This window comes from Podarcis liolepis, assembly GCF_965112155.1.
Source record: "Podarcis liolepis genome assembly, chromosome: 15".
In the NCBI taxonomy this organism is placed as follows: domain Eukaryota; kingdom Metazoa; phylum Chordata; class Lepidosauria; order Squamata; family Lacertidae; genus Podarcis; species Podarcis liolepis.
Window position 1 is genome coordinate 22,561,148 of NC_139566.1, and position 70,698 is coordinate 22,631,845.

General features: G+C 47.0%; 1 protein-coding gene and 3 long non-coding RNA genes across 5 annotated transcripts; 1 reads left to right on the forward strand and 3 right to left on the reverse strand.

Moving 5' to 3' along the window:
* Window positions 1–10,035: 10,035 nt before the first annotated feature.
* LOC310695053 lies at window positions 10,036–13,441 on the reverse strand. The gene is made up of 2 exons (XR_014519898.1): window positions 13,138–13,441; window positions 10,036–10,295 (listed from the first exon to the last, which is right to left on the reverse strand). It is a non-coding gene; the product is annotated as an uncharacterized lncRNA (long non-coding RNA).
* Window positions 13,442–27,216: 13,775 nt separating this feature from the next.
* Window positions 27,217–29,601, reverse strand: LOC310695021. The gene is made up of 2 exons (XR_014519864.1): window positions 29,490–29,601; window positions 27,217–27,877 (listed from the first exon to the last, which is right to left on the reverse strand). It is a non-coding gene; the product is annotated as an uncharacterized lncRNA (long non-coding RNA).
* A 126-nt stretch (window positions 29,602–29,727) lies between these two features.
* LHX5 (LIM homeobox 5) lies at window positions 29,728–48,778 on the forward strand. 2 transcript variants are annotated; one of them, XM_083478768.1, is made up of 5 exons: window positions 29,728–30,245; window positions 33,166–33,389; window positions 36,483–36,727; window positions 41,170–41,335; window positions 48,269–48,778. In XM_083478768.1, the coding sequence occupies exons 1-5, from the start codon at window positions 30,073–30,075 to the stop codon at window positions 48,625–48,627; spliced, it is 1,167 nt and encodes a 388-aa protein (XP_083334894.1). In that variant the 5' UTR covers window positions 29,728–30,072; the 3' UTR covers window positions 48,628–48,778. The 2 variants fall into 2 exon arrangements, with proteins under 2 accessions (XP_083334894.1, XP_083334893.1); XM_083478767.1 differs by having other exon boundaries at window positions 29,732–30,245; window positions 36,450–36,727.
* On the reverse strand, window positions 35,868–36,888 carry LOC310695055. Its single transcript, XR_014519900.1, has 2 exons — window positions 36,785–36,888; window positions 35,868–36,242 (listed from the first exon to the last, which is right to left on the reverse strand). It is a non-coding gene; the product is annotated as an uncharacterized lncRNA (long non-coding RNA).
* Window positions 48,779–70,698: the final 21,920 nt, after the last annotated feature.

Below are 70,698 nucleotides of genomic sequence, written 5' to 3' on the forward strand. Positions count from 1 at the left end.
ATATACACAATTTTTCAAAATGGGTTTCTCTAATAGAATGCATTTTGGGAATTTCATTAATAAATTCTTCACATTCTTATGCACACCTTCCCTCTGTAGCTGCATTTTTGTGCCACATTCCTTTGTGGGAAAACTGCATTGCAAAATTTGGAGAAGTGAGGGTGTCAAAGGATGGCTGTGTTTCGGTTCACGCATTGTTTCGGGAAAAGTACAAACGAGGTAGCTCTGACTTTCAATGCAACCTGAATCGAATTTCTCCCCATCCCTGGGAAAGCCAACTGTCAGCTTGCTGAAAGCCTGGATTAGCAGAGTGGACCTCACTTCCAGCTTTTCACTGTGACTCTGTGGTCACAGAACTAACACAATCAAGCTCAGTCAAAACATATTCCTGTCATTCATCTTAATTTGGGAAGGGTTTGTAGGATCAAGAGCCTGCCAGGGCTGTGAGAAGTGATATCCTCTGTGTGTGTGAGAGAGAGAGAGAGGGGGGGGGGTTGAGGGATGTGGCCAATACGTTTAGAGAACACAGTTGCATCCATAGAAGCCAACTTCTACAGACCAAGGTTGGTACCCCTAGTTGCATATTCATTGGGAAAGAGCCAGTGGTGTCTGCCCAAATGAGTCCCCAACTTTATGAGATCATCAGCTTTAGAGTGTTGTGTTTTGTTTTGTTTTGTTTGTTTTGCTAACCAGCCCTTGCTATTCACTCCAATAGGGGTTTAGACCACCACCCAAAGGGTGCCAACTTAAATAAAATATTTGGGGGGTCCAGGTAAGCCCCTCCCCACATAATCGATTTGAATGGCAATGCCTATCAACTTTGGGGGGGGGGACTGGCCCCCTCAAATATTTTACTGGGGGAAAGAAGGGAGCTTGGCCCCTAGGAGGTGGCACCTATGCCCGCACCTTTCCCCCAGGCAGAGCACATCTGCAAATTTGAACACTGCTTTAGCACTGCAGTAAGGTAAAGGGTGGATGCAATCCCTGGCACATTCCTTCCTCTTCTTCCCACCCTGTCTTTTTAACACAGTTTGGAGTTTCACAAATATTTTAGCTTCTATCAGCACCAGCAGAATGTCAACCCCTCTTTTGGGAGTGAGTTACTACAGGTCATCATGGGAGCATTCAGTGGCAAAGAGATGAGATGCTTAGCAGTGACTTGTGGACTTGGTTAGAGTACATATGACTTTGGCCAGGTATGGGGAAACTAAGGCCCTCCAGATGTTGCTGGACTCTAACACCCAAAAGCCCCAGCCAACATAGCCAATAGCCAGGGATGATGGGAGTCATTGTTCAGCAACATCTGGAGGACCACAGTTTCCTCATCCATAGATGAGGGATACACCTCTAGATGATGTAGCAGTAGGTGTCACTTTCATTACCTGGAACCTGAGGTCTTTATAGGGCAATGGCTCAGTAGTAGAGCATCTGATCTGCATGCAGGAGGTCCCAGATTCACTCCCCAGAATCTCCAGGTAGGGCTGGGAATGTTCCTTCCCTGAAGCCCTGAAGAACCGCTGTTGACCAGTGTAGACAATACCAAGCTAGGTGGACCAAAGGCCTGACACAGTGCAAGGCAGCTTCCTAGGTTTCTATGTATTAAGAGGAGGCCCATAGCTGAGTGGTAGAACACCTGCTTTCCATGCAGAAAGTCACAGGTTCAATCTCCCACATCTCCAGGCAGGACAAGGGGAGACTCACGTCTGAAACCTGGGAGAGCTTCCTATGTTTCTGTGATTGGGTTTCATTCAGGATTCACTGAGATGAACATTTCTGAGAAATGTTCTGTCTTTTTCAGAGTCCCTACCCCCAACAGTCTCCAACTGTTGGAGAACCTCCCCGTCCCTGAATACTCAGTGAAATGCTCCTGCTTGCCAATAAAATTGCTCCCCAATTTTATTAGATACATTTGTGGAGGAGAGAGGGCCATCAATGCTTATTAGCTATGATGGCTGTGCTCTGCAATCTGCAGTTGAAGGCAGCAATGCTTCTGAAATACCAGTTGCTGGAAACCACAGGAGAGTTGCTCTTGTGTTCAGGTTTCCTACAGACATCTGGTTGGCCACTGTGGGAACAGGATGCTGGAAGAGATGGGCCATTGGCCTGATTCACCAGAGCTTTTCCTATGTTGCTATCTGCAAAAAGGTTGGAGAATTTCAGGAAGCTAGTTCCCTTCAGGCCTAGGGGCAGTTCCACTATGGTGTTGGTCCATTCACCCCCAATACATAAATGTGTGGGTTCCAGGCTCACTAGCCAGTGCATGCTTGCATTTGACTTTCTGTCTTGTTGTCACACAACAGTGAGCAGAGAGAGAGAGAGAGAGAGAGAGAGAGAGAGAGAGAGAGAGAGAGAGAGAGAGGGATGGAGCTTTTATTATATATATATATATATTCCTGCTGCTTTTTACCTCTTTCCCACATTGCAATCCTTTGGGGATATCAAGGGCAAGCCAGAGAAGGGTTACCTGGAGAGAAGGGTTGCTAGGCAACCAAACACCCACCGCCCCCCCAAGCAAGCACCAGAAAGCCAAAACGCGTTCCAGGCCTGCAACCAGATTAGCATATTAATGAGGTTGTAATTTCCCCGGAATTGTCTGCCTGTACACGTTTTGCTCCGGCTACACGCTGGCCCAGGAGTTTGCTATGCAAATAAACTGGTTTTTACAGGCTCTGGCTTAATTAACTCATCAAGTTCATATTCCTAACCACACACACACAGAAAAGTGAGGCTAACTACAATTTAATGGACCTGTGTTTTTACTCTTCCCTCACAACTCTCTGGGAAGGCCTTTGGTTGAAACATTCCCCTTTTCTCTCTCTCTCTTTCTCTCTCTTTTTCCCAAAGATCCTCTGACAAAGTAGAAGCTGTCACTTTGACTTTTAGGTTGTCCCTATTTTCATTGGAGAAATCTTGGAGTATATGACGTTATCCAACTCCTAAGCCATCTGAAGGCAATCCTGTACAGAGAAGGGTTTTATTATGTTTTGTAAAATGTTGGAAGGTGCCCAGATTGGCTGGGGCAACCCAGTAAGATGTGTGGGATATAAATAGTAAAATTATCATTATGGAATGAGGATGTCCCTATTTTCATCGGAGAAATGTTGAAGGGTATGCTTTAATTGAAATTCCACCATCAAATGGAAAATCCTAAAAATTCCAAGAAAGGGAAGTTGCCTTTGGGTTCCATCAAAATCAGTGAGAATTCAATGGCAGGAATTAGCAGGGGTATGACTTCAGATTTGGGACCTGGGCGTTGGTGGGGAGGGTAGTGGAGCTGCAAGATTCTCCACAAGGCTTACAGATTGCTGTGATTTATTACTGATGCCCTCCCACGCCTGTTTACCCGGGAGTAAGTCCCACTGATGTGCTTGCACTTAGGAGTGCAGCCTATGTTACTATTTCATCCTGAACACAAAGAGTGGCGCACAAGCATCTCTCCCCACCACATCCTCATTTTATCCTCAAAACAAGCCTTCAAGATAGGTTTAAGCGGGAGAGAACGACTCACCTGTGGGATGTAAAACACAGGAGCAGTCAATTACAACATTCCTAGAGTGTACATGTTTAGACATGGGGAGGGATGTTTGTCCAGCCAGCAGGTAAACTTACTGGGACAGACTTCCTCCGCATGTGACTAGAGGTGGGTGTGGCCTCACCTGTGCAGGTAATGATAAAAGCACAGGGCAGGGGCAGCCATCTCTCTCTCTCTTCTCTTCCTTCGAAGAAGCAACATCTGCTAAAGATGCCCTCTTGGCTCCCAGCCAAGAGAGGACAAAGGGACTATCTTCTTATAAGATAGATTCTAAATGTATATTACTTTATTAAGCTGTCTGCCTTCTGGGATCCGATTGTGAACAGAATGTGAGTAAACTCTTTTTATACTTTTGTAAAGGACTGTGTCGTGTCTTCTATTTTAAGAGGGAACAAAGGGGAAATTACCAGAGTAATTATTATAGAGGTTCTAGCGAACCTGAGCACACGTTACCGTTGCGAACTTAAATAAAGGGGAATGTCTTACTCTGCTGATATTTTGGGAACTTGTTAGCACAAGTTGGATAAGGATATAATCAGTCAATATATCCTCTCCTGCATCCCTGAACATTCCCACATCCCCCAGGGTCACTCAGCGAACTTGGAATTCCATAGGGATGCTAGGCTTCTGTCTCCACTGCACTCCACTCTGTAGATGGGTAGTCACATTTGGTCAGATCCTTAACTGGGAAGATAGCTATAGCTATAGGGAAAATATTTTTCTCCTTCACAGCGCTAGAACTCATGGACATCCAATAAAGCTTAATGTTGGAGAATTCAAAACAGCTAGAAGAAAGGACTTACTCACCTATCACATGGTTAAACTATGGAACTCTCTTCCTCAGGAGGCAGCATGGGCTCCAACTCCTAGGGGCTGAGGTCTCCCCCCAAAAGTTGATGGGCATTGCCATTCAAATGGGATGTGTGTGCCACATCATGTGATTGATTTTGTGGGGTGGGACTTACCTGGGCTACCCCAATACTTTATTCAAGTTGGCACCCCTAGAAAGCAGTGACAGCCACCATCTTGGATGGCTTCAAAAGAGGACTGGAGAAATTCATGGAGGATGTGGCTAAAAGCCATTATGGCTCTGCTCGGCTTCCATGGTTGGAGGCAGTAATGCTTCCTGAAGACCACAGGAAGGGAGAGTGGCCCTGTGCTCAGATCCTGCTTATGGAGTTCCCACTGGGACATCTGGTTGGCCACTGGCCATTGGCCTGATCCAGCAGTCTCTTCTTCCATTCTTATCTTCTGCTTCCTCAAAAGATCAGGCTTTGCATGATAAGGAGAGTGAAGGGGAAATGCAACAGAAAATGTGGAATGCCGCTTGCTTTGACACAATGTCATCTAATCTCCCTGCCAAATTATTATTATTATTATTATTATTATTATTATTATTATTATTATTATTAATTTATTTATACCCCGCCCATCTGGCTGGGTTTCCCCAGCCACTCTGGGCATCTTCCAACAAAACACTAAAATACAATAACCTATTAAACATTAAAAGCTTCCCTAAACAGGGCTGCCTTTAGATGTCTTCTAAAAGTTTGGTAGTTATTTTTCTCTTTGACATCTGGTAGGAGGGCATTCCACAGGGTGGGTGCCACTACCAAGATGGCCCTCTGCCTGGTTCCCTGTAACTTGGCTTCTCGCAGTGAGGGAACCACTAGAAGGCTCTCGGCGCTGGACCTCAGTGTCCGGGCAGAACGATGGAGGTGGAGACGCTCCTTCAGAATCAGAATGAATGGTCATAAAAGAGCTGCTCATCATCTAATCTCGCTGCAAGCGAACAAGGTTGGAAGCTCAATAAGTAGGTCAATAAGCTCAATAAGTAGAGCAGCGCACAGAAACACTGTTTCCCTTCCCGCTGGAGCGGTACCTATTTATCTACTTGCACTTTGGCGTGCTTTCGAACTGCTAGGTTGGCAGGAGCAGGGACCGACCAACAGTAGCTCACCCCGTTGCGGGGATTCGAACCGCTGACCTTCTGATCGGCAAGTCCTAGGCTCTGTGGTTTAACCCACAGCGCCACCCGTGTCCCCTTTGAATTACTACTTTATTTCAAAATGCAATTCTTCTTCCAACGAGCTCAGGGGAGCTTCTGTTTTACCCTCACAACTGCCCTGTGAGGTGTGTTAGGTTCAGGGCCACACTGGGATTCAGGATTTGAGAGTCCTCAGAGTAATGGCCTCTTGTCTGGAGACTTTCCTTTTTCCGTGCCAAGACTCCACCCTATAAGACTGGAAGTAATAATCAGAGGAGAAGAATCCTCTAAGTATGTCAAGAGTGCATTTTCTTCACCACTAAGTAACTGAAAGTTGTTCCCCAATTTATCTGGGACTAAAACGTCAAGGAAGATTAGCATACATTCCTTAACACCTGGCATTCTCTCTTTAAAAGCATTAAGCACTTGGGACATTGTCTGAAGCATTTAGCATGAGAAGAACTCCTGAAGCTGTGGTAGCTCCCCAGTAGCTCCCCATGTGTAAACCTTCAGGAAAATCAGCTGGACTCCTCTCCTGTTTCTGAGGCTCTGAACTGCACTCAGACTTCCCACATATGAAATGTCTAGACTCTGCTGCTGTATAATGTTCTTTCATTCCCTCTTCTCTTTGACTGAGATTATAAGAGGTTCAGAGATCATTCTGACATGCGGTCAGCAAAGCAGCTGAATAAAAAGTTATCCCTGGATTCCATTGGGCTGGTGGAAATGATTTGGCACTTTTGCTGTGGGGGAGGCTTAAGGTGGCAATGAATCATTGCAGAGCCACAAGAACATAAATGCAGACAGCCTGGTGTGTTTAAGGTGAATTCACTGAATTGAGTATTAATAAAATGCAATCTAATCTTGCATTTAAGTGGCATAGGTAGGTAGGTAGGTAGATAGATAGATAGATAGATAGATAGATAGATAGATAGATAGATAGATAGATAGATAGATAGATATAGCTAGATAGATGATAGATGATAGATGATAGAAGATAGATGATAGATAGATAGATAGATAGATAGATAGATAGATAGATAGATAGATAGATAGATAGATAGATGATAGATAGATAGATAGATAGATTCCCCCCCCCCCAATTATCCTGCGAATTGTAGTTTACCCCTCCCAGGGGTGCAATTCCCTACAATTCCCAAGATTCTTTGGAGGACGATATCTGCTTTAAGTGTGCATTAAATGGGCAGTGTGTACACAGCCTAACTGTATTTGCCATCATTGGCTGGGATTGGAAGAAGAAGGGCAGGATATAAATCAACGAAATAAAAAACTTGCGGCCTTAAAGCATCTAGTTAGCCACTGTGAAATCAGAATTCTGGGCTAGATGAGTCTTTGGTCTAATCCTGCACTGCTCTTCTTATGTTCTTCAGCAAGGCAGGATCCTGCAGGAATGCCTTCCCTTATAGTTCTAAAAGTACAAGGAGTGGTGGAACCTCCTTCTTAACATAAAAAATTTAAATCCTGGGATTGACCTGAAATTAGAGGTAACGTCATATAGTGGTTAGAGCACCCTCCTCCTCCCTGCTTCCAAATTGGGTACTTTCCAAATGTTTTGTTCTACAACTTTCATCAGCCCCAGCTAGCACAATCATGCCATCTGAGGCTGATGGGGACCCTAGTCAAGGATCAATGGAGGGCACTTGGTTGGGGAAGTGTATTAAGAGTGTCAGGGTAGAACTGGGAAGTTCTGAGCTCAAATCCTCGCTCAGCCATGAAGTTCATTGGGTGACTTGGACCAGTAACTGAGAACTAGATGGGGCCAATGGGCCATCTAATCCAGCATCCTAATCTTACAGTGACTGATCACTATGACTGCAAGCATGGTGTTTGTAGGACTTCTTCCATCTTTGATTCATCCTCTGCACGTTAAGAGTTCTCTTCCTGGCTGGAGGAGATGCCCACTCAGAGTAACTGGCAACCTTGATTCCTCTTGGCCTTGCTTGGAGTCAGTCGCAAGTGGGTAGCAAAACCAGTCTAAGTGGGTGGCAGGCTTTATAAATAAACCCCAAATAATTGCTTTGGATTCTTGAAAGGTGACGAATACCACTTGCAACTTGCAACCCAACGTCGGAAATGCTCAAGTCCTACATTTCAGCTTTTGGGAACTGCTCTCTGTGGCTACCAGACAGTTCACCATGAGCTGCTCAGACAGGTTCAGAAAAGGGTGGCTCAAATGACCAAGCAGGTGAAGCAGCTCCCCTATGAAGAAAGGTTGCAGCATTTGGGACTTTTTAGAAGATGCCACAGAACAGAAGTTTATAAAAGGATGCATGGCATGAAGGAAGTGGATAAAGGAAAGTTTTTTACTCTGTGTGTCTCATAGCACTAGAGCTTGCAAGCATCCAGTTGAAGCTGAAGGTTGGAAGTTTGTAAGGATGTGAATAGATGCTAGAAGAGGATACATTTATTAGATATTACCTTCCCAGTGCCGGATTTATGTATAAGCTAAACAAGCTATAGTTTAGGGCCCCACTCTCTTGGGGGCCCCCAAAAAAATTAAAGGAAAAAAACCTGGATGTACTTTTCCAAAATATAAGATAAAAAACAAATAAAATAAAACCTACATACAGCAACAGTCTTTTGTGTTGTGTAGGTTCCTATGATGTAAGTAATGGGCCCCACCTGCTAGCCTGCTCCCTAAAATATCACTGGTTTGCACATTTCTATATATAGGGTGCCTACATTCTGCATGGACTGGTTGTTGGCAACATGTAAAACATTACCTTCAGTAGCCTAAGGGACTCCTGACCATTAGGTCCAGTCATGGCCGACTCTGGGGTTGTGGCGCTCATCTCACTTTATTGGCCGAGGGAGCCAGCGTACAGCTTCCGGGTCATGTGGCCAGCATGACTAAGCCGCTTCTGGCGATCCAGAGCAGCACACGGAAACGCCATTTACCTTCCCACCGGAGCGGTAACTATTTATCTACTTGCACTTTGACATGCTTTCGAACTGCTAGGTTGGCAGGAGCAGGGGCCAAGCAATGGGAGCTCACCCCGTCACGGGGATTCGAACCGCCAACCTTCAGATTGGCAAGTCCTAGGCTCTGTGATTTAACCCACAGCACAACCCGCATCACTTCAGTAGCTTAGGGCCTCATAAAACCTAAATCCGGCCCTGACTCTTCCTCACATTTGTGAGCTTAAAAGAGAAGCTTAGATAGGCTAGTTCTAGCCTTTTTGTTTAAGTAATCCAGGATGCTTTAAGGCAGACCAGATTCCCCTGGTATTTCCCCCTTTTTTCCCCTTAAAACAATAATCACACAAACAATCTTGTAAAAGGTAAAAATAACATTTCTTCACTCGGAATACTTGAAGAGTAACAGATACAGCAGCTTTGTTCAGTCAGGCTTAAGATGGTAATTCAGTTACAAAGACATGCTTAAGTCTGGCTTAAGATGGGGTCTGAGCATTGGAGCTCAGACATAGCAGATTCTTCTTCACATTTCCGGCTTGGTGATGAGATGAAGAGTAAGAGTGAAGAGAGGCAAAGGAGCAAAGAGGGAAGAGGAAGTGCCCAGCTGAGGAGATTCCATTTTCTCCAACTTATCCTCCAAAAAACCCCTATCTCTGACATAGAGTGCCTCATCATCTGAAAACAAATTATTATTATTATTATTATTATTATTATTATTATTATTATTTAAATTTGTATACCGCCCTTCGTCCAAAGATCACAGGGTGGTTCATGAAAAAATACAAAATGAGAACACAAAATATAATGGAGGGGTGTGCTTCAGAAGTATTGTTTTTACTCAGATCCAAAGAAATACACATTTACCAGTTGATTAAAAGCTAGAGCCTGTGCGGGGTTTTTTTCAGAAGTCAACCCTACTGGATTCAATAGGACAATCTCAGGAAGCTGTGCACAGGATTATAGCTTAAGTAATAGATGAATTCCAACCACGATGTAATAGGAAACACACGTTCCTGCTCCTTTCATTTCAATGGGGTTTGTATGGGAGAGCTTAGCCATGGATTGCCCATGTCCCTTATGAATGATCAGAAGTTATTATACCTGCAGACCAATCTTTTTGGCATGTTTACTGTGAAGTACCTCCTACTGTGCTCAGGGGTCTTACTCTCAGATAAGTGTGCACAGGAACACAGCCAACAGCAATGCTCCCGAACTTAACTGAGGTTTCACCAGCACCACTTACTGTTTGCTCTGGTGGGAATGGGCAAAGCAACTCAGTCTAGCCTATCTTGCCAGGGACGTGAAGCGGGGTGGGTTACGCTGCAAGAAATCTGGAGAAAGCAGAGAGCGATATTGGTGGTCGGTCCCTCTTTCGCGGACGTTATAGTTAAGGAACCTAGAAAATCAGGAGCTGCCTTATATTGAGTCATAGTATTGGTCCATGTAGCTCAATATTGTCTACACCGACTAGCAGAGACCCTCCAGGGTTGCAAGCAAGAGTCTCTCCCAGCCCGACCTGGAGACACCAGGGATTGAACCTGGAACTTTCTGCATTCTATACACACACGTATCTCACAAATTTCTGCAAAAGAAAGAAGTATTTCTTTCCTCCTTGGCCTAAACTCCGTCTCTTCTAGGGCTTAGCATCTTGGATGCTCTTCGTGTCACTTGTGAAGGACCAAATGAAAAGCTACAAACAGTCGCGTGTTAAGGTCTCCTGACATTTCCTTCTTCCCTTCCTTCCAAAGAAGCATGGCAACGGGGAGCACTTAGCCCTTTCCCCTCCAGTCGTTTTCTGCTCCAGGCGCACGACCCCTCCTCCGCCAGCGCTTGTTTCACCTGCGGGTGCCAACGCAGAGTGGGAGGGAAGGAATGACCAGGAGGAAAGGGTCACGTAGCCTTTCCCCTCCATTGAGTTTGCTCCTTAGCCAAAACTCCATCCTTCAACAGTCGCCTTCCCTCTTCGGGGGGGGGGGGGGAGTCCTGGCGTCTGCAGTGTAACGTCTAGCTGGGTCCTGGAAATTCAAGCGGGGAGATGTTGAATTCTTCCCTGCGCCTCAGAGCTTCCGCTGCCCCCCGAAGATATCAGCAACACGTAAGAGTTAACCTTCCTGTTTTTAGTAGTAGCAGCACTAGGATTGTCCTCCTCTGGGCCCTCGAGACCCAAAGTTTGCATATTTGTATTCCAGAACCTAAAACTTCCAGCCCTCTGGAAACTCCCTCTAGGACAAGCGGTCCGTTATGTTTCCGGGTTGTAGTTATACAACTTCCCGGCGTTTGTTTTTGATTACCTCCCCTTTTCCGTTAAGGGTATTAGCGTGGTTCAGCTAATGAACGACACGCTGCCTACCATAAACATTATGCAGAGGGTGGGGGAAATGAGCTAAGCCATGAGGCAATAAAAGTTAGGGACGTCACGGAGCACTCTGTGGCTTCATTGTCGCCTAACTGAAATAATGAGGCTAAAATAGAGATTAAACACACGCACGCACAGACCCCAAAAGGGAAGGCAGGGATAAGCTTATGGAATCCTCATTACGGTCAATAGAACGACTTCAGCACCCTGGTCAGCTCCCGAGCGCTCTACGTGAGCGCGCCGGCAATAAAGGCAAGGAAGTATGATGGATCTGTGTCCATTCCCACCCCCACCCCTCCGCAAAAAGCTATCTGGAAGGGGTGGGATATGTCCCTCCCTCCCTCCTCTTTGGGGCAGTGAGAAAGCGGGCGGTATGTTATTTATTTCTTTTAAGGCGCAGGGTATTATTGTCAGCCAGGCGAGGAAACTCAGGTATTTATATACCAGCAGCGCTCCGGCAGTGTTCAGCTGTGATGGAAAGGAATAATAATTATTAGATCTATTTCAGATTAGGGCTTCACGACAAACAAAAGATTTAAATTACAGACCAATGGGGCGTGTGTGCGCGCGTTCCTTCATGAGTCTGCTTTGGTTAGGGGCTCCTTCCCTGGCAAGCTTAAATATTAAATATTAAAGTAAATATTTTAAAGTAGGAAACCCATGTTTCTGAACACAATAATGAATATTAAAATATTGTTATTTCTACTAATAATGGCATGGTCCAAGGGAATACAAACTCTCTTTAAATGGATGGGATTTTCTGTACTTTAAATACTAATACTAAACAATTTTCTTCTGGGATGCAGCAGATTTTTAAATCCCTAGGTATTCACCGCCTGGTTGTTTTGTTTGTTTTGGGATGTTGCTGGGTTGTTTTTTTTAAAAAAAGGAGGGAATAAACTACAATATGAAGGTTTTCAAAAAGATTATTTTGGGGTCTCAGCAAAATTTGCCATATTTCTACAGGTACAAAATTCGTTGGAAGGATTTGGTTATTTCACTTTTCATAGTGGAATTCTTCCCCTTTTTTCAACAATGGGGGAAATGGAGGAAACATGAGAATGAATCCCGAAGACAAATATGTGAGGATGTGACGTGAAGTGTCATTCGGATATTTAATGTGAAAATGCAAGGGGTTCAAACTAAGCCGGGAGAAAGAGCGCGTTGCTCGGGCTGTGCGATTTAACAGCGGCTGGGGGCGAAGGAGAGACAGCTCCTCCGCCGGCTCCCCGGTAGATCTCTATGTCCAGAGCAATGAAAGGCTGAAATCCTTTGCTCGCTTACAAGGGAGTAAGCCCCGTTGAATGCCATGGGATTTACTCCGAGCGCAATCGGCCTCCCAGAGAACCGGCCTCATTGAATCTAACGCAAAAGATTGCTACCCATAATAACCCTTTCCTTCACCACCGTCACCACCCCACTCCTCCAAGCAGCTTCGTTCCAAGAGAGGCAAAAAAAAGATCTGTTTTGGTTTCCCGCTTATTATGGGCAGAAGGGAGGAGGGAGAGAAACTCGTCTCACTACTGGTCCACCGATGCCTGCTATTGTCTACTCTGACTGGCAGCAGCCCTTGAACCCAGGATCTCTTCCTGAATGGAGATGGCAAGAATAGAAGCTAGGACCGCCTTGCATTGGCAAGGCACGTGCTCTGTCACTTTGGAGAGAGAAAGAAGCTTACATGAAAACCCACCATACGGCCGGAGCTTCTCCTGCGCAAACCCGCCCACCGAGAGCCGTTTCCTTTTATTTCGATGGGACTCTTCTGCGCAAGAACTTCCACCTTGCCCAGCATCCTGCCCCCGCCACAAGCCCTCCAATTCCCTCGGGTGCTTTTTAGGAGACCCGTGACACACACACACCAAAATTCCCCAGCGTTATGCTTCAGTCCTGATTTCGTTTCTTCCCCGCTGGGCTCTCTCGCGAGCGGGGTGGTATTGTGTGGAGGGGGGTTACTGTAGGAGTGGGCATCGCCTCGTCCACGTGAACTGCTCGACAACCCGCACCCCCACCCATGCAACAATCCCCGCAAGCCACACGAAACAGCAACATAGGACGTCCCCCACCCCGCCACCTCCCAGTCACCCACTCCCAGCCTGTTAACATTGAGACGGCCCTTTGGAGTGCAGTTCCAGCTCCGGGGGAGAAGGGAGAGAACTCCAGAAGGCCCCTCCTCCGCCTCCCCACCTCTGCCACCCTTGTTGCGGATTCCCCCTGGAGGGGCAACTGCTAAGCTCGGCCAACCCTCTCCGCCTTTCCCTTTCCCTCCCCCTCCCCTACTGCTGGAGAGCCGGTGAGTCGTCGATCACGGATTTCCCTTTTTCTCACCTTCTAAACAAAGGCAAACGAGGGCACCGCCGCGCAGGATCAACACGCAGTCATTAGCGGGAGGCTGGCAGGGAGAACGAGAACGAGATTTCTCTTTTCCTCCACCGCTCCCAGCTCCCGTTTTCTCCACTCACACCCAGCTCAGGCAACTCAAAATGTTCCATGGGCCATTCGCCTAGCTCGCCAGAATCAGCTCGTGTGTGTGTGTGTGTGTGTGTGTGTGTGTGTGTGTGTGAGAGAGAGAGAGAGAGAGAGAGAGAGAGAGAGAGTTTGTGTGTTATAGATAGATGGACAGATAGATTTGTTCTTGTCCACGGCCCATTGGAACGAATGGGGAAAAACTGCTCACCTTCCTTCATTCCAGTGACAGCTTGACTGGGTTGGCGCGCCCGCAGCAGAGCCTTTTCTGTGGTGGCCACAGGTGCCAATTTGAACAAAATATTGGGGGGGGGCAGGTAAGCACCGCCCTGCACAATCGATCACATAACGCAATGCGCACACACCATTTGAATGGGAATGCCCATACACTTGGGGGGGCAGCCCCCTCATATATTTTATATTGCCTCGTAGAGGTTGGCTCCGGTGGTGGTGGCCCCACAGGTCTATGACACCCTTGGCCCAATGACGTACAATTGGCCCCCTTCCGTTCGGGATTTTTGGAGGGGGTGGTATTTGTTTAAATCTACTCCATCCATAGAAGCCAACTCCTAGGGACCCGAGTCCCTTCGGCCCCGCCCCATAAAATATTGGAGCGGTCTGTCTGCCGCCGCGCTCCCCCCCCCCCGCCCCAAATCGATGGGCATTGTTATTCGAATAGTGTGCGTGTGCCACATCATATGATTGATTATGTGGGGCGGGGCTTACCTTCCCCCCCCAAATTATTTTATTCAATTTGACACCCCTGACTCCATCTTGCTTTTCGTGATGGTTGTAGGCTGATGCTGCTGAATTTGTTTTTGTTTTTGTTTTGTTTTCAGCTAGGAAAGCGGAAGGCCTTAAAGCTCAGCGGTTTGAGCATGCCCAGGTTCAATCCCCAGCGTCTCCAGGGTGGTTTTGAAAAAGGCCTGAAACCCCGGAGAGCCGCTGCCAGTCAGTGTAGGCGATGCTGAGCTGACTCGAGATAAGGCCGTCTCCTGTGTTTCCTGTAAAGATATGGGGTTATCTGCTGCCGGTTTGCTGGGCGTTAAAACAGCTGTTTGGGTTCAATGATCTGTGTGTGATGGCTGAATGAGCCTCAACAATAGTTTAGGAATTAAACATTAAAAATAAAAAGAGCCATGCTGGGTGACGTCAAGGCGCCATCCGGTCCACCCCCCTTTCCGGAAGTGGCCGAAGCTCCAGAAGCAGGACTTAATGGATACGTCTCCTCTTTGCTCTCCCCACGCCACCGCAACTGTTTGTTGCAGTTACTACTCCTACACATGGAGGATCAGCTGGCATAGCTAAAGTAAGAAGATATCTGACTAAGGGTATCTCTTGGTGCTGGAATTAGAGGGGGCCTGGATAGGTATTAGCAGTGCTTTTAAAGAAAAATGTTTAGGAGTACTCTCATTCTCCTACTCATATTGAAATACTGCCCCTCAATGAGGCCAAACTTAGATTCACAAAATGTTTAGGGGTTTGCGTACCCCCAGAAAAAAGCACTGGGTAATGGGGGGCTTTAATGAAATCAGCAAGTCCAAACTTCTCACCAATCTCTGCCAATGTATGTCCCTTCCTGTAGCCTTATTATTTAAAATAAAAAGTGGTTAAAATAACCCTAGGAAGAAGCTGTTAGGCTTTGGCTGGCGAGATCCTTTCTCCTTGTTTTAGCAGTCATATTCCAAGCCTGGTCAGGCAGAGAGAGCCTGAAATCGTAGCCCTAACAGGCTAGAACTTCATCTGTAGCTGGGTTTAAGGCATCTCTAGGTGTCCTCAATGTTTTTCACTTGTGGTCAAGAATTAGAGGCTCCCTGAGTCCTGGAAGACTTCCAGGTAGCCGACAGCCTGGACACTGCTGCATAACAATTGAGAATGACCCTTCCTCTCTCGGAAAACTAAAGCAAAACAAAAACGAAAAACGGGGGTCTTTTGGAGAGAGACGCCACTTCAGATTTGGGGACTTCGTTTTCAGCAGAGTTTTAAAAGCCCCTTTAAATTCAACCTAAAGTTGAAAAGGAAAATGAGTCTTAATGAGTATTTGTTGTCGTTGTTTTTAATGATGGTTTAAACTAATAAGTGATTTCTTTGTTGAAGGCCGCAGTTCAGCAGAGTTATAACAACAAATTAATAGTCATCTTTTGTGTGTGCGCCAAGGCTGGCTACACTGACCCATTCAGTTTTTTGTAACCACCGTCGCACAGCGTCTAGTTCTGCAGTGGTCCTATCTATAAAATATGAGGTGTAGAGGGTGCGGGGCGGGGATCACATTGGTCGGAAACACAGAGGAAGGAGAAGAGAATGTTGACGTTGTGTTCAAAATTACATAAAAGGCTGCGAATTCTAATTAAATTGTGTCCAACACTGTAAAGAATGCTTAAGCGCATGTCAATATTTTTCCATGAGGCTTGTGTAGAAGGCGATGTGAATTAGACCTTAGGACCAAACCACAAGGTTTGGATAGAGTTACATACTGTTTGCATATGTTAATAAAGTTGCCCCCCCCATCACAGAGTTTTTAGCAGTGCTTAGCTGGGTGTGGTTCAGCATGTATGTAGCTTGAAGCAAGAAGAGAGGGAGCGAGAGAAACAGAGTATTGTGGATTTCTAGCTGGAAAAGCTACATTTTAGTAAAATATACTGTTAAGCCTCACACTGGGATCAGTGTCGAAACAATCTCTAAGACTAAAACAAAATGTAACAGAATTATTCTTTCCGGAACGTTTAAACTAAGTTCTGCAAGTAACGTTTGTGTGTTTGTGTGTGTTGGAGAATATTCATTTCTACACAGATGGTCTGATCAGAGAGACATCTTGTAACTTATATTTTTATCTGAAAAGCTCTTCCTACATCGTGGTAAAATATATATATATATATATACAGCGCTCCCGCATTACTCAGGGGCTCCTTCAGCGCTTCCTTTGTCCGGGTTATTTTGCTGCGCTGGAATTCGTCTACAGACTTTCGTCGGAAGAAGGAACCGGAAGTTTGGGAAATAATCCGAGCAAAGATAAAGAAAAGCCCTGTGGCTATTTACTTTTTCTCCCCGCCCCCTACACACACAAAAAGCCAACTCCCGCGAGACCTGAGACTTCTGGTCCAAACCAAATGAATAGCTTTAAAGAAGGAAGGTGGATGTTAGCAGCACATTCAACTGTGAACGAGGTGATCAGAGTGAGTGCTGGGGCCAGATGAACAAAACTCTGTTTAATTGGGGGAGGGGTGTTGGAAAGACTCAAGTGAGACTAATAGAAAGGTTTCTTGACTTTACACAGGAAAATGAATGGGTGGGTGGTCTGGTCCTCTGATGGGTTCACAGGTATACACTATGTAGATACACACAACTTCATCAGGTGTGATGAAAACCATATGTTTCCCAGGTTCCAGTCCCGCCTGCATTATTTTCAATTGTTGCTGGTCAGGGGTTGCCTAAAGCAGAGAGAGCTTAGCCTCTGAGAGGAGGAAGGAAAGCTCTGCTGGATGAGGTTAGTGGCCCATCTCGTCCAGCATCCTGTTCTCACAGAGCTCAACCAGATGCCTTGTGGGAAACTCACAAGCAGGACCTCTCTTCACTTGTAATTCCCAGCAGGCCACCACAGCAGAGGGGGAGAATAGCCATCATAACAAGCAGCCAATGTTAACCAAATCCTTCATGAATTTGTTGAGTGCAGGGTTTCCCAAACTGTTGTTGGACTACAGTCCCCATCATCCCTGACCATTGGTCCTGCTAGCTATGGATGATGGGAGTTATAGTCCAACAACAGTTTGAGACCCAAGTTTGGCAAACACTTAAGAACATAAGAAGAGCCTTGCTGCTGGATCAGGCCAATGGCCCATCTAGTCCAGCATCATGTTCTCACAATGGCCACCCAGATGCCTGTGGGAAACCAGAAGCTGAGTGCCACAGGGCTCTCTTGGGGAATGGGGAGGGGGAGAAAGCACTTGAGCCTTCCCCACTCCCCATAGGCGCCGACTCCATGGGGCTTGAGGGGGCCCGAGCCCCCTCAAAAATTCGTTTGGGGGGCTCCGCCCCCCCAATAATCTCCGCCGCCCCTCCCCCAGCCCAAAATGCACATGGTCGGGCTGCATGCCTCCTGCCCTCCCTCCCGAGCAAAAGCTCCACCCAATTTCCTTCGGAGCTGATTAATAGGCGCAGCACGCTCTCCCCTATTCGCTCACGAGTAGGCGGCGCCACTTTATCTGCATATTCATGAGCTTATTTATTATTCATGAGCTTTCCCGGGGCCCCCCCAATATTTTTTATAAGTCCGCGTCCCTGCCACTCCCTGTCGGAAGCTCTATACCAGAATTATCCTATAAAAATCAGTGTCTTCCCTCCAGGGTTTTGGGGTCAGGGCTTGTTTCTCCAGTCTGAGGTGCATACTCCAGTTCGGATAATGGGGTTCAGTTATGATCCCTTAACACAGGCTTCCTCAACCTTGGCCCTCCAGATGTTTTTTGGCCTACAACTCCCATGATCCCTAGCTAGGAGGACCAGTGGGATGATGGGAATTGTAGTCTCAAAACATCTGGAGGGCTGAGTTTGAGGAAGCCTGCCTTAACACTACCCACCTGGTGCCACTGAACACTGGCTTTTCAGTACTGTTTGTGAACTTTCTAAGGCACTCCAGTGATGGTGAGTTGGGAACCTGGGCATGGTAGTTCTTGCAGGTTGATTATTGTGGAGCAGAAGAGTGGGGCCTCTGCTTGTACTACTTCCAGTTTCCTTCAACCCAAAGAGAAAGGCGGGGGGTGGGGTGTCCTCTAAACCTCTGTATAACATTAACACCACTAATTTCAGACTGTTCCATTTACATAGCCTCCGAAGTATCTGTGACTCAGTAGGAACCAGCAGAATACAGATTTAAAGCGGAACGTGTTTGTAACGTCAAGGTTTAACTGTGGATATGAGGGGGTGGTTGAGGGTGTCTCTAAGCATGTGCAGAAGCATAACCATATTTTCACCACCTCCATCACTAAAAAGAAACCCAACATGCTTGACATTCAGTTTTCACCTATGATGCGTATGTGCTGTTTTGCAGGTCGAAGGGGTTGGTTTCCAGAGCTTCAAGGGTCAGGCACATTTATTTAGATTGTAAAAAAAAAAAAAAAAAAACTTGTTTATTTCAATGGAAAATACTCCCAGGTAGAATATATAGTTCACTTTGCTGCCTTCTCTGTCAAGGGATGAACAGGGGGAGACACACTTCAGTGATGGAGAGGTAGCATAACATATGGTTTAGTAGTATACATGAGCCATTTCATATGCACACTGACCTCATTCGGTCTTTCATACAAGGGGCTGGTTCTCATTGAGGTTCCCAGGTTGTAACACTTCAGAATGGGGGAGCTAACCAGCACTGCTGGTTGCTAGCATAACAAAATGCTCCTCCCTATTGGAATAACACTTGTAGTTTAATGTTGAATTTTGGATATAATGGAGATGTCAAAGATTTGGATGCAGGAGGAAATGGTTAACAAAAGGACCCACAAAGGGGAGGAAGGAAGTCCAGGAGATTCTTTGGAATCTTGTTTTATGGTGATTGTTGGATAATCGATTGTAAAACCTTAAACTGAAAAATTATTATTATTATTATTATTAATGCTGCTCGCAACCACCACCACCATGTCTTTCATTAAAGAAAATGGATAGATCAAGCAGAAGGCTAGGTCTGAATCTTTCTCCTAGACCCCAGTTTTCTACCTACATGGATGTTGTTGTTGTTTGCTCCCCTGTGGAGCAGCATTCCATCATACAAGTTCCCACTACTAGTGGATTGCAGTGGTCCAGCCCTGACACAGCTGCTCCTGTGCAAATGAGGCCCGACTCACAACCTTGTACCAATGAATGTGCAAAGCTTATAATCAACCCTGGTATGACATCCACAGGCTCTTGACCTCATCCAGAAGGAGGCAGGGGCAAAGTGTGGGAATCAAGCCGACCCTCTTGCAAAAGTCAGCCAGAGAGGCTAAACATTAGCATTTTACATTCTTTAGGTTGCACCTGCACCATAAATTTAAAGCACTAGGATTCCATTTTAGGAGTCATGGAGTCCTTCAAAGAACCTTGGAGGTTGTGGCCTTGCAAGGGTGCTGAAAGTAGTTAAGAGACCTTCTCTTCTCCTCACAATTCCCAGAGTTCACTGGAAAGAGGTGTTGTTGTTGTTGTTGTTGTTTTTAAAAAAGGTAAAGGACTTACTCTGGGAACTGTAACTCTGTGAGCGGAATTCAGGGGTCTCTTAACAACTGTCAGCACCTTTACTGAACTACAATTCCCAGGATTCTTTGGGTGAAGCTGTTTAAAGTGTTATCATAGCGCCTTAAATGTATGGTGTGTAGTAGAGACCAACATTCATAGTATAGACCAATATCCAAAGCAGAACCCGATTCACCCTGTATCCCACCCAACCCAGAATGCTTGTCCGTCAGGCTGGTTCACACGTTTCTGTACATCGCTTGATTGCTGGCAGATAAGGTGTAAACCGATTCCATGGAAAATCATTGTGTCTGGAGACACGTGGGCGTTCCAGCTGAAAAACCGATCTACGTATGTTTGAAGTTGAAAGAGAGAAACTTCTGAAGACAGATCCCTAGACTGAGCCACTTCAAAAAGTGTGGTATGAAGGCGCACAAGTTTTTTAAACTAACTAAGTGTAATAAACATATCTGAGAATAAGATTTAGCACAGCCAGATAACGATAATTTATTTCACGCAAAAAGTTCTTTTAAAAAAAACTTTCTTAACTCGCACAAAGATACACAGATCACTCTTGCTCTCTCTCTCTCTCTCTCTCTCACACACACACACACACACACACACACACATTCTGAAATGGCAGGGTCCAGATGTCTACCCTCTCATTCTGCCTCACATGCAGAAACCTCTCTCCCCCATCTCTGATATGGAGCAGCACATTCACACGTGCACGTTCACTACTTCGTTCACTACTACGCAGTCGCTTCTAGCCAGAGAGCAGATTCTTTTCAGAAACGGATCTGGAAAAGTTCGCCTCTAATTTTAGTAGCCAGTAACGGCTGCCGCACAGAGACAAGCTCAGTACACGCGGGCGCAGTTTCCCCCCGCGTGTTGCACACGACCGGTTCCTTTTCCCCGGTCCCCTCGGATGACGAACGGAGCAACAATCCGTCGATCCCGGCAGTCTCGTCTGAGATCAGTCGTGATTGTATTGCTTCTTTCTTTTTCTTTTCTTCTCTAAAAAAGGAGGACCTCCCTCTTTTTCTTAGCTTTTTATAACCCCTCGAGGCGTGGACGGGCGGGCAGACGCTATGGGTTCGAGGCTGCGCTTCTCCTCTTAAAAAGAGAGAGAGAGAGATTGGGGGATTTTTTCTGCTGTTCTTTCTTGCCGTCCGACGGCACCCGGCGGGTCCTTGTTCCAGGTACGCAGTTTATCCGACTTCGAGTGTTCCTTCTGTTTCTTCACCCCTCTCTTCCTTTCCTTCCAACCAACTGCGGAGAGTCTGTGCAGCTCTGAGAGAAGAATTGAGGGGGGGAGAGAGGGGGGATTTGGAGAAGGGGTGGGGTGGGGTGGAAGCGGAGGAGGAACTCGAAATGAGCGCTCTCCTTCTTTAGCACCGCTTCCTCGTATACCAAGCAACCCGTTTTATTTTCCTTGGGTGGGTAGACGATGCTTCTTTAATGACACAATTAATTAGCAGGGTTCCATAAACTCGGCCCGCCTGCTCCTCGAGGCGCGCCTCCCTCTCTCTCTCTCTCTCTCTCTCTCTCTCTCTCACACACACACACACGCGCGCGCACACACACCTCCGTTTCCAGTAGGCTTGATGGAATTAGAAGTTTGAGGGGAAACCTGGAAGGAACCTGCAGCTCACTGGATCCACGCATCCCAGCCCAATTCCCGGGCGTGGGAGATGTGGGAAAGTCACACGAACTCGCGAGGTAACCCCGCGTAAGCTGCACGTGTGCGGAACGCGTGGGAAGGGGGGCCCAGGATGCATAAACGCGCCCCAACTTAACGCGCGTAATTGGAAATACCCTTCCAGCTTATCCTAAGATATACAGAGAAACGATTCCAGAGTTCAGAGGCGTGTACTGTCTGGGTGTACCATAATCCGTTTACTTATGAAATAACGATACCTGAAATCCATTTAAGAATTCGATATCCAATGCCCAAAACCTCTGATATTATTATTATTATTATTATTATTATTATTATTATTATTATTATTATTATTATTATTATTATTAATTTTACTGTTCTCTTTATTTATTCTATTGCGTTCTTCAGATTTCTACACCAACCTATTCCCAGCTCAACTCTACAGCACTTTCCGGTGTTGATGAGCGGTTCGCAAGAGGGGGTACAGTCGCTCCATTTCTCTCCAAGCTCTGCTGACTAGAGATTCCTTTCGAAACGCTGTGAAATAATTTCTAGGTGGCCGCTGTTTTGATAAAAGTGTGGGCTGGTGAGCGGTGTGTAAAAATGGGACAGAAACGGCTGGGGGACTTTGTGTGCACTTTGCTGTCATGGGAGATGGGAAAGGAAAGTATGAGATTTGGAGGTCCTGGATTCGTGGAGGCTCATTCACACGCGCGAGTCATCACGGTTTGTTTGTTTGTTGGTTGGTTTGTTTTGGCAGTCGCCATGTGATGAATATGCATGTCTGAACCAGCACCTACAAACCCCGGTGTGTATAGGCGGGGGTGGCATTATAAATGACATTATTGAACAGACGCCAAGATTCTTTGCGCACGCCGGTGGGCGTCCCTAAGAGAAAGCGAGTCCTGGCACTGGGCTGGGGTGGAGGGAGGGAAAAGGGGGGGGCATTATTTATTTCGGAGGCGACAGACGCGAGGGTCGCCTCCTATCATTCGTTTCAGAGCCAGGAAGAGCCTGGAGTGAGGTCTCAGGAGCGCAAGCTGGTGGGAACGTCTCCTGCGCAACTGACCAGACCCCCCTTTTGCGCAAAGCGCCCGTTCTTTCCCGAAGGGCCTCCCGGCAGGAGATTCAACCCCCAGCTTTGAGAGGGGATTTCCTTCTCCACCTCTTTGTTCGCGGAGGGAAGCTTGTGAAAGTGTGTGAATGAACCCCTTTCAGCTTTCTTTTACGTTTTATTTTATTTAAAATTTTCCTTTCTCGCTTTCTTTCTTTTTCTTTCCCCCCGCTCGCACTCTCCTTTTAAAAATAATTATAAAAATGGTGTCGTTTCCATCTGCCTGCTTATCCCCCCCCCCCTCTCTTTCCTGTTTAACCTTGGTATTAATTTCGGACGGATCTCCTTTAAATGCGCTCCGTAATGCATTCAGACGCCGCTGGACTTTTTGTACCGTAGGTTATATTTACACCCAAAACAAAATAATTACACTTTTGTGGGAGAGAGAGAAAGCTGGGTGATTAGGGCTGTTGCTCTTTGCGGCAAAACACTTTCGCAGTGGTACACCAGTAACAATTTTTCACGGCTGACTGAAATCAAAGGGAGGCAGTAATGAATCCGGCGAGCAATTTAAATTTACAATTTGTAACGCAGCCACTCAGAAAGAGCCCCACAGCCCACAAGCCCCGAGAACCTCGCTGGGTTTGGTGAGGTTGTTTAATGTTATATATCAAAAAAGAACCCTCCCCCCCTCCAACATCTTTTCCTTCCCTACCTATTCTTTTATTTTTCCAGAAGGAGGTTTTAATGAGGAAAATCAGAAGTCATTCATACACGCACCCCACCATCCCAACGCTCTCATTGTTGCCAAACCTATTCTTCGCTTGCCCTTTTCTCAAAACTCCTCGCCTCCTTTTGCAGAAACAAGCACATTCCATTCCTCACCTACAATGTGCGCGCTGTGTGTGTGTGTTGTGTGTGTGTGTGTGTGCAGGAATCAAAGACATGATCCTGCCAAGGTTAATCATTTTTAAGACTGTCTCCTCCTGGGAACGAATAAGCCCCGCTTGGACTCCCTGGGACTTGGTTCCAAGAAGTGTGGAAATGCAATCTAATTTTATTTTTATTTTTTATTTTTTTATTTAGAGACTCTCCCTCCCGCCTTTGGAACAGGGGAGGGATTTAAAGCGCGTGCACATGCACCCTAGCTAAAATAAATGGAAAGTGAAGGCTTTATTTTCCTGATCGAGGCTGCTTAGAGAGAAAAGCTGGTGGAACACAGCGGTGTACACTAACCCTGCCGGGGATTGCGGCCCTGCGCACGTTTGCTTGGGAGAAAGTCCCACTGAATGCTGTGAGATCTGTTAATTCAGTGCATGGCGGGGTGCGTATACAGGGGAGCGGGGAGGAAAATGTCAAAGACTAGGCCCCATTCGACAGATTTCTGAGTCATAGTTCTCTCTCTCTCTCTCTCTCTCTCTCTCTCTCTCTCTCTCTAGATTGTAAGTTCCTTGGAGGCAGAGACCTGCTTTACTGCGCCCTGCAAAGCGTCGAGCTAGCAAGCAAATAAACAAACAAGCCTGCGTTGGATTTTGGCCAAAAAAAAGCGCCTTTCAGTCTAGCTTTAATTCCTACTCAGAGTAGACCCACTGAGATCAATGGGCCGAAGGCATTTTTGTCTATTAACTTCAGCGGGTCTACTCTGAGTAGGACTAAGATTGGACACAACACAGAGACACATTCCTTTGGGGGTTTTGCTGGAAACGCGCCTTTAGACTACGCAGCAGCACTAGGGAACCAGACCCAGCAGAAGTGCAACTCCCATCATTCCGGACCTATTGGCCCTGGTCCTGGCTGCTGCCGCTGGGGCTGCTGGGAATTAGAGTCCCAATATCTGGAAGGCCACGCGTTCCCCATCCCTCATAATAGACAGCTTGGAGCCCCCGAAGCCACTAGCACGCGCGCCCACGTCTTTCCCCCTCCCTTCCTCCCCCATGTGTGTCTTTTAAACAACACTCCTGTAAGGTTGGCGGGGGCGATGGGGAGTGGGGAATAATTTGGAATATCAACAAAAGAAAAAACCCGTCGCAATGCCAAACAGATAGGTAATTAATTACAAAACTCAGGGGGGATATGCAGAGTGCAGCCTTACAAATTCTACAGAGCTTAACTGATTGGAAACAGATGATTATCTTGTTTGTCTTTTCGCTGTTTCCTTTATCCCTCCGCCGTCTGTTGCGCTGTAATGTTGATACACTTTACTCTCTTCAAAGGGGCGCTTTGCTGCTTTCTTTTCTTTTCCTTTCTGTTTTTTTTTAATATAGTAAATTCCATCAACAGCGCGCGCGCCTCTTATTACTGTCACCGCCGCAGTTGCCAACGCGCAGTCGCTTTATGAACTAAGGAGAGAGAGAGAGAGACTGTAGGGTTTGATTCTCTCTAACCATCTGTTCCAGCGCGCTCGGGACCCCGGAATAGGCCTAGCGGGGGAGGGAGCAATGGAGGAAGAGCTGGAGATTTCGGGGGGGGGGCTTATGGGGGAGCTGTAATGTAGTACAATTTGGGGAACGAGAGCAAAAAGATTCCTCTCTCACACACACTCACACACACTCTCTCTCTCTCACACACACAGACCCCTTCTTTCCAATGGAAAAAGCTGAAGATTTGTGTGGAGGGAATTGGGAAGAGGGGAGGTTCTAATCTAATGTATTACAGTTTGGGGAATGGAGGTATATATAATACACATAAACATACACACGCGTCTCTTTCTTCCAAGTGCAAGAGGAGTGAAAAAGAGCTGAAGATTTGTGCGAGTGGAATTGGGGGGGGGGGAGTTCCCAATGTAGTACAGTTCGGGGAATGGAAGGTGAAAAGATCTATCTCTCTCTCTCACACACACACACACACACACACACACACACACACACCTTTCCTTCCCAGTGCATTAAAATGAGGAAGAGGGGTGAAAAGCCTGTTCCATCCTGGATGAGGGAGAACTGAAAGGGTGGGAGAAAGAGTTATCTCCTCTTCCCAGATGCTGATAGGGAGGGAAATTATCGATTTTGTGGGCATTATCAGTTCTGATGTATAGATGCCCGGTGATGTGTCAGGAACAGTAGCTGGGTGGGAGAGGGGCTTTCGTCTCCCCCATGCAGATTTTTGAGTAGCCGATAGTGATGAAGGCAGGGGGTCCGGTTCGGGGGTGGAGGATTTGTGCGTGTGCGCGTTTCTGAGAAAGAGAGGATTGGGTTTAATATGGCCAACCATATTCGAGAGGAATGCTAGCGCCATAAAGGAAGGACCCCTCTGTTGCGTTGTGGCTGCGATCCCAGCCGCGCTGAAGGAAGGAGCGCAACGCCCTGAAGTCATCGGGACTTACTTTGAAGTAAATGCAATGCGATTAGGATTGCGGCAATAAATAAAAGAAATCAAGGTGGTTGTTGCTGTGCTGCGTTCCCCGCTCTTTTTCTCCTCCACCTCCTTCCCATAACATCAGAGAATAAATTGGAAGAAGAAGCTGCCAAGGTTGGGTGAAAACGATAAGAACCCCTACATATATCAAATATTTTATAGACGATAAAGGAGGAAGGAAGCACGTGGCCGGGAGATATTAACGGTGAGGTTCAGGGTATTCTACGCATTCATAAACGCATGACCGAGTAACTGCGTATCTTTCCACAGATATCTCCGTATAAGGAAGGCTCTCTAGGTAGGACGTTCTTCATGCCGAATTGCACTGAAGTTGCACAAACTGGAATCCAGATTCAACCACCTTCGAGTACACTGCTCTAGTCTAACACTATAGAAACGAACCTTGAAGGCTTATTTTGGGGGTGCATTAATTTTCAGGCTTGCGGACTTTTTCAGTCCAAAGCCCCTTCTATCTACACACCATCAGGGTTTGGATGTCTTGTTCTCTACTCGTTTTTCCTTCGTTCCATATAGATTTATGGCGAAGTGTGTGCGTGAACGTGCGCGCTACCCTGTCTCCGCGCTCAGCACACACCTCCTTTATTGGTACATAACAACATACCTTCTGCGGTGCGTGGTAAATATAAACGCAAGGTAATTCCACGGGGTTTTATTCATAGGTAAGGAAACACTCGCCACAGGCAAAACCACACTAAAAAAAACACACAACCCACGAGTAACAATGCATGTTCTACTATATTGTATACGTATACGTGTATATACGCGGGACTCGATTTTCCCTACGCAGGTAAAAACATAGTTTTAAAACTGGAAAGAATTTTTTTAAATCATTCCCTAAAAAAAAAAACAACCTGCAGATAAATGCAAGTCCTATTGATATATTTTACCCAATAGAAAATATTTGCAAGAAAGGGCTCGCAGGGCGCCTTTGGAAATGTATGTGTACATAAAGGTCTTTGTTTTGCCTTGTGTTTGGAAGGAAACAAATATCTAGAGTGTTTATCCACGGATCTCCCCCCGCCCTGCAAATGCTTCTCGAGGCCGTGGGTTTCTGCGTGGGAGTCTTTCCGAGTCTCTTCAAGATTCAAAAAGATTTTGAGACCAGAAGGTAAAGGGAGATACGAACGCCAACATTAAATGCCACCAACATAGTCAGTAGGTAGGATACGGATTAACTTCACGTCTTACACGGCAGTTGTGTGAGCGGTATGTTAATAACAGGGATGGAGATAAGTGCACGTGTGCGCGCGTGCGTGTGATATATGTGTCTGGATGGTACATATAATTGAATTTCCGTTTAGATTGGAAAAGCTTTCGCTAGGAATAATACACCCACGTTTGACAAAGACCTTCGCACCGTGCTAAATATTGGGAGGGGGTGGCTGTATCTCACACAGAGACCCAAAGAAAACAATCCAGAATCTTAAAACCGAAGTACTCTGCTTTAAGTCGAATTTACCTCCCCACAACCACCACCCACCCACAAACCTCTACCATCCTTAGACCTTTCCTTGGACACAGAGAACCTCTTCAAACGGGTGGAAACCTGGAAAGATCTTGCCAAAGGGAATAAGCTTAAGGGTGAGAGTCTCAATTTACAATCATTCACACACAATCCTTTTCCTTTTTTTAAATCTCACTGCATATAGTCAAGACAGGAAACGATTTCTGCTTTAATAATAATTTAAAAATAGGTTTGCCAGACTGAATAACATTCCATTTTTAGAACTCTCCACTCCGGTCAAAGTCCAGCGTCTCCAGCGTCTCTCCTCTCTATAGCTGGTCTCTCTCACTCACATTGGGAACAAAAGTCTTGGCTGCTGGACTCACAGGACAACACACCAGTCCTTTGTTTTGAACAGATTTTTCTGCGTTGGTTCTAGGAAGGGGCATTAATATTCCCTTCGCCACCGACTTCACACACACACACACACACACACGCAAACACGACCCTTACACACCGAAGCTTTGCCATCCCGCCCACCCCCCTTCCCTCTTGCTCCGACGCGTATTTTAAAATGGGGCCTTATCCAGCCCAGCGCGCTTCCTCCTTCCCCCCTCCAAAATTAGAAATTGGCCAATAGACAAATTAAGTGGCTTGGGTTTTTGTTTTGTTTTTTTGTTACGGAAAATTAGATTCCATTTGAAAGAGGAAGGGGGGTCTTCCTAGAGTAAGGATGTGGGAAGGATCCCGTTGAGGTCCCCGCCTGGCCTCCTAACGCACCGAGCTCACGTCGAGGAAATAGATTTTCTTTAGGAAGAACGAACGATTCCCATGTTCTCTCTTTTCAGATGGCATCTATTTCAGATGGCGAACTCTGGGGAAAAGGAAGGAAGGGGCATTTATTTGGGTTTCTGCCCTTCCCCCCCCCCTCAGCTCTTCTTTGAAGCTCTGCTTCTCAGCTCCCCCACCCACCCACACTTCTAATGTTGTCGTACAAATGAGGGTGGGGGGGAAGAGTTCTCTCTTCATTATCAGACTTAATGAAATGACTAACTATGTATTTGGGGCTCGGACCATTCACGGCGGCTTTGTGAGAGGCTTGTCAAACCCTCCCATTTCTAGAGAGCAAGGAATGGTTTGGGGTGTGGGGGAGGAGAGAGAACCTTGTAAGTTAATCTCTCCTGTCCCCCCTATTGTCCGTGCACCTTGCATGACAAAAAGAAGGGGGGTGCCAAGCCCTCTCTCCAAATTCCTAGGCAACAGGCGCACGAGGCCAACGACCCCCTCCTCCTCCCCACTCCTGGATCATACACTTCCAAAGTCTTCCTAGATCAGGAATTTTATTTTTATTTTTTTTAAGGGAAGGGAACCTGCCAACACACTCCCAAACCTTCCTAACTAGGCCATGTGGCGTCTCAATGGACCTTACTCCCAAGTAAGCAACCCTCCCCCCCCCCAGCCCCATCGATAGGCCTTGAGAGAAACGGGGCTCGGAGAAATCCAATCCACACAGGAGAAGTTAAAGGGGAACACGAAAGATATCACGGTCGATTCACTCTCGCTTTTTCGCACTCCCCCAGCCTCCGAGTAGCAACTTTAAGCATTCGAGTCTTGGTGAAAATTCTATTCGAACGCTCGTTTCGCGCGAAGATTATTTTATCCCTTTCATTTTCTGCCTCTGCAATTGCTTCCTTGGACAGTTTTCAAGACCCTGGAATTGGAGGGCGGCGGCGTGCGGGGGAAGGGCGGACTAATTGGCAAAGTTTTATTGCTATAATTATTCGCATTAGTATTATTCGCTGGGAGTGGGAGATTCTAGGATTCCCAGTCCCTTTCCCGAGAAGATAAGGAAGGAGGGGGTCCCAAAAGGTTTTATTTTCCCTATTTATTAATATTACTATTATTAATGAGGGGGAGGGAGAAAGAGAGGGGGGGAAATTCCGGGGTTGCATGCCAGTCCTCCTTAGAGTAGACCCACTCGGAAGAATGGGCACAACGAACGCAAGTCCATTCATTTCAACGGGTCTACTTTGAGTAGAACGTGGTAGGATGGGCATTCCGAGAATTACCGGTCCCTTTTCACTTTACTGCCGGAGTGGATTCGTCATCAGTAATATAATAAATATAATATAATAGTTTTACATACAGAGTCCCGAATAAGTGGCTCGATTTCACACAAACTTTACTGCCCAGATCCTCGCGCGCAACTGTTTCAGACAGGTAACGCCGCCTGCCCGCTCTCAGCCCAAGCCCCCTCCCGAAAGGAAACCGCGCGGAAAACTATCCTTGGATGCCTTCCTTGCCCCCCACCTGACACCTTTTTAGAGATTTCTTTTATTGCTAAAGCTGGCTTGTTTCTTTGGGGTGGGGGTCTCCCCAGGACCGATCTACCGATACACACACATACGCGTCCTCCAGCCCCCCGTGGGCCCCGATCCGCGAGCACCCCCTCCTCCCCAAGGCTCCTGAGGAGGCAAAATACTCACAGAGTACCCCGGCAAGCCAGGTGAAAATCTCGCCCCTCAACAATAGGGCTGCCTTCTTTTTCCCCCTCTGTGCCAAGCGCAAGGCTGGAGCCAATTTAGATATGCTATAAATTAAGAGGTTGCCATAGCCACCGGCTCGCCATTGGCCGCCGCCCACCCGACGTGGCGCCCGACGTCACCAAATCTGAATAAGGATGCGCGAATTACTAAAGCCGGGAGACAAAGCTGGGCGATGGGAACAGCATGAAAGTGGAGCAAAGTCCCGGGCAGCCACCCACACGCCGGCGGAGAGGACCGCGGAAGGGGAGGAAGCGCCGGGCCTGCTGGGCCTCGTCTCTCTCCGCCACCGCTGTCGTCGAGGCACCCTGCCGGGCCGAGGATGCGTCGCTGCTGACCTGCTCGGACGGCGCCCTGCAGGCGGACCGAGGCGGAGAGAGGAGCTAGCGCGCTGCCCCGACGGCAAGTAGAGAGAGCGAGAGCGCACCGAGAAGCGCGCCGGAGAGGGAGCGCGCGGAGAGGCGAGGTGGGCTGGCAGCGGGGCGCGGCGCGGCGAGATCCCCACCACCCCCATCCGGCCGCGGCTATGATGGTTCACTGTGCCGGCTGCGAGCGGCCGATTTTGGACAGGTTCTTGCTCAACGTCCTGGACCGGGCCTGGCACATCAAGTGCGTCCAGTGTTGCGATTGCAAATGCAACCTGACCGAGAAATGTTTCTCCCGGGAAGGCAAGCTCTACTGTAAGAACGACTTTTTCAGGTGAGGGGCGACGTCTCTCCATCTCCTTCCCCCAACCCTTAAGCCTCCCCCCTCTCTTTTCTAACCCACCCCCCACCAACACCCCAATAGCCCCTCTTGGATGATGTGGGTTGTAGTCGTAACCCCACTTCCTTAGGGTCTGAGCCCCCACTAAATGGAGTGCGACACCTCAGAGTTTAGAATTGCAGCCCCTGAAGTCTTTCCCCGCCCCCACCCCGGAAAATTGCACACCATAGTCCATCCCCTTCAGGACTGCGGTTCTACTCTTCTCTCGACTCTCCAAAAAGTGTTGCTCGTTCTGTATAGCCAATGTGTAAATAGACGCTAAGGGCCCTGACTCTGAACAACGCCCCCCACTCACACCCCACACAAAGGCCTGATCCCTCTATGGCTGTTTCCTCGGGGTTAAGCCAGGTATCGCCAAGCGTGCTCCTTAAGCATGCGCCCTTTACCCAGGAGTAAGTTCCATCGAAATGCAGGCTTGCTGCTGAACAAAGGGGCATAGGATCGGGCCATCCTAAATTCGGTTCCTAGGGAAGATAGCCCCATGGGGGGGGCAATGGGATTTACTACCGAGTAAGACGAAGAGGCTTTGATTTAGAAACTCAGCCCAAAGACAGAAAGGAGGGGGGGGCCTCGATTTTTTATTTTGTTATTTTAAAGGTTTTTATATAGCTTGGTATTGGAAAATACTGACAAATGGGGGGGGGGAGTTGCAAGGTCAAAACCTGCTCCCTCCACCAGCGATGGATTTATCCGAGAGGGCGCGAAATCGGGCTACCCGAATTGCCCAGGAAAGACTGAAGTAAAAAGGAATACTCCATATCCATTTTGACACAGGCAAGGAGAGCCTCCTTTCTTTAGAGAAAGGGTCGAAAGAAGATTTAGCCTACCATTATGTGCACGCTTTCCGTAGGAAGAACACCCACCCATCGAATTCACTAGGGCTTCCTCCCGAGTAAACTCAGGTCTCCTGTTTTGACGTCGAGGCTGCGCTCCAAGGTGGGCTTAGGCGCGCCAAAGCCCATGAATTTCCCGGCGGCACGATACAAATATTTGTCAGCATAACAGAGGCCCAGAAGCTGGTCCTGAAGTTCTTGCGTCTGGAAGTCCAAACGCCCCCCCTCCCCACCCCAACAATGTCAAATCGACACAATCCCCTTCCCCTTGATTTTATATTTTCCTTGAAAAGACTGTTAGTCTGAGCAACCGAGGTTTAACTATATGCAGTCCGACCCTACTCGGGAGTAAGTCCGATTGATTTCAACGGTCTTACAGCTGTCTGCGCAGAAGTTAAAGTCCTATTGATTTCAACCGGGCTTACTCCCAGGTAAGTGGGGCTGCAATTACAGCCTATATAAGCAAAGGATGACAGTTTCGGGGGTAGAGGCACTTTATTTTTTCGGCCAGAGGAAAGGGGTCCAAGTCCCCCCCCAAGTATTATTATTATTATTATTATTATTATTATTATTATTATTATTATTATTATCACTGAACAATAATATTTTTCAAAGCCCCCTAGATCTTAAAAGCCAGTTGTTTTCAGGTGTTGTCCCCCACCCCGCCAAAAACCTTCGGAGAAGGAGGTGGAAATCCTTTGACTGTGGCCCACACGCATTTCTCACTCCCCCCCCCACCTCCCTTCCTTATTGTCTTGGGGAAAATGAAAATCAACAAATAAACCCTCATTTTGCAAATGCAAATCCACCCCAGCCTTTTGTTTTCGGGCATTAATTGGAGGTAAAGCGCCTATCTGTTTAGGGATGGAAATGGCAGGCGCGGCAAGGTGCGGTGCTGTAGGGCGAGAGAGGGGGAGCCGAAGTGACTTCAGCTCTGCGGGCATAGGGCCCCCCAAGGCAAACGCATATGAATGAATGGAGGCTAAGCTGGCTTTGCACATGTAAACGGGCCTGTAATGGCCATTCTGAATTCTTAGACTTTCCAGCCCCTTCCCTCTCCCACCCCCACTTTTTAAAAACTTTAAACCCCTTGAACGGTTTGGTTTAAAAAATAAAAAATTCTTAATAAGGTGCAGATGAGGCGACCGCCCTACAGAATAACCGCACCAAAATGATTTATGGGTTGTAATGTTTTCACTAAATCAACGTCACCGTGGGCCATCCTGGGGAGAAAATGGTGCCTAGCGTGACTTGGAGCCTTGTGCGCTCTATTCCCCAAATTCGAGGTGTATGCGGGGGCAGACACACTGACACATCGATATAGAGACCGTGATTTTGTTTTTTTGGACCACATTTCAACAGGCGATTTTTACACGTTACACACACTCACGCCTAGCTACCCACACAACTCGCTGCAATGAGGAAAATTAAAAGCGTTTCCACAGCTCTCGTTTCCCGTAACGCAGCGCGCTTTGCTTTTTGCGACGGCGAGGGGGTGGTTCCTAATGCCTAGATCTAAAGGACCCCAGTTTGGGTCTTTCTACTGTGGCCCCGATTCAGTCCAACGCACCACACTCGCGGGGAAGGGGGACGCACCCCAGGCTGCCAACAATCAATCAAAAAAGGACCTAGTGAGAGTGTTGCTACAGGCCTCAAGTAGACCAAGCACCCGGGACTGGATCCGACGGGGTTCTCCTGCGCAAAGTCGGCCGCGATGGCCCAATTCCTTTGGACTGGAGGCGGGAAAGATTGCGTTGGTCGGATCCTGTTCCTTTCCCTTCGCCAAAACTTCTCCAGGGCTAGGTAATAAAATGACCCTTCTGTTCCCCCCCCCCGCCCCGTCCCTAAATTATTTGGCAGCGTCTACCGGGAAGGTCTAGAAGTTCCCAGCGCGCAAAAATACCATGGAGAGCGGCTCCCCGCTAAGACTCCTTTCCTTCCTTAGTGGGTCCTCATCCTCTCTTTCTCTGACCTCCCCCCCTTTCCTCACCCCACTCTTACGCTCTCTCTTTTGTATCCAGGAGGTTTGGGACCAAGTGCGCCGGGTGCGCGCAAGGCATCTCCCCGTCGGACCTCGTGCGCAAAGCCCGGAGCAAAGTCTTTCACCTGAACTGTTTCACTTGCATGGTGTGTAACAAGCAGCTCTCGACGGGCGAGGAGCTTTACATCATCGACGAGAACAAATTCGTCTGCAAGGACGATTACTTGAGCTCTGCAAGCTTGAAAGAAGGCAGTCTCAACTCAGGTGAGCCGACGGAGCCGGCCCTACCCTAGGGCAGGGGGAAGGAGTCGCCTTTGGCAACTGATATGGAGTGTCAGGAAAGAGCAGCCTTTTGTTAGCTATTTGATTCGCGATTTCTCTCTGTGTGTGCGCGCGCGGGCGCGCGCCAGGGAGGAAGAGAAGCGCCTTAGCTCAGTGGTAGAGGTTCCGCTTTGTGTGCAGAAGTCCCCGGGATCAGTCCCCTGCATCTCCGTATAGGGCTGGGGGAGAGGCCTTGTCTTAAAGCCTGGAGAGCTGTGGGTCGGTGCAGAGGCAATACATGGACCAATTTGTGTCTGATTCAGTTTCGGGCAGGTTCATAGGTTCCTTTGCTTTTTGCCTCAGCGGCCAAAGTAACTCGAACTGCCTGCAGTTGGATAGCGTGCATTTGCTGCTAGATAGGGGTGGTCTCCTGTGATTTTGCTGTTCCTGTTGTTATTATTTTATTTGTTTATTTTTTGCTGATTGGTTGCTGGTGTGTGGACACCTAGCCACACTCCTTTGGGAAGTAGGACTCATTGAACTGGGTGGGACTGATTTCCCAGTAAAGGCGCAGAGGCTTGCGCTGCAACGCAGGTCCCTGCCCCGAGTTGCTTGCAAACCTACGTTGGACGGAGAACGAGCAAAGGGAGCGGAGATGGATGGGTCAGAAGGGACAGATGAGGACAAGCGCAGCCCCCAGCCCAGACCTTCAGAGTGATTCTGAGGACCTTCAACGTTGCATTTCTATCGCGCCTTTCTTCCGCCTATTGGAAGGTCCTTTTCTATATCCCACCAGGCGCCGGGCAGAAGGATTTCTGCGCGAAGCGGGTCTCTGCCTGGAGGAGCTTACAGTTTAACTTTAGACAAAGGGGAGCGGGGAAAGGAGGGAGACAAAAGAACGACGAGGAGAGTGAAGGAAGGATTTCGCGTGGGGGAAAACAGAAGGATGAGCCGCGGCGGTGAAGACCGTGGTTCCAGCTCTTTCTGTTTGGGGATTTAACCCGTCGGTGCCGAAATGGATTGCACAACACTGGGGGGGGGGGGGTGCGCGCTAGCAACAACGGAGAGTGAAGGAGAGAAGGAAGACCTTGTATTTGTCTACTCTTAAAGCTTTACCCAGAAAAATATCGCTTGGGGTCTGTCGAATTTGTCCCTTTCCTTCTCCGTCTTCGTTTTGTTTTCGTTTCGTTTTGTTTTTGTAAAAGAGGGGATTTGGAAGTCACCCTGTTTAGGAGTGCCTTCCCGCTTCCTTCTGTGGGGGATATGACCCTGATTCCCTGCAGTAGCCGTCGAGGGGAAGGCATCTGGCGGTCCACTCCCTCCCCTCCCCCCCTTGGAGACACGTTGCATTCGTTTGAATACAATAACTGCTTTTGCTGGATAGGATAGGACCAAAGACGCTCCAGTCTCGCATGTTTTTCTCCAGAGCGTCCAAGCAGGCGCCTCTAGGGAGACCTACAGACCAGTAGAGGTGTCTCCAACGCCTCCCAGAGCCTTTTTGCTTCCCTCCAGCGGTATCAATAAGCGCAAAGCAAATTTCAGAACGGCCTCCCTCTCTTTAGACGGGGCGGGCGTCGATTAATAGGGCCAGCAGGGGAAGTTACTGGTGAGAGCGGGGCCTCCAAGAGGGGCCTGGCTTAGCAAGCCAAACCTCACAGGAACGTAGGAAGCAGCCTTATATTGTCTACCCTGACTGGCAGCGGCTTTCTAGCGATTCAGGCAGGGGAATAGTCTCAGCTGTATCGGGGGGCCCCGGAGATTCAAGCAGCTAGCTCCCTTCTCCATGCAGAGCAAATGTTCTACCAATGAGCCACGGCCCTTCAGCAGGAATAAAATTAGAACTTTTAGAGCGGGGAGAGAAGAAAATTCCTATTGAAAGCAGGTTGAAAGCGAGTGTAGTGTAACGGTTAAAGTGTCGGGCCTGGGAAATCAGGGTGCGAATCTTCGCTCGGCCATGAAGCTCACTGACTGACCTTGCGTCCGTCACTGCCTCTCAGTGTCTGACTAACCTACCTCGTAGGGCTGTTGTGGAGGGAGAACGATGTGTGCCACCTCGAGCTCCTTGCCGGAAAAGTGGGATATAAATGCAAATAGCAACAGCAGCAAATTAGAAGGCAACGTACTGAAGAGGTTGCTGGCGAGGTTACTTTTTTGAAAAACAAACCTCATTTTATTTCACAACTCCTGCAACTGGGACATGCTTCCCTTTGCTCAGAAGTCAACTCCCCTTACCTCCAACAGAGCCGCCTTCCCAGAAACGTGCGTCTCCGATTAACGTGTGTAGAGAGCACATAGTCTGGGATTCTTCCCCGCCCCAATGGTCCTGCAACACTCCTTCCAAAACCAGACCTGCCCATATCCCTCCCTCCTTCCATTTTTCTTCTTCTTCTTCAGGATCGGGACCCAGGTGCTTTGGGTTGGGTTAGATCTAGGGGAGAAAATGGGGAAAACGGACCAAGAGGACTGGGGGTGGAGCGCCGCTGGCCTCTGCTTTTCAGACGGCTTTATTTGTTTGTTTGATTCATTAATGAATCAATTAATTGATTGCATTTCCCTCCGCCTTTGGGATCCTCGGGGCTCCTCAGGGCAGCCTGTGTCCTCTTCCTCCTGTCTTTTCTTTTCACCTTCTGCGTATTTCTTTCGAGGGAGTAAGATTTAATTGTGTCGCCCTCCTTTCCCAAAATGGCGCGCAAAGTTCTCCTCCCTGCTCTCACAACAACCCTGCAAGGTAGGATAGGCTGAGAGGCAGTGAGCTTCATGGTTTGAGTGGGGATTTGAACCCTGGTCTCCCAGGTCCATGTCTGACCACTACACCACACTTCCACCTTCCTTTCCAGGCCTGTCTTCTCTCCTACCCTAGGTCCAAACAGGATGAAATCTGATGTTGGTGTTTTTTAAAGTCCTTGCATGAGGGGAGGGGTCTTTGCATACCTAACCTGCTGACTGATGAACGCTGTCCTTCCAAGTAATCCTTTGGGAAAGAGAAAGACTGATACCCCTTTCCTTCTGCAAATCGCCCTCTCTTCCCAAAGAGTGACGCCCACTCTCCCCTTTCCTTGTCAGTGTCCTCTTGTACCGACCGAAGTCTGTCTCCAGACATCCAGGACCCGATGCAGGACGACACAAAGGAGACCGACAACTCCACCTCCTCCGACAAAGAGACCACCAACAACGAGAATGAGGAGCAGAACTCGGGGACCAAGCGGAGGGGACCCCGGACCACCATCAAGGCTAAGCAGCTGGAGACCCTCAAAGCAGCTTTTGCTGCCACCCCGAAGCCCACCAGGCATATCCGGGAGCAGCTGGCCCAAGAAACGGGACTCAACATGAGAGTCATCCAGGTAAGAGGACCAGCGCCCGGTTGTTGAGTCCGAGCTCCGATGGGACTATCACCTTACCTGTTCTGCACTAGACCATAAAGGGGTTTGCTCATCTCTGTGCATTTTGGTGGCCCTTAGGGGATGATAGAGCCACTGCTCTTTGGAACGCAGCGTTCTCTATATCCAGCCACGCACTCGTCTACCGAAAGGGGGTGATCTTCTACATGTTGCAGATTGCATCATAGCTTGTCACCAATGACATCGGCAAAGGGTCTCCTGTGCTGTGATGTCATCTGGGCTGTAGATGATGTCACACACTCACTCACATCACTCAGCAACAACCAGGAAAGTTGGAAAGTGAAGCTGTCGAGCTACAGAAATCTTCAGGCTTTTTGTTCTCCTTACCAGAAGGTGGCCATCATTTTACCTTCCTTCTTCACCCTGAAATGTTTTCGGAAACCTTCGTTTACTTAAGTGTGGAATATTAGAATACTTGTTTTTATGGAGAGTGGAAATCCGGATGGGTAGTACTAAAGTATAGGTTGGTTGGTTGGTTTTTTGCAGGCTATGTGACACCTCCCTCTCTCCTTTTGTAGAAAGGGCAAAACTTTCATGCTTCATCAAAAGGACATCGTACACCCCATTGTTCCTATTGTCCCACCATGCTAGCTGCCTAGGAAAGCCCAACCTGAGAAACACTTTATGAGGAAGTAAACCCCAACAAATTCATGGGATTTATGGTACTTCCCAGCAGACCTGGCTGAAAATCAGTTAAGGGGAAATGTATGCTCAAGTCCCTTTAAAATGAATGTGGATACCAGCCTATTCATGTTTACTTTGAAGTAATAAGTGCTAGGAATTCTCAGTCAAGCTTCCTCATAAGGATGCATGCCTAGAATTGTAAAGCCCAGCCCTATCCATGTTTGCACAGAAGCGTTTCCTAGTAATTTCAATGAGATTTACTTTTGGGTAAATGTGCAGAGAACTGCAGCCTTGGTCCTTAAAGTGCACAGACTGTATTTATGCCCGGCAAAGTTAAATCACTTGTTGCTGTTCAGTCGCGTCCGACTCTTCATGACCCCATGGATCAGAGCACGCCAGGCACTCCTGTCTTCCACTGCCTCCCGCAGTTTGGTCAAACTCATGTTCGTAGCTTCGAGAACACTGTCCAACCATCTCGTCCTCTGTCATCCCCTTCTCCTTGTGCCCTCCATCTTTCCCAGCATCCGGGTCTTTTCCAGGGAGTCTTCTCTTCTATGAGGTGGCCAAAGTATTGGAGCCTCAGCTCAGTTAAATCACTAGTCCCCTTGATTTCAACAGGAAAATGAATCCCTCAGTTTGGTGCTCTCCCATTGAAATCAACACATAGACAGGTGTTTTATATACCTAGTTGGGCCTTTGGTGCATCTAGCTCAGTATTCTCACTGACTGGGCAGCAGCTCTCCAGGGTTTCAGGAAGGAGACATTCCCAGCCCAGACCTACCAGGACCTTCTGCCTGAGAAACAGATGCTCCACCATAGAGCTATGGCCCCTTCCCCCAGCAATTTACACAGCCCCCATGAGGTTGGAGGTTAGACTGCAATCCTGGGCACAATAATTATGAAGTTACCAGTAAGTCTTGCTGAAATCAGCAGGACTTCCTCTTGAGTAAACATGCATGGTTTTGAGCTGGTGTTAAGACAGCCATGATGTTGTTGTAAGGTTACTATTTATCTGTTCTGTCCAAGTAAGTCATACTCAGAGGAGACCCACTGAAATTATTGATTGATTGATTGATTGATTGATTGATTGGACTTGGATTAGTCATGCCCCTTTATTTCAATGGGTCTATGCTGAGTATGTCTCAGTTTAACACAACCCTTTTCTGCTTGAAATATTTCCAGCATTGCAAGCCATCTAAGGGAGGATTTGATAAGCCATTTTAAACAATGGGAAACATTACATAAATGCAATATTGCAATAATATAGAGGAAAGTGAAAGGATAGCAAATTAATATTACATGTTTGTTTTTTTGTTTTGATTTGCATTGTGCACAGAATTTGAAGGAACTCAAAATGGAACTGTGGTAGCTGGTAGCATTCCTATGCAGGGCATTTCAGCAATTTTTATCACACTCCTGTATGATTGCCTTATGTTTTAAATTGGGATGGGGTGCAGGCCAAAGGAACAATGAGTAGCTCTGGTGAGATTCAGGGACTCTTGCTTGACTTACAAAGCAGCCTCTCTTACAATGACTGTTTCGACCCCAAGTTGTAAATTAAACATTAATGGAGCCACAGGGTCGTCAGTTGTATCAAGAGTAGACCCATTGAAAATTAATGGACATGGCTGATTTAAGTCTATCATTTTCAATGGATCTAGTCTAACTTAGCCGAATACAGCCCTCAAATCCATCAACTTGGCTCCAGTTATCAATACATTATGATGGCAATATGGATTAATGTCATGAATTTTAGAATATCGTCACATAAGGTAGCTTATGAAAAGTGGGTAAAAAAATTACTGACTAAAAAAAAAGTGCAATACAATCCCTGCCTACTAATAAGTAAATCCTATTGAGTTCAGCGGGGCTTACTCCCAGATAAGTGGACAGAGGACTAGGGAAAAGTCATAAAATCATATAGGCATTAATAAAAAATATAGTCATCAGAATTTAGCCATAGAAATGGAGAGAAAGAGACCTCCAAAATGGAAAGGATGGGTTGTAACTCTTGATAGTCCTACTCAAAGTAGACCTATGGAAATGTATCTATTCTGTGTAAGGCTTGCACTGGATCCAATCCTTTGATGTTTACCTCAGTTCAGAGGCCAAGGCTGAAAATGAATAATCCAACGAAGGATTGTGGATTTGAAACATGGGATCAGTGTTCTTTTGCAAAGCTACAATGGTGCCATGTAGCGCAACCCCAGTCCTCTTCCCCAGGTGCCCTTCCATCTGGGTGGTCCAGTAGCATCATGCCATCTGGAGTCTACCAAATCAAACCCTACTACTACTATTAGTAGTAGTAGTAGTATATTTAGTAGTATATTTAGTAGTATATTTATATTTAGTAGTATATTTAGTAGTAGTAGTAGTATATTTTATTTATACATTGCCCATCTGGCTGGGTTTCCCCAGCCACTCTGGGCAGCTTACAGATCAGATTCCTCTAGTTACCCCTGCCTTTTCCTCCTGTCCATGATGAATGAAACAGCCTGCCTAGGACTGAGCATCTTGCAAGTGTGGCTTCCCCCTCTGGAGCAGTTTAATAGAGAATGACAGTGGAGCTTCCGAGTTCAGAGGCACTATACCTCTTAAGTTCAGCTGCTGAGGCCAGGGAAAAGAGAAGGGTGTTGCCTTCATGTTCCGCTTATCTGATTCTCAAAAGCACCTGCAAGGTCTAAATGAATGCTGGTCTAGATCAAAGATGGGGAAACAGTGGCCTTTTAGGTGGGACTCCAACTCCCATCATCCTCAGCCAGTATGACCCATGACTAAGCATTATGGGAATTGCAGTCCAACCTGACCTGGCAGCCCACAGATTCTCCATCTCCAATTCGAATGGACCTTTGATCCCATCTAACAGGGATAGTCTTATGGGTAAAATAGGACAGAAGGAAACCCCATTCTGGTACTTTAAAGCACCAGGTTTTTTGAGAATACTGGAGCAAAACCAATACAAGCACCACCAAGAAGTATTAAAAAATGCAGTGGGAAATCTCTAGGATATTCTAGGGCAGGTCAACATGATTTTTTTAAGGCGGGGAAAGTGATGAGTTGAAACAGGAGATTTTTTTGGATTGTTTGCCCACACTGCTAATTGTACCATTTAGAGCACACACTACTCCTAGTAGTTGTTACTCCTAGTAGTTATTACTACAGGCATTTTTCTATGTTGTAGTAGTAGACTGGTGCTTAATTAGGGCACAAAGCAGCAGCAGCAGTCGTAGCAGCAGAGCCATCACGCAACCTTTCACCCCACAAATTAGCGGGCCTACCCACCCTACTACCAGTCCATGGCAATATAACATCATTTATTAGCGCAGTAATACATAGGGACTTTTCAGTGTCCTAGAGTCATAGAACTGTAGAGTTGGAAGTGACCCCAAGGGTCATCTAGACCAACCCCCTGCAATGCAGGAATCTCAACTATTTAGTCTTCATGGGCAGATCCTGAACCCCTCTCCTCCAAACCGGATTTCCTCTTGATGGACCTACAAAGAAAATCCTTACGTTTTTCTGCAAGCAGGGGGAGGGGATATCTTTTTGTCATTGCATGCCCTCCCCCACTTTCTCTTCCCCTCCCCTCTTCTCCATCTTCTCTTCCCTTTATGTATATTTTGAGTTTGATTGTGTGGTGTGCGTTTGTTTAATCCTAATTTCCTGCCTCTCCATCCGTTGGCCTTTCTTTTGGCTGTCTGTTGTGGTCCAGTCCGGCTGGAGGGCATCATCGTGGTCTCTCTCCTTCTGTGCCCCCGCAGGTTTGGTTCCAGAACCGACGGTCCAAGGAGCGAAGGATGAAACAACTGAGCGCGCTGGGTGCCCGGAGACACGCTTTCTTCAGAAGTCCTCGACGCATGCGCCCTCTGGGTGGCCGCTTGGATGAATCCGAAATGCTAGGCTCCACCCCTTATACTTATTACGGAGGTAAGAAGGTCCCCCCCACCCCCGATTGGGGGTGGGCGGAATCGTGATGAGCGCTTTCCCTTCCTTTCATCCATTGACTTTTTTCTGAGCTTTGTCCCCAAAACATATTTGAATCCCAATCAAACAAGGACCACCATCCTAGAGGCATTTACCTGAGCATCTTACCTGATGCAGATTCACACTAGTTACATTTAAAGCACATGACTTTTCCCAAAGGACCCTGGGAACTTTTTTCCCCCCTCGGGGTACCGGAGACAGTAGGTCTGTGAGTGAGGAACTACAATTCCCACGATTCCTTGAGTAGAAGTGCTGTGCTTTAAATGGGGTTTGAATGTTGTGAGCACAGCCAGATTTTACTTCGGAGTAAATGTGCATTTAGGGACTAACTTGAAGTCAATACTCTCGCTGCTGAAATTCCGCCCCTTTTGGACATCCCACCAGCTCCTGAAGACGCGCCTCTCTAGACAAACCATCCTTGATCTCCTGGCCACAACCTTCTTGTTTAAACGTATTAATTGTTTCTTCAACCATGCTGTTTTAATGAATTTGTCCTCTTGTATATTGCGATTATGGATGGTTTGATTAACTGGTTTCATTCATTGTGCGTTTTAACTGGGCGGATATAATTTTTATCATTGGGTTTACATTTGTAAACCGCTTAGATGCCATTTTCTGACAAGGAAGCTGTATATAAATACACATATCAATAATCACTAGAGCCCAATTTTCCCTTTCTGCGTATACTGTAATGTTTTATTATTGCTATGGCCATTGGCTAATGCTAATAAAGTTTTATCTATCAGTCACTAGAGCAAATAACTTAGGGGCTACTTTGAGTAAAACTTGTACCAATCTTGGAGCCAGCCTCTTTAGAATCTGAACCTCCTGCTTCCTGAGGGAGAAAGAGTAAAATTTTCTTTCTTTCTTTCTTTCTTTCTTTCTTTCTTTCTTTCTTTCTTTCTTTCGTAGTTTTTCATCTACTTCCTCTCCCTTCCACACACAGATTCTTCCTTTTCCACCTCTCTCTGTCTTCTGCTTTTCTTCCCCTGCCCTCCCTTCCTTAATCCCGCTCTTTTCCTGCCTTCGCTAAAATCACTGAAAATCCGAGGGAGCTCGGAAACCAGGGCCGCCGGTTGCTTGAATTTGCCCGCCCCTCCCCCCAAAAATACACCCTTTCCCCTGCTTTTTTGCTGTTCCTCTCCTCTTCGTTCCTCTTTCGCCATAGTTGCCCCCCTTGTTGGTTCCTCCTCCCGTTGGTTCCTCTTCTTACCCTCCCCCTGGTTTCCCCTACCCCCGCCCCCCAGCTGGTTCCTCAGTCTAACCCTTTCCAACGGCTTCCCCGACGTTTTTCAGGCCAGCCTCTCCCTCCGCCCCGTCGGTTTTCCTCGACGGGGAGGAGGCGTGGTCCCTGCCTGGATCTCCTCCTCCTTCCCGCCGCCCCGCCCGAGAAAGAGGGCTTTGTGCGGGAGGGTCCGGCTGTGCCCGACCCCTTTGACGCCCCGCGCTCCCTCGCCCTGCGCTGCGACGAACAAAGCTCCAGCTGCCTCGCCTTTGTACTCTTTTCAGACGGCATTTGTTCCAATTACGGCCGAACTCCAGGCGCGTATGGAAGGCGGCCGCCGCCTCTGGCCAGGGCCCCGGACATTTGTCTTCCAGGCACCGCGTCCCCGTTTCCCCGCACCCCGTCACCTTCCAGCTCCCTGAAGGCGAACCCCGTTAAAAAAACGACCCCCCAAAAGGAACCAAAGGCCGGGAGGGAAAATATTTATTTACTTCTTTTAGCAAGGAGGGAACCTGGAAACCCCATTTTCCCGAGGATTCCGAAGTCTATCTGGTTTCCTGCTCCTTATACCCCGTCTTTGGAGGTAGGGGGTGTTATTTGGCACTCTTCCTTCCCCCCAAAAAAACACTTCCAAAGACAGGAAAGGGGCTCATCCAACTCCTAGGGGTCGAGATCACTTGCCCCCCATAAAACATTTGAGGGGACTGGTCCCTCCAAAGTTGACAGGCATTGCCGTTCAGATGGTGTGCGCGCCGTGTTTCGTGATCGATTAGGCAGGGCGGGGCTTGCCTGGGCCCCCAATATTTTATTCAATTTGGTATCCGTGGAAGGGTTGTAGCTCCGTGGCAGAGCATCTTTCTGGCATGCAGAAGGCTCCAGGTTCAATCCCAAATGGTACCTCCAAATCCCTTGTCTAAAACCGTGGAGAGTCGCTGCCAGTCAGTGCAGGCAGACAAAGCTTGAGTTTAGCTGGTCGGACTCTAACATCAGTCCGTTTTTATGGCTGTGAGCTCCTTCTCCCCTTAAATCGCCAGGGGTAGTTTTCGGGTAGTGACGGGAATGATGCTAGGCTGGTTTGGGAAGTAAACTTACTTGAACACGGCGGGACTTATTTTCCAATAAGCACTGCAGAGGATTTACTCGTGTGTTTTACGCGTCTCTTTAGCTCTAGTTGTTCCGTGCGCGCGCGCGCGGGTGTTGTTAGGAAGAGCTATACACGTGTGTTATTAAACAATTAAGTAAATAATTAATTAAATGTGCATTCTATGGAACTATCTTCTGGTGTCAGAAATAAATAAAGCATGCAAACTAATAAATAAAGCCACAATTTAAGCATCCGAGAGGAACGGGAACAGCCTGTACGTTGGATATTTAGCATGAGAAGTGAAGTCAAATAAGATATATTAAAATACACTGCTACAGCGTGGTGCCCTGCGGGGGTTTCGGGCTGCCTGAAGAGAAACTCCTGTTCGCTGGCGAATTCTAGCTGTTCCCAGAAGTTTCTCCCTTTATTTCTGAGAGTGTATGTGTCAAATTATGTGCAGAAAAGGCCCTCTTCTCATGGAGAAAAAAAGTGTCTGTGTGAGTGTGCGTAATATAAATGTATACTTCCGAGAAGAGGGCCTTTTTTTCTGTGGCAGCTCCTAAACTGTGGAATGCCCTCCTCAGAGAGGTGCGTCTGGCGCCTTCACTACGCAGTTTTTTGCGGGAACGCTGAAGACCGTGGCCTTTGACACTTTAGTGTGTGTTTCCAGAACCCGCCCTGTTCTTGTGAATCAATATTTTCAACTGTGTCTTTTATTCTGAATTTTAAATAGTTGCAACTGGCCCCGAGACCTGCTGGTGAAGGGCGAGTGATAAATTATTTTTTAAAATTATTATTATGAAAAGCAATAATAATAATTAGAGCGGCAAGATAATGTAAGTAACCTCTTCCCCTCTGGAGGATAAGCGTGCGGACTTGGCTCCGGCTGAACACCTTTGTTCTAGGCTTGTGTGGGCCTTCTCCCCCCCCCCTTTTTTTTAAGGAATGGGTGTATCTTTAATCGAATTAACATCCTATCCGCCACTGGCGAAGGATGATGGGCGGGGGGTGGGGGGGGTGAGGAAGGCGCAAGCCGGGAGAGAATTGATTAACTCCAGCCGGTTTAAAGCGACTGCTTCTGCCCTTCCTTCCTCCTAGTTTTCGGAAACTAAATTTGCAGCCCAATCCTAAGCGCGTTTACTCTGCGTTGAAGTCCCACCGCATTTTAAGAAGTTTTTTCTCCTCCCACCCGGGTTCCTGCTAGTAAAGATTACCTAATTTGAATGTGAAGCTCCAATTTCTGGAGATTTAAGATTTTTGTGTATTATTTTTTTTTAAAAAAATATGTTACAAGCCCCTCTTTCCCTCCTGCGCGTATTTTTTTCTTCAGGCTCGGAGCGTATGGAAGGGGTGTACAGAATCAGGCGCGCATCTGATAGCAGTCCAGAAACAAACGAACGTTAAGGCGGCTCCGGGCTTTGATGTGTCTGCTACTTTCTCCACGAACGTTCTGTTTGGAACGCTGTGACGTATCGAATAGAATTCGATGCGGGGGGGGGGGCGGATGTCCTTTGAGGATGCTGTTATACCGCTTGAGTGTGTCGTCGGGGGTGTTTGTTTCTGAAGCATAAAATCGGGAGAGGTTTGTGGGGCGTTTTAAACTGCTCCATGACAGTTTAGGCAGGCGGTAGTAGATAGTTGGAGGGTGGAGGCGCTTGTCTGCTGCGCCAGGCCAAAAAAAATCCAGTTTTTGGCTTCCCACGTCCGCGGAACACGCCAGCAAAACGCTTAGGCAAGAAAACCAAAAGAAAAGGAGCTGGCTTTTCGCCGACCTCTTTCTGCCGTATTTATTTCGCGGTATACTGCCTCTGGGGATGGAGGTTTTGTTTTTGTCCCAATTATTAAGACAAAACTCACCAAAATTATTGTTTAGTTTATTATTGAATGCATTTGCTTATTTCTTGTTTTTAAACCCCACATCTTACATAAGAATAATCGCCGTAGATTCACACTGTGTTGTTTTCGGTGACCCCAAACCGTCCACCCCCCGCCTCCGTGCGCGCGCACACCGATCCCACCCCACAGTAGCTGATCACAGACGCTCATCCTCATGCGGGAAATGGCGCAACCGTCTTGCGCGCCATGGCTGCGATCCTACACCCATTCCTGGGGGGGGGGGCGCTATTGAATTGAGTGGAACTTTTGAGTTTACCTGTACAGCATGGAGCTATAACTTGGGTTTCTGGCCTGAAGGCCGTGTCCATGCCTAGGTTTCTGTGGTAGAAGTTTATCCTTTGTATAAATGTCTCTGTGTATGTTTCTCTCTCTCTCTCTCTCTCTCTCTCTCTCTCTCTCTCTGTGTGTGTGTGTGTGTGTGTGTGTGTGTGCTCACTGATTTATAATTTGTGCTGTGAGCTGTTTTGGGGGCAGATCAATGTGAAAATGCGGCACACTAGCAATAAATTTAGTAGCAGTATATTATTATTATTATTATTATTATTATTATTATTATTATTATTATTATTATTATAGTACGTTGGTTGTTATTACCATGTTATACTAATAATAAAATTATTAGTAGTATACCATTATTATTATTATTATTATTATTATTACAGCATGCTGTTGTTGATAATGCATGCAAATAAAATATCAGCTGTTATTGTACTACTACTACTACTAATAATAATAATATATTTCTATGCCACATTTCTATTATTTGCAATAATCGGGGTTGTTAATAATCTTTGCACTTCTCCTGGGGTTATGTCCTGGCCTGTTTCATCTGGCCCACTGTGGATAATTTTAAGTTTGAATCCTCACTGGCGTTTGACCATAGCTGTCAACTTTCCCCTTTTCTTGCGAGGAATCCTATTCGGAATAAGGGAATTTCCCTTTTTTAAAAATGGTAAAAGTTGACAGCTATGCGTTTGACCCTTCTTGGGCCTTCCCGAGCGTCCTTCATTCCTTCCCGACTGTCCTGGCCTCTGCAGACGTCTTTGTGAGCATCCCTCTGCTTATTTGGGGGAGGTCAGGGGATGTGGAGCAGAGAGGGATTGCTTCTGAGCGGAAAAGCCGCCCAACAATGCGCGGGGCCTGCAGCTTTACCTCTCCGAGGTGTTTCTCCGGAAAGGAGTCGAGCTGGATTCAGTGGCGGAGCTGATGCTTGAACTCGCTTGCACGTAAACGGCTCTTCCTTCCGGGAGGTGTCAATGGCCAGCTATGCTTGCGGAAGAGCCGCAGCTCGGCTTTTGTCCCAGGTCCCATCCCCGATGACCTCTCCGGGTTAGTGCTGGGGAATATTCCCTGCCTGGAACCCCGGAGAGGAGCCTCTGCCAGCCATTGCGCGCAGCACCGAACTGCATGACGCGCAATGGTCTCAACTCCCCAAACTGGCAAGGCAAGGCAGTTCTGTGGGCGCGGCTGCCCGCCTGCCCTGGTCGTCCAGGAGACAAATGGCAGGAAGCCAGCGGTGTCTTCTTCTTCTTCCTAGCCCAGGGCTGCCAAATCCCGTTGGCATCGATATGTTGATGTATTGTTTTTTTGTTTGCTTGCTTATCCACAGAGATTGCTGTTGTCTCCCCACTCCTTAAGTTTATCCTCACAACAACCCTGTGAGGTAGGGTAGGTTGAGAAATAGTGATTTGCCACAGGGATTCATGGTTGAGTGGGGAGTTGAACCCTGGCCTCCCCAACCTCGGTCCAGAGCTCTAACCATTGCACCACACCACCTCTCCATCCATGGGATTTTTTAATGGTTAACTGAGGGGAGGAAAGCTCATACCAATAACAAACTTTTGTTGTTGTTTAGTCGTTTAGTCGTGTCCGACTCTTCGTGACCCCATGGACCAGAGCACGCCAGGCCCTCCTGTCTTCCACTGCCTCCTGCAGTTTGGTCAAACTCATGCTGGTAGCTTTGAGAACACTGTCCAACCATCTCGTCCTCTGTCGTCCCCTTCTCCTTGTGCCATCCATCTTTCCCAACATCAGGGTCTTTTCCAGGGAGTCTTCTCTTCTCATGAGGTGGCCAAAGTATTGGAGCCTCAGCTTCAGGATCTGTCCTTCCAGTGAGCACTGAGGGCTGATTTCCCTAAGAATGGATAGGTTTGATCTTCTTGCAGTCCATGGGACTCTCAAGAGTCTCCTCCAGCACCATAATTCAAAAGCATAAATTTTTCGGCGATCAGCCTTCTTTATGGTCCAGCTCTCACTTCCATACATCACTACAGTGGTACCTCGGGTTAAGTACTTAATTCGTTCCTGAGGTCCGTACTTAACCTGAAACTGTTCTTAACCTGAAGCACCACTTTAGCTAATTGGGCCTCCTGCTGCCGCCGCGCCGCCAGAGCATAATTTCTGTTCTCATCCTGAAGCTGAAGTTCTTAACCTGAAGCACTATTTCTGGGTTAGCGGAGTCTGTAACCTGAAGCGTATGTAACCTGAAGCGTATGTAACCTGAGGTACCACTGTAATAACAAACATAGTTGGTCTCTAAGGTGCTACCGGGAGGAATTTTTTGGTTTTGAGGGGAGGAGGGTTTTCTCCTTGTAGGATCTCGCCAGCCCGGTTTTAGATCCCGTCTCACCTGCTCTCCCTCTCTCCTCTCTCCCCTCCCTCCCCCGCTCAGATTACCAAGGCGACTACTACGGCCCTGGGGGCAACTACGACTTCTTCCCGCACGGCCCCCCCTCGCAGGCGCAGTCCCCCGCCGATTCCAGTTACATCCCGACCTCGGGGGCCGGATCCACGCCGCTCGGACCCCTGGAACCCCCTCTTCCCGGGCACCACGCTTCCGAGAACCAAAGGTATACGGATATGATCTCTCACCCTGACACGCCCAGCCCGGAGCCCGGCCTGCCAGGCTCGTTGCACCCCATCCCGGGCGAGGTCTTCAGCGGGGGTCCCAGCCCCCCTTTCTCCATGTCCAGCTACAGCGGGCCCCTCTCGCACCCCAACCAGGAGCTGAACGAGACGGCCGTGTGGTAGAGCCACCCCCCTGGCGGAGGGCGCGCGCCTGACCTCACCGGACCGAAAGAAGAGTAGCCCCTTTTTTTTGTCCAGCTCCGTCCGCTCCGTCGGGGTGAAAACTCCGTTTACCAAAAGCGCCACCACCGTGATGCCAAATCGCGCCTCGCCAGACCTCGGGGGCCGCTCAAGGACCGCGCGCGGCCCGCTGTCTGGCCCCGGGTGGGCTCACAGTGGGGACGCTGGACACGGCTGGCGGGCCCCCCAACCAATAAACCCACCCACCCACCCACCCACCCCGGTTGCAGCGCCCAGAGGTGGTTCGCCGTCTTTGTTCGAGGAACCTCTGTCAGCGAATCTCTGGAACTCGCCCATTCGTTGGACCAAAGCTGGACTCGCCTGTTTCACAGACTGGAGGATGTGAGAAAGAGGTTGGGGAGCAAAACGACCCACACCTGTCCCCGCCCCGTCCAGGATTGCGTCTTGGGTTGTTGTTGTTTTTTGGGGTTGTTTTGGGGTTTCTGTTTTTCCTAAATCCGAAAAAAAGAGAGAGAACCAGTTTATTTTAATTAAAAGGTTTATTTTGTGCGTGTTCGATGGTGGCAGGAGAAGGGACTTTGGGAAAAGATCTCCGGAAAGGAGGAATGTTTCATTGGTGACACGTCGCCCCCTCGTGGTAAGTGCTGGAACGACTTGCAGGACTTATTTAAATATGTTGAGAGGGATTTGGGGAGGGTGTTCCTTTTTTTGTTTTCTTAATTATTATTATTATTAATATTATTATATTATAATTATAATTATTTTGGCGGAAATATAACCACAACTACCAATAAAAGTTTTTTTAAAACCCAATTTTGGAATGTCGCTAGCAAACGCCAATCCAGTCTAAACCTTCCTCGGAGGCAACACACCTGTTTAAGAATGTATTATAGTTTTTTGCTCCTAGTTTCTTTATTTTGTATAAAGAAGAAACAAATAAAGTATGTTTTTGTGTTTATTGGTTATTTATTGTACCGTAGTCATCTGAAGTGTCAATTTGCAATTGAGGTAACAGCATAAGTAGGAGTACTGGAAAGATTCTCATTCTTCTGCTGATTATTTTATCATTTAATGCAGTTAAGAACAACAATAATAATTACAATGATTATTAATTGGAATAATTCTCATTATTATCATTCAGTGCAAAAATGATTACTGTTAATTGCAATTAATTGGTGCTGCATTTCTCAGAGTAATCATGAAAAGATGGGGATCTGCCTCAAAGAGTGGGAGAGAAATCCCTTGTTTTAAACGCATACACAGCAGCTTGGGAGTAAACCCCAGAGATCTTAAACTTAAAGGGACTTAGTTCTGAAGAAATGTTCACAGGAGGACAGTGCCTGATTACAAAGTACCATATTTTTCCATCTATAAGACACCCTCATGTTTAAGTCTCTTTTTGGGGACTCAGATTTAAGAAAATGGTGGGGGGGGAGAGAGAAGAGATGTATCTGTGTATAAGACGCCCACTAAATTTTGACATTATTTTTTAGGGAAAAAACCTAGTCTTATGCACTGAAAAATATGGTATGTAAAGGTAAATGGACCCCTGACCATTAGATCCAGTTGTGACCGACTCTGGGGTAACGGTGCTCATCTTGCTTTATTGGCCGAGGGAGCCAGCGTACAGCTTCCAGGTCATGTGGCCAGCATGACTAAGCCGCTTCTGGCGAACCAGAGCAGTGCACGGAAACGCCGTTTACCTTCCCGCCAGAGCGGTACCTATTTATCTACTTGCACTTTGATGTGCTTCCGAATCTAAAACAAGTTTTTGGTTTATTTGAACCAATTTAGCACATGGCGGCAGCTTTCAAATATTTAAAAACTTCCCAGACAACATAGGCCAAATGTTTATCTCATTCAGGAATGGCGAATCTGCGACTGGACTCCAACTCCCATCAGGCCCAGCCAGTGTGGGTTATGCTTGTGGGTGATGGGAGCTGTAGCTTGGCTACATTCGGAGGACCACGGCTTCCTCACCTCTGCTAGAAGAAATCCCAAAAGGTGTAGATTTTCTCTTTCCTGAATGACAAGATGACCTTGCTGAGATTTCTTCCTTGACCTCTCTTGCATCCAGTCATCCTAGGTTTTAAAAAAGCAAAACGAAACAGGAACAGGGGCATAGATCGCTGGTCCAAAAATCAGAAGTGGCCTCATTGCACAGGTTGTAGCTAAAGGCGGGCCTTGCGTCTGCAAAAGTTGATGGTGGCTGCCTGACATGTGGGAGCGACAACAAAATATTGCAGCATGGAATACTCCTGTCTAAGGTCCCAGTTAAGTCAGCCATGACTTCCTGCAGGATAATCCATTATTTTCCTCTCTGGTTTTCTGCCCCCCCCCCAAAAAAAACACACACACCAGTATTCCCTAAGTAGCAAGCATGTTCTGCTCCTATTGAGCTGATTTGAGAGTTTCTTTTCCCCAGTTGAGGGGGGGGGGAGATATACTTCTGCAAAATTTGAAATCCCCCCTATACCCTGTTGATAACCTTCAACCTGTGTGTGGGTTTTAGCTACATAATGTGCATTTACATACCATCCAACATTTCTCCCATGAAAATAGGGACCTCTGTTTTAGCTACACAAGCAGTGGTGCGCACAGCCCTGAAGAACAGTGATGAAAGGAATGGTGATAGATAAGATGCCAGGAAATGTGTTGTGGTGTCTTGAAGATCCCGGGCCGATTTACTGTGTCAGATGCTGTCATGGACCAGAGTCCATCTCGTCAGATGCTTGGCGTGTCCTCAGTCAGCTCAGATGCACATGAGAAAGGGGGCAGTGTGTGTGTGTGTGTGTGTGTGTGTGTGTGTGTGTGTGTGTAAATTGGCAGGCCATTAAGGCCTCAGACCCAAGAGGTATACAGTCTGCAATGTTTCTATGCAAAAACACACAGGTATCCCAGTTAAGTGCAATGAAAATAAATGACCTTCCTACTTTGGGTGTGTTAATTTAACCTTTGGAGTGTGTGAGTGAAAGCCCTGCTCCTGAATGAGTCCTAAACGGACAGCTTCAACCTTGCCAAGAAATTCTAGTTCGGTGTTTCACGCTGGAGTCCCCCTTAACAGTCAAGCTCCACGTTTGTGAGGCTTTTGCTGTAAGATACTTGTCTTAGCAAGAGGATAACAGCTGATCAGTGGCTACTGGCCATCATGGCTATGCTTCTGAATACCAGTTGCCAGAAACTGCAGGAGCTGAGGGGGTTCCTTTCTGCTTGGGTCCTGCTTGCTGGTTTCCCATGGGCATCTAGCAGGCTCTTCTGATATTCTTATGGTAGTCCCACTTTCAAGGAAGTGTCTCAATCTCAGGCATGTACTCAAATGTAAGTCTCAACAGCTCATCCATATCTGAGAGTTAAAGGTAAAGGTAAAGGTACCCCTGATCATTAGGTCCAGTCGTGGACGACTCTGGGGTTGCGGCGCTCATCTCGCTTTATAGGCCGAGGGAGCCAACGTTTGTCTGCAGACAGTTTTTCTAGGTCATGTGGCCAGCATGACTAAGCCGCTTCTGGCAAAACCAGAGCAGTGCATGGAAACACCGTTTACCTTCCCGCTGGAGTGGTACCTATTTATCTACTTGCACTTTGATGTGCTTTTGACCTGCTAGGTTGGCAGGAGCTGGGACCGAGCAACGGGAGCTCACCCCATCGCGGGGATTCAAACTTCCGACCTGATCAACAAGCCCTAGGCTCTGTGGTTTTGACCACAGCGCCACCCATGTCCCTACAGCACCACCCGGGTTATTTAGCTGTTAATCCACTCCCCCACCCTTCAAATTAGGCCAGAGTCACCCACACGCATCCACATTTGATTTTGTATCTGAGAGCAACTTTGGTCCAATAGGCATTCCCCTATTGCTGTTTTTCCCATATTTGTCGGGTCTGTTATGCCCATTAAGTACCGTCAGGGCATGTATGCATGTATGCAAATAATTACATGGTTAAAAATGAAACACTCCCCACCTCCCAGAACAAAGTGTGCAAAAGCACAAGTCGGGCAATTGTTAATTTGATTGTGCAGTCTTCTGGCTTTTGCATAAATCCGCAGGATCAAAAGTATCTTGTGTTTTTTCTACTGTGGTTTTATGGTGTGGAGCACCCTGAAATCTACAGGTAAAGGGCTGTATAAAAATTAAATAAATGATCATAATAGTCGGTGCTTTTTTCTGGGTACACAGTGCAGTGGTACCTCGGATTAAGAACTTAATTCATTCTGGAGGTCTGTTCTTAACCTGAAACTGTTCTTAACCTGAGGTACCACTTTAGCTAATGGGGGCCTCCCACTGCCGCTGAGCCACTGCCACGCGATTTCTGTTCTCATCCTCAAGCAAGGTTCTTAACCCAAGGTACTATTTCTGGGTTAGTGGAGTCTGTAACCTGAAGCGTCTATAACCTGAAGCGTCTGTAACCCGAGATACCACTGTATTGGCACCACCACCACCCCAAATGTTCAAAGTGTGGCACTTACTGCAACATCTTCATGGTTTCAGTAACTTCATGGCATCTTTTTCTCCCCAAAAAAGCACTAATAATAATTATTATTATTTATTAAATGTGTATACTGCCCTATGCCTGTAGATCTCAGGGCAGCTTGAAGGGTTCACCACCCAGCACAACTCATTACATTCCCCCTCAAATACCAGCAAAAAAAAAAAAAAATTAATGAGCAAAATGAGAAATATCCTGTACATTTTCTGTTTGTGTCATTTACACATCTTACAGAATTCAGTTTTTCTTAGAGCACAATTTGAACTTCCAGGATGCAGAATGTTAAGAGACTTTTAAAAAGGCACCATGTATACTTAATAAAAAAATAACATCATGATTATTATTATTTAAGAAGGCACTATGCGTATACACCACGGCGCTTATACTGTGAGCCATTACTGTGTCTTACAGCAGTGAGTTGCAAAGATGTGTGCGCTGGGGTGCAAATATGTGTCCTCTTTGTTCGTTTCAGATGCCATGTATTCTGTTCTTTGGCCAACCTTCAGTTTTTAATCTTACACAGCGATCAGCAAGTTACCAGCTCAGTGGTGATAATAGATGTTGTGACTGTCACTTCTCTTCCCCAGAAAGAGGATGGAGGAAAAGGAGGGCGGGAGAAAGAGAGACCAGCAATGGCAAAACCTAGGAGGACAAGTTGAGACTTGTATAACAGCTTGGGGGAAAAATGAAAGAGAAATGCAAGATGGTTGTTTGTAATTATGCTTTCCAAGGCTGACATAGGGCCTTTGAAACAAAAGGCCTGGTTAGCTCACACCTCCTTGTGTAAGTGTGGAGGCTGGTCCACTGAAGCAAATATCTCCAGTTTTGCTCCCATCCTGTTTCCTGACGAGTTCTCCTTCTTGGCAACACTGAGGCCAAGAAGGAGGAAACTGGCAGACAGAGGGCCTTCTCGGTAGTGGCGCCCACCCTGTGGAACACCCTCCCTTCAGATGTGAAGGAAATAAGCAGTTATCCTACCTTTAAAAGACATCTGAAGGCAGCCCTGTTTAGGGAAGTTTTTAATATTTAATGCTGTACTGTTTTTAATATTTGATTGGGAGCCACCCAGAGTGGCTGGGGAAGCTCAGCCAGATGGGCGGGGTATAAATAAATTATTATTATTATTATTATTATTATTATTATTATTATTATTATTATTATTATTATTATTATTTTATAATGCCAACCCACTAGGGTGAAAGTACATAGGTAGGCAGGTAGGTGGGGCTTGGCAGAGGCCAGAACATAGCTAAATTCCACATCCTCTTTTCAGAGAGACCCACCAGATACCTCTGGGAAACCCGCAAGCAGGACTTTACAGTAGAATCATTGAATTGTAGGGACCCCAAGAGTCATCTAGTCCAACCCCTGAAACACAAGAATTATAGTTTTTCCAGTTTGTGAACCCTAGCAACTGGTATTCAGAGACAAGGTTTTATTTTATTTATTTCATAAAAAATTATATAATGTTCTACTGTTAAAAAAGGAAGAAAAAACCCTCAAAACTAAAACAATGAAATTATAATTTTTAATGAAAACAAAACCCCAGTTAAAAACTGTTATTTAAAACATTCAAAAGTAATTAAAATCAACAATAAGCTTAAACCCGGATAAAAGCACACGCCAACGTTCTATGTGTCTGGATAGCTTCCCTAAACGAACAAATGTTTTTGGCGGATGCTGAAAAGAGTACAGTGAAAGTACTTGCATGGCGTCAATAGGCAGGGAGTTCCAAAGGCTCAGTGCTGCAACGCCGTGGGGCGGGGGGAGATCAATTTCTTACAAACCTGAAAAGGGGTATTACAGTGCCTGTTCTGCAGATCGAAGCAATTGAGAAGACATGTATGGGGTTAGGTGATCTTGCAGGTAAACTGGTCCCGAGCTGTTAGGAGCTTTGTGCAGTCATAGTAGCAAACTGGCTGCCTCTGTTGCCTCTGGTCCTTCCTGGAGTTAATATACAGCCGTCATGACTAGTGGCAACCGATAGCCTTATCTTCCATGAGGTTGCCTGATCCCCATAAGACCAAAGGCACCTAGTCAAGCATTCTGTTCTCACAGCGGCCAAGCCCACAAGCATCACCTGTGTGTAACAGAACTCTCACCACTTATGAGTCCCTCAGACAGGTAAGATTAGCTGGTGTCCCTCACCATGTCCTCTTGCAGCACTGCATCTGTAGTTAAACTACGTGCCTTCCTGTCAACACCCAGTTGGCCGCTGTGAGAGCAGGGTGCTGGCTAAGATGCTTGGTTATCAACCAGGATGAGTGGAAGGCCCATAGCTCAGTGGCAGAACATCTGCTTTGAATGCAGAAGGTCCCAATGGAAAGGGCTCGTGGGGAGGTTGGAAGCATACGACAAAGGCACACATTTTGGAAACCTCTGTCTTAGGTCTGAGCAGGGGTTGTGGCCCCACTAGGGTTGAGCCAATGTGTTTTTCTGGCTGAGATGGAGCAACAGTTGGCTTGCAGAAAATGGCTTTAAAGGAACATTGCTATTTCAGATCAGTAGGTAAAGGAAACAGAACCCATATCGTTGTGCTGCCTGACTTCTCTTTGCACGAGGCCAGAGATATGACCTCCACAAAACAACCACCACTACCATCCTGAAGTGGAGCCTGAGATGAATATTTGCTGTAAGGTATGGTACATATCAGGGGACGCGGGTGGCGCTGTGGGTTAAACCACAGAGCCTAGAACTTGCCGATCAGAAGGTCGGCAGTTCGAATCCCAGCGACAGGGTGAGCTCCCGTTGCTCAGTCCCTGCTCCTGCCAAGCTAGCAGTTCGAAAGCACGTCAAAGTGCAAGTAGATAAATAGGTACTGCTCTGGCGGGAAGGTGAACGGTGTTTCTGTGCACTGCTCTGGTTCGCCAGAAGCAGCTTAGTCATGCTGGCCACATGACCCGGAAGCTATACGCTGGCTCCCTCGGCCAGTAAAGTGAGATGAGCGCCGCAACCCCAGAGTCGGCCACAACTGGACCTAACGGTCAGGGGTCCCTTTACCTTTATGGTACATATCTATTATGGAAATGGGGGGTCGCAGCCCCAGGAGCTGGATCGGGTCCTTGAAACTCTCACCTGGCCACACCTTCTCTCGCCAGGCCACACCCCCTCACCAGTCCTGCTTCCCAACCTCATTGAGTGTTATTTTTTGCCTGACTGGCCCAAGCCCACAGCCAGTGAGCTTCATGGCTGAGTGGAGGGATGTGAACCCTGGTCTCTCCCAGGCCTTAAATCAGTGCTCTAACCACTACACCACACAGCCTCTCCTGTTTTTAAATGTTAGAAGCTGCCTTGAATCCCAACTTGGGAGAAAGGCAGGATTTTAAATATATATACCAAATAAATGACTACATAAATCCCCAGCTAGGTGTGGCAAGGAGAAATCCGGAATCAGAAACTGACGCAGGAGAGGAGAGAGGCCAAGAGGCAGAGTTAAGTCAGGCTGTTAAAGAAGTCAGGGTGTCTCCCCCTCCTGTTGCAACAAGCTCCTCTCTCCCCTGGTTTCCTAGGACTAGGGGAGGTATGAAGTGAGAGGAGCAAAGACAGCCATGCCGGCTTAGTCTCAGATTGCTTGGGAAGGGTCTGGGAGAGAAACAGACGTAGGCAGCTATGGGAAGGTGGGGACCTTCAGCCTCATGGGGCAAGACCTACCGAGAGAGTTGCTGGGCTCAATAGGCCTGACACAACTGAGAGACCTTGTTTCTTCTAATAAAGAGTTAACTTCACTTCCTCTGTGTGATTTATTGCTGGCTTGCTCCTGACACTAGGGCTGAGAGGGGTGATTTCCCTTAAATTCTGGGCAGCTGCTGTCAGTCAGTGTAGGCAATACTGAGATATCAAGGACCTGGCCCTGTGTAATGCAGTTTCCTTTATTCCTGGGGCAGGGAATCTTCTAGGAATGATGTGCTGATCTTCCTCCTTTTTTTCCAGAGAGAAAAACGAGACCTCGGGTGGACAGCAGCCCCCAACTCATATTGAAAACGCATGACCATTCCAGAGTGCTAACCCCTCAGTTTCCTCTCTTACAGTAAAAAGAAATAAACAGACAAAATTGCTAAGTGGATTATCGGACAACCAGTCTCCTGACTGGAATGTTAACTTCCCAACCCACTCTGTGGCATTGTAAACCACTGGGTTTATGAAAACCTGGCTGCTGTTTTGAATATTAACTCTGTCCCTATGAAAAACTGCTTTTTACTGGGCCTAAGCCATCAGTCTAGCTCAGTCAGCGCTGTCCAGTTCAAATGGAAGACAGCATGGTGTAGTGGCTAGAGCAGCCTTCTGCTACAGCTGTGATGGGCTGAACTGAGTTGTAGTCCAAAATATCTGGAGGATACTAGGCTAAGAAAGGCTGGGTTCACCAACCTTGATTCTGCTACTCCACCCCAAGAAAGTGAGAACAGGCCAGTACACAAGCTTCACTTTTCTATGTGGTGTCTGTGTAAAAGTCAGATCCAGTAGAATTAATCAGGGTCTTGGAAAGCACATAGAGCTGAAAGAGGAAGTGGGAAAGAGCGGCACTCTTTCAACTTCCTTCTTCAGCTCAATGGACCTTTCAAAGGTTAACTACCCTGACCACCTTGCCACCAAGTGGGCAGTGAGCAGGGAGGAGGACTGAAGACTTTGTGGGCACCAAGGGAAGACCTCAGGTGAGCCTTGAGAGTCACAAGTGCCATGCTGGGAAATGCCCTGAGGTAGAATCATAGAACTGTAAAGTTGGAAGGGTTCCTAAGGATCATTTAATCCAACTCCTTGCAATGCAGGAATATGCAGCCATCCCATACAAGGATCGAACATGTATGAAGGAAAAGAATACAAATTTAATTAATAATAATAATGACAATTCTGGCAACCCCTGGGTTGCAGTGTTGGTCGAAAACTGAGGAAACCAAGACTTGTTTATTGTGAAGCTGCAGATTCTGAAGACGTGTAGGCTAAACATATAGTTACCCTTGAGTAGTTCCATTTCAGGTTACAGGTAGAGGCCTGAGAGTCTGCAGTCCCTTCTTCCCTATGCGATAGTTTAGTGGTATGGGGTCAGTGGAAGGTGTCAAATACCTGCTACTATTTCTGCACAGGGTCCCTTTCTCCAGCATCTTAGAGCCACCCAACAAGCAAGGAAGCGGGGGGTTTTAGCCACTGAGAAAAAATCTTCCCACCCTTTGTGCTGACTGGTGCCAATCAGGTTGAAAGGAGATGAGCCAGCCATTGAGGATCGGCTCCTAGGGTCACTCTGGAGAAGGTACACTGGAAGAACACGGAGTCGTTCTGTATGCTCCACAGCTAAGCATTTAGGAATACTGAAAAGCACAAGGCGCTTCGGTTTCAAGAGAATGGTATGCAAGTTCTGTTTCGTACAATGGAACGTCGTGGAAAACACAATTTAAGTCCCTTCAATATAAGATATTGGAGCACTCTGAATAATTTGCCCATGTACGCCTTCTCGGTAGTGGCGCCTGCCCTGTGGAACGCTCTCCCATCAGATGTCAAGGAAATAAACAACTATCTGAGTTTTAGAAGACACCTGAAGGCAGCCCTGTTTAGGAAAGTTTTTAATGTTTAATTTTTTATTGCTATTATTATTATTATTATTATTATTATTATTATTATTATTATTACTATTATTCTGTTGGGAGCTGCCCAGAGTGGCTGGGGAAACCCAGCCAATGGGAGGGGTATAAATTTATTATTATTATTAATAATAATAATAATAATAATAATAATAATAATATTCCACACGTAGAAAATAGAAGATCTAGCTGAAAGGCAGCACCTCAGTATCTGCACTGAACATTGCAACGCATCCATTATTGTTATTGTTATTATTATTATTATTATTATTATTATTATTAAATAATAATTATTGTATCATCTTAGAATATTGTAATATATTAGAAGCAGATGTTTGCTGTGACTATCATGAAGGCTGCACTTCTGCAATTGCTTCTACACCACTAACCCCCACATCAAAAAGTACCCTGCCATTTGAAAGCTAGCAATTCAGGGGTTAAAGTTCCTGTGCCTAGCTGTCCTCCTGACACCCTAGTTTTCCATATACAATGAGTTTTTGACACAGGGGTGGAGGGAGGAAGTCAAACCTGGAATCTCGTCCCCGTCCCCCTCCTGCATTCTGAAATGGTACAGTCCCAAAAGACTTTGTCACATGCTTTCACCCGATCACGAAGATCTGTGCTGCTCAGCCTGAGCTTTCCCCCCTTGGCAACTCTTTCCCTTTTCTAAGTCTGGTGTTGCTTTATTCTTTCGAAGGTGAAGGGGTGGCGGAAGGCAGAAAGTAATCAGTTTTGAGACTTAAGATAAAAAATGGTCCAGACTATGTTCAGCTGACTGCTCTATAATTAATGGAGTTCGAGTAATAGGGTTCAGCAGCCCCCAACACTTCTTGGGAGTGCCTTTTTCTTTTTTAGGAACTGGGGGTGGAATTGCCCAGAGTTTTGATTTATGAGATTCCATCTTCCTGAAAACATCTCCTGGGGTGGTTTGGCCACTGCAATTCATCAAGAACCAAAGAAAAAGAAAAGGAAAACCCAAAGAGGCAGGCGGAAAATGTCCCTGGATGGGACTTTGCCGTTTTTCCAAGATCACCCATAGAAAGGCTATTGTCAGCACATGGAGACTGCCACCTGTGCCTTTGGCCAGTGGCATAGCGTGGGGGGTGCAGGGGGGGCCGGCCGCACCGGGCGCAACATCTGGGGGGGCGCTCGCACTCGCAGCTCCCTGCCCGAGTGCTAAAATCCACGGGTTAGGGGGCACAAATTACTTGCCTTGCCCCGGGTGCTGACAACCCACGCTACGCCACTGCCTTTGGCTTTCCTGGGAGGGGATTGGCTGGCCCATCGATCCTTTCTTGGTTCACAATACAGGGTGCTAACTTCTTCCCCATTGGAGCAGGCCCGTAGCTTTTAAGGGTGCTCCTGGATCCCGGGATACTTCGAAAAACAATGCTAGCTCAGAGCAGCTCCTTCTCCTTTCAGTCTGAGGCTGAGGCAGTATCTCCTGCATGTTCCTTGCGGCCACTTTCATTGTCTCGGATTGACCACTACAATGCACTTCAAGTAGGGCTGCCCTTGGAGACTGCTTAGAAGCTGCCGCCATTATGGAATGAAGGAAGAACATACAGGGCAAGGTTATATTTCACCACAAAAGCAGTGGCCTGCGCTGGTTGACAGTTTGCTTCCAGGCCCAATTCAAGGTGGTGGTTTTAGTCTTTAAAGTGGGGAGGGGTTTCATTTGTGGGTAATTTGACAAGGGCCACCCATTGGCCCAAAATGGGCAGGGAACCCTCCTTTTCTCTCTCTGATACTCGTTCTCCCTCCCTGCCACTTGCATGACATTAAGACAAAGGCCTGCATGCGCCCATAGGTTGCTCACACCTGCTTTATAACCTCAGAGACCACCTCTCCCTTTATTTAGCATCTTCCCCCTGGTCTGGCACATCTAACTATCAATTAGTGTTTATTATTGCCTTTATATCTCACTCTCTCCTCCAAGGACACGGCCTTCACCTGCTAGCGTTGCCATATTTCAAAAAGTGAACATCAGGACATGAAAGTTGTTGAGCATTCTTTTCTTTTTTTCTTTTTTTGGGGGGCCAAAGTTGTTGAGATGTGTTTTTTGGGGGTGGGGTGAGATGTAGTTTTTTTTGAGATGTGTTTTTTTGGGTGGGTTAAACCCAGACAGCATCTTAAAAAGCAGCGCCATCACCTTGCCAACAAAGATCCTTATAGTCAGAGCCATGATTTTCCCAGTGGTGATGTATGGAAGTGAGAGCTGGACCATAAAGAAGGCTGATCGCCGAAGAATGGATGCTTTTGAATTATGGTGTTGGAGGAGACTCTGGAGAGTCCCATGGACTGCTAGAAGATCAAACCTCTCCATTCTTAAGGAAATCAGCCCTGAGTGCTCACTGGAAGGACAGATTGTGAAGCTGAGGCTCCAATACTTTGGCCACCTCATGAGAAGAGAAGACTCCCTGGAAAAGACCCTGATGTTGGGAAAGATGGAGGGCACAAGGAGAAGGGGACGACAGAGGATGAGGGGGTTGGACAGTGTTCTCGAAGCTACCAGCATGAGTTTGACCAAACTGCGGGAGGCAGTGGAAGACAGGAGTGCCTGGCGTGCTCTGGTCCATGGGGTCTCGAAGAGTCGGATACGACTAAACGACTAAACAACAACAAAGTTGTTGAGCTTTTTCTAGTTTTGCCCAAAGTTGTTGAGATTTCTTTGCAACCCCCCCCCCCTTTTTTTGCCGTTTTTGATATATTTTAGGAATATCAGGGAAAAGCAACACGGCCAACATGGCTTGCCATACATTTGGATTTTCCAGGACATTTCCCACCCATTTCTGATCAGACACTACTTCCAGGGTTGATCAGGCTGATAGGCCATGACACACAGTGACCTCCATGACCAAGTGGTGATTTGAACCCTTCTCTCCCTGGTCCTAGTTTAACATGGTAACCATAACAGCACCGCTGATACTCACACTATCTGCAGGCCACACCTTTCCCCTAGCCACGCCCCCTTTCCCCAGGCCACTCCTCCTCCAGCCAGTCCCTGACATCCAATGAATAAGACAAAAATACCGTACAAAGGTAACATTTACATTTGTTGCTCCACCTACTTTTGCCTCTGGCCCCACCCACTGCTGGCATGTGGTCCATGGAAGGTTGTCCTGGAAGGAATGTGACTCTTGGGCTGAAGAAGGTTCCTTTCTACCAGAAAAATTTTTATTGGGCATTGTGGGGAGTGATATAAATAGAAAGGAATGTAAGCTTTTTTTATATGCAATAACCGCAGCAAGAATATTATCGGTCCAAAAATGGAAGCAAGAAGAGTTACCGTCGATTGAAGAATGGAGGATGAAGTTAATGGACTATGCAGAACTAGATAAACTAACAGGAAGGATTCGAAACCAGCGAAACCAGAAATTCACGGAAGACTGGAGTAAATTTACGGACTGTTTGAAAAGTATTTGTGAAGATCAGACGACGTTTGTAGGGTTGCAAGAAGTTTTGTGAGGAGTATGATTGGAAGTATTGCAAAAATGGACAAGGGGGAGGATGATTTGTTAAGAGATGTAAAGGCAATATAAAGTTAAGAAATGCATAAGAAGTGGTTAAAACAGTGGATCATCAGAGGTGCTGATGGAAGTCCAAAAAGATTGTATAAGTGATAAGTTTTTGTGGTACATTTTATAATTTATATGTTAAAATCAATAAAAATTATTATATAAAAAAGAAGAAGGTTCCTTACCTGTGTTTTTTTATTATTATTGCGAACAGTCTTGAGCACTAGAAGAAAGGTGGACTACAATACTGTGTTTCAAACCCAATGTTTAAAATTAGCTGCCAGCCCGTCATCATACAGCTCTAAACAGGGAGTATATTCCTGGCAAAAGGAAGATTTCTTGCTTTCCGTCGCTGTTCTGAGCAGGCGTGCGGGTTTGGAGTGCTTCCCTTACGACCCAGCGCCGAACGCAACAGCCGGCGGCGGCGGAGGACGGGCCGTAATTAAAAGTAATTATGACAATAATGCATGAAGACAGTAGCAAAGAAACAAGCCCGAGAAGGCGCGCTTGCTAATTAAAGCGCAGAGTTGCAGTCAAAACAATCTGACTGTGGATAAATATTGATGGGGATAAACAATAATAATATTCGCACCAGTGCGTGAGCCAGGGGGCTGGCAGAACCGCTGGGACAGCGCATCAATTTAAATAAATAGAAATAAATGTAAATAGAAATTTGATTAAGTAAATAGGAAGGCGGGCTCATTTGGAAAGCACTGCATGGACCACCTCCGCTACTGTTGTCTCCTGAGTTTTCTTCAACTCAGTTCCCTCAACTTATCCTTCCAAATTCTCCCTGGCAGAGAACTTGGTCCTTTTGCCCCTTGATCTTTGACATCACCAAGAGCCACCCTTCTTATCTGCATCTGGTAGCAGATCCATTGTCGCTGTTTACATAATATTCACCTAGGGCTGTGTGCCGGCACTCTGGCTGAATCCCAGATCCTGAACTGAAATGGGCCAATTTGGTTTGACTTAAAGCAGGTTGAAAGGGATGTGGGTGGCACTGTGGGTTAAACCACAGAGCCTAGGACTTGCCGATCAGAAGGTCGGCGGTTCGAATCCCCGTGACGGGGTGAGCTCCCGTTGCTCGGTCCCTGCTCCTGCCAACCTAGCAGTTTGAAAGCACGTCAAAGTGCAAGTAGATAAATAGGTACCACTCCAGCGGTAAGGTAAACGGCGTTTCTGTGCACTGCTCTGGTTCGCCAGAAGCGGCTTAGTCATGCTGGCCACATGACCCGGAAGCTGTACACTGGCTCCCTCGGCCAATAAAGTGAGATGAGCGCCGCAACCCCAGAGTCGGCCACACCTGGACCTAATGGTCAGGGGGCCCTTTACCTTTAAAGCAGGTTGGAGCAGACCTGAATTGCCATGGGTTGGCTCGGAGCTACCTGGGGGCAACATGGGGCTGGCAAAACAGTGGGCAGAAGAGAGCAGGGGAGAAGGAGATGCAGGCAGGAAGCCTGTGTGAGTCTCCTGTTTCTCTCCACCTCCCACCCACAGGTTTTATTAGAATTTTAAACCTTAATTAAAGACTGTGCAAGGCTCCCGGTTCAGTTTGGGGCTCTGATTTAGCTCAGGGTTACCCTGGATGATCCTGGATCAGAGTGCGGTGGATCAGGGCCTGAACTGGATTGGGGGAGCAGTAGGCAAAATGAAACCACAAAATTCAAACTTCCCTGAATTTTGAAATCCAGTTCTCTAACAAAGTAATGTGTACAAAATTGCATAGACTGTAACTAGGGCAATTGTTCTCTCTCTTTTTATGTATGCTACTACAGCAGCAAGAATTCCCATCGCAAAGTATTGGAAGACACAGGATCTACCCACTCTGGAAGAATAGCAGACGAAGGTGATAGACTATATGGGACTGGCTGAAATGACTGGCAGAATCCGAGACCAAGGGAAAGAGATGGTGGAAGAAGATTGGAAGAAATTCAAAATTTATCTTAAGAAATATTGCAAAATCAATGAATGCTAAAATGTTGAGGGTATAGAAAAAAGGGGATTACAGCTGTGAAAGGTTAAGTAAAAGAAAAGAACAAGGGAAAATTAGATAAACTTAAGGGGGAGGATTTGCTGAAACTAATTTGGAAATTGGGATGCAGAAAGGGGAGGTATGGGGAAGTCGGTGAGGTAAGGTTTAAGAAATAAGGATTTGAAATTATACATGTTTGTTTATGTGTTTGTTTGTTTGTATTGTGTATTGTTTGTGTTTATATAAATTGTGGAAAACCAATAATTTTTTTTTTAAAAAAAATTGTTCTCTCTCCTTTTTTTTCTATCTCTCTGGGTCGCAGAACAAAAGTTTCTTGTGCCACACCGATTTTTTTTTTATTGATAAGCAATATATCGGAAAACCAAACGAAACAACAACTATCAGTGATGGCTTTATAACACAGAACAAAATTACTTTATAATATGCTCATGGGACTTCCGGAAAGTATACAACAACGAAGAGCATGAATCGTTCCCAAAATGTAATTATAAGCGAGCCTCTTACACATGTACCTTAAGTATCTATAAAAACTCAAAGGGAGGCGTGAATTTGCTTTTCCCAGTTAATCTCATTTATATTACGTCTAACTGGTGACAGACACACTCTCATCTCCTCATTAACACAAGAAGCCTTTCTCTTTTCTGCTCTTTCGTATTTGTCAGAGCTTAAAATCCCTTTTGACAATAATATGTCATGGAAAACTGCAGGAGAATAGCCAATGTTCTTGAAGAGAGGCGTGAATACTGTTTCTGGTTGTGTGTGTGTGTATACAAATACACACACCGTATTTTTTCGTGTATAGCACGCCCCTGTGTATAAGACGCCTCCTATTTTGGGGGATTCAGATTTAAGAAAATGGGGGGAGATTGCCCAGAGTTGTTGAGTTTTTTTGGGGGGGGGTTGCCGAAAAATGCTCACACGCATGACCAATGCTGTCACTCGCACATGTCGCAAAACCAGCCTGTCATCTGTCCCCTCGCTGGCAGAAGCCACCAATTACCCGGCCACCTGACGCAGCGACAGCCAATCAACACCAGCCCTTGCCGCCGCAAACAATAACATGGCCAATAGCCACTGACAATCTCCGGCTTGCAGCAGCAACCAATCCCACGTCCTCCCTATGTCCTATCCATGTATAAGACGACCCCCAATTTTTAACTTAATTTTTAAAATAAAAAATCCTCATCTAATACACAGGAAAGTACGGTGTGGGGGGGTCAGTGGGGGTGTATACTATATTATACTACACTGAAATGTTTATATGTTTCTTTCACTGTCCTTGAATCTTCCAGCTACACTTCTCTTCTCTCCTGCCACACCAGTGTAGCGCATCACACCCTTTGAGAACAAAGTGTGCACATGAACGCAAATATTAGCGAAAACAGACATTTTAGCTATTCCTGAAGACGCACCCCTTTTGACACTTGAAATGTATATTTTTGGTCCCATCTTATTTCTGTCATTGTAACTTGCTTTAAACACACACATATAAATGCACATTGCTCTTCACCCTAACAGACCCCCCAAGTGTCCCTATTTTCCAGGGACGTCCCTGGTTTACAGAAGCCATCCCGATTTCTGATTTGATCCAGGAATGTCCCACTTTTCCTTAGGATGTTCCTATTTTCATTGGAGAAATGTTGGAGGGTATGGAGTAATCCAACCCTCAAGTCATCTGAAGGCAATCCTGTATAGGGACAGGGTTTTTTTTTTAATGTTTAATGTATTATTATGTTTTAATGTACAGTGGTACCTTGGGTTACAAACTTAATTTGTTCCGTAGGTCTGTTCTTAACCCAAAACCGTTCTTAACCTGAGGCGCGTTTTTGCTAATGGGGCCTCCTGCTGCTGCCACACGGCCGGCGCACAATTTCCATTCTCATCCTGAGGCAAAGTTTGCAACCCAGAACAACTACTTCCGGGTTAGCGGAGTTTGTAACCCGAAGCGCTTGTAACCCGAGGTACCACTGTATGTTGGAAGCTGCCCAGAGTGGCTGGGGCAACCCAGTCAGAGGGGTGGGGTATAAACAGTAAATTATCATTATGGAATGGGACGTCCCTATTTTCATTAGAGAAATGCTGAACTCAGCACTTGAGAGGATCTGTAAGGGAAGGAAGGGGTCTTTCAGATATTAGGGACCTGAGTGGTTTGGGGCTTTAAACACTAACAATGTGAGCAGCTTGAACTAGGGCTGCATCTAGACACATCAAAGAAGCGTGTTGCAAACTTTGTATGAGAAATCAGGTTGGCAGAAACGGAACTCCACAGCGCCATCTGGTGTCACAGTGTTATAATACATATACAATGCATATAAAGTGTTTTTTCTTTGCCAATGTAGCTGAGGCCTGGGGCTGGGAACAAACTGGCAGCTGTGTTTTAATCATTTTGTAATTATTGTTGTAATTACTGGGACCTTAGGGTGAAGGGTGAGTTGCTGCTGTTGCGGCTGTTATCCTTGTTGTCGTTATTTTAGGGGGCAATTGCCTTGCAAAAAAAAAAAGTGCACATTTGGCAACATTACACATACAAACGCAACTTATCAGGAGAAATTTGCACTAAAAGCTTGATGTATTTCCACGAGGCCTTTTTTAAAGAATAAAAATAAATAAATTTGAAACCTAAGGTGCAAATGCGGAGAACTGAATTTAAGGCTGGGGAAATAAGAGGCGGAGAGAAATCGAAAAGGACTGATTGACCCTTGGATGCGGCACGTTTTTCTCCCTTGTTGCACGCAAACACACACAGATGAGCTTTGTGTGCTTTTCCCTGCTAGCCTGTGTGAAAATGACATCTGCCTGGCCAAGCGTGGCGCAACGAGGAACAACACCCGCCCGCCACCCCACGAGCTCTGCACCGAATGCGACAGGACGCAGCTGCTGCGCGGAGATCAGTTTCACACCCCGACACAATGGAGGGCTTGCAAACAGGTGAGAGTGAGCAAGCTGTGATTCATCCAGGGGAGGCAAAGATCTGGAAGGCAAGGGGGGCGGGGGAAGAGGAGCCGACCGAGCTTTCCTTGGAACAATGGGGAGCCCTGATGCTTCAACCCGAGAGGCTCTTCAGGGGTTCCTAATAAGAGGCACCTTATAGCAAAGTCGTGCAGGTGTAGGGGTGAATTAAGGGACGCGGGTGGTGCTGTGGGTTAAACCAAAGAGCCTAGGACTTGCCGATCAGAAGGTCGGCGGTTCGAATCCCCACAACGGGGTGAGCTCCCATTGCTCGGTCCCTGCTCCTGCCAACCTAGCAGTTCGAAAGCACATCAAAGTGCAAGTAGATAAATAGGTACCACTCCGGCGGGAAGGTAAACGGCGTTTCCGTGCGCTGCTCTGGTTCGCCAGAAGCGGCTTAGTCATGCTGGCCACATGACCCAGAAGCTGCACGCCGGCTCCCTCGGCCAATAAAGCAAGATGAGCGCCACTACCCCAGAGTCAGTCACGATTGGACCTAATGGTCAGGGGTCCCTTTACCTTTAGGGGTGAATTCCCCCATGAAAGACAGGGAGGGAAAGAATTAATCAACACAGAAACCCAGGGAGATGGCTTTTCCTGAGTTGCTCCATCTGGCTCAGTGCTGTCTACACTGACTGACAGAGTCAGTTTCAGGCAGGGAGTCTTAGCTCTACCTGGAGATGCCGGGAATGGGAACTTCTGCATGCAAAGAAGAGAAGCTCTGACACTAAGCTTCCTTTGGAAGCTGCCTTATACAGAGCCAGGCCACTGATTCGTCTAGCTCAGTATTGTCTACTCTGACCAGCAGGAGCTCTCCAGGTTTTTCAGACAGGAGATGCTGCGGATTGAATTTGGGAATTTCTGCATGCAAAGCAGATTCTCTGCCAATGTGCTGCAGCCTGTCCCTTAAGGGAAGCCCTTGAAATAGGAAGCTAGCATAGCCAGGGAATTATTAGAATCACAGAATTGTAGAGCTGGGAGGGACCCTGCGCATCGTCTAGTCCAACCCCTTGCAACACAGGACTATGTAGCTGCCCCATACAAGGATCAAACATGTAACTGTGGCATTTTCAAGCAGAAAGTTGGCACATCTGCCTGGATGAAAATCCCTCTCTCTCTAATGTGTTGCAGCAGAGAAAGTAGTGCTAAGATGTTTTGCTGCCTGAGGCACACAATACAGAAATTCGCTGGACTGGAAGCTGACTCGGACTCCAGCACCGGCAATGAGAGATCATCATCCACCTCTATGCCTGAGGACAGCAGGCTAGCTTAGGAGGTGCAAGGCACACACAATGGAAGAGAATGGGCAACGGGTTGAGGAGGAACAGAGGACTGCAGTCCCCTGCCCACCAGGATATGCTGCCTGAGGCTAATGCCTCACTTTGTCTAATAGTTGAGCCGGCCCTGATGAGGATAGTGGTAGTAGTAGTTTGGGTTATTGGGTTGTTATTTTTATTTTTATTATATATTTTGTGCTTTCATATTTTGATTTTGTTCTGTGAACTGTTCTGAGACCTCCAGGTATAAAGGTAAAGGGACCCCTGACCATTAGGTCCAGTCGTGGCCGACTCTGGGGTTGCGGCACTCATCTCGCTTTATTGGCCGTGGGAGCCGGTGTACAGCTTCCAGGTCATGTGGCCAGCATGACTAAGCCGCTTCTGGCGAACCAGAGCAGTGCACGGAAACGCCGTTTACCTTCCCGCCGGAGCAGTACCTATTTATCTACTTGCACTTCGTGCTTTTGAACTGCTAGGTTGGCAGGAGCAGGGACAGAGCAACGGGAGCTCACCCCATCACAGGGATTTGAACCGCCGACCTTCTGATCGGCAAGTCCTAGGCTCTGTGGTTTAGACCACAGCGCCACCCACGTCCCCCTCCAGGTATAGGGTGGTATATAAATTCTAACAACAACAGCAGCAGCAGCAGCAACAACAACAATTTGCAGGGAGCTTTGGCAAATCTCCTCACCCTGCCACACTCATGCAGTCTGAAGGGATCCAGAATGCCAGTGCTTCATTTTGCTGCATGTGGAGAGTGGATCTATACCCTGTTCAAACCATGCAAAAAGAAATTGTTACACCCCCCCAAAAAAGTCACATGCAGGACAAATTAGAAGTAGCTGGTTTTTATTTGCAGCAATGGTTTCTACAACATCTGGTCACCTTCTTCATCCTCACCCCAACCCTGCGAGGTCAGTCACTGGAATCATATACTTATGAAATACAGTGGTACCTCGGGTTACATACGCTTCAGGTTACAGACTCTGCTAACCCAGAAATAGTACCTCGGGTTAAGAACTTTGCTTCAGGATGAGAACAGAAATCGCATGGTGGCAGTGGGAGGCCCCATTAGCTAAAGTGGTGCTTCAGGTTAAGAACAGTTTCAGGTTAAGAACGGACCTCCGGAACGAATTAAGTACGGTACTTAACCTGAGGTACCACTGTAATTGTCGAGATGGAAGGGAGCCCTGCGGTGAGCTGGTCCACACACACACACCAGCCCAATGCAGGGTCTGTGACGCAAGAAGCCACAACAGCAACTCTAACAGATTGCTTCCCGGCCTCTTGAGCATGGATAGGCAAACTAAGGCCCAGGGGCCGGATCCAACCCAATCGTCGTCCAAATCTGGCCCGCAGACAATCCAGGAATCAGCATGTTTTTATATGAGCAGAAGGTGTCCTTTTATTTTAAATGCATCTCTGGGTTATTTGTGGGGCCTGCCTGGTGTTTTTACATGAGTAGAATATGTGCTTTTATTTAAAATGCGTCTCTGGGTTATTTGTGGGGCATAGGAATTCGTTCATATTTCCCCCCAAAAAAATATAGTCTGGCCCCCCACAAGGTATGAGGGACAGTGGACTGGCCCCCTGCTGAAAAAGTTTGCTGACCCCTGACTAAGACGATCTGAAGAGGCTACCCAGGAAATCCCACCTCTCAAGATATTGTGAAGAATACTCTGTGGGGCAGGTTAAGGTTTGCAGCGTGAATTATGAACCTCAGACTTTTGAGGAAATCCCGCAGCTGCCGCCACAACAGAAGGAGCTGTGGTTTGCTGCAGTGGAACAAGAAATGCAATCTCTGGCTGATCACAAGTTTTTCTCACTTGTTGATTTGCCTGAAGGGCAAATCCCCCCCCCAAAAAAATATAGTCCAGCCCCCCACAAGGTCTGAGGGACAGTGGCCCACTGCTGAAAAAGTTTGCTGACCCCTGCTCTTGAGGCAGGCTGTTATACTGCTTCACACTTCCTACTGTTAAAGAAGCCCTCTCCCAACGTTTAGCCAATATCTGCCATTTTGAGTCATTCGTGGGCATCTTCAGGAAGATTTATGGTGGGGTAGGTAGTGGGGGACTTAGAACACTGAAAGAGGGGAGCTGACTGGTTTCTCACCTACACAGAGACTTGAGAAGAATGGTGCTTGTACATTTTGCCTCTCAAGAGTCTGCACTAAAGGTAAAGGTAAAAGGTAAAGGACCCCAGGACAGTTAAGTCCACTCAAAGGCGACTATGGGGTTGCGGCCATAGCTGTCAACTTTCAG

What these genes read in the sequence shown, in the direction of transcription:
- LHX5 (XM_083478767.1), top strand. Translation starts at nt 30,073, where the DNA reads ATGATGGTTCACTGTGCCGGCTGCGAGCGGCCGATTTTGGACAGGTTC. An exon ending in TGTAAGAACGACTTTTTCAG is followed by an intron (nt 30,246 to 33,165) that starts GTGAGGGGCGAC and finishes TTTTGTATCCAG; the next exon opens with GAGGTTTGGGACCAAGTGCG. An exon ending in CCCTTATACTTATTACGGAG is followed by an intron (nt 41,336 to 48,268) that starts GTAAGAAGGTCC and finishes TCCCCCGCTCAG; the next exon opens with ATTACCAAGGCGACTACTAC.